This window comes from Emys orbicularis, chromosome 21, assembly GCF_028017835.1.
Source record: "Emys orbicularis isolate rEmyOrb1 chromosome 21, rEmyOrb1.hap1, whole genome shotgun sequence".
Lineage (NCBI taxonomy): Eukaryota > Metazoa > Chordata > Testudines > Emydidae > Emys > Emys orbicularis.
Genome location: NC_088703.1, coordinates 15,872,313 through 15,944,401, shown reverse-complemented (window position 1 = coordinate 15,944,401; position 72,089 = coordinate 15,872,313). Strand labels below are relative to the sequence as shown.

Here is a 72,089-nt window from a genome sequence, read left to right as displayed (position 1 = left end):
CACTAACCTCTTCATATTTGTGTAGTTCCCCTTTCTGAAATTAAATGTTACAGTGTTGGGCCACTGTAGAGTTTTCCCCGCCACAGGGATGTTAAATTTAATTATATTATGGTCACTATTACCAAGCGGTCCAGCTATATTCACCTCTTGGACCTGATCTTGTGCTCCTCTTCAGACTAAATCAAGAATTGCCTCTCCTCTTGTGGGTTTCAGGACTAGCTGTTCCAAGAAGCAGTCATTTAAGGTGTCAAGAAACTTTATCTCAGCATCCCTTCCTGAGGTGATATGTACCCAGTCAATATGGGGATAGTTTAAATCCCCCATTATTATAATTAAGTTTTTTATTTTAATAGCTTCTCTAATCTCCCTGTGCATTTCACAGTCACTAACACCATCCTGGTCAGGTGGATCGTAATATAGGCCTACCGCTATATTCTTATATTGCAAGCATGGAATTACAATCTATAGATATTATATAGTACAATTTAGTTCATTTAAGATTTTTATTTCATTTGATTCTATGCTTTCTTTCACATATAGTGCCACTCCCCCACCAGCACAACCTGTTCTGTCCTGCCAATATATTTTATACCCTGGTATTATTGTCCCATTGATTTTCCTCATTGCACCAGGTTTCTGTGATGGCTATTGTATCAATATCCCCCTTTAATACTAGGAAGTCTAGTTCACTCATCTTATTATTTAGACTTCTAGCTAGGGTGACCAGATGTCCCGATTTTGGGGTCTTTTTCTTATATAGGCTACTTTTACCCCTCACCCCCTGTCCCGATTTTTCACACTTGCTGTCCGGTAACTCTACTTCTAGCATTGGTATATAAGCATTTTTAAAACTTGTCACTTTTTAGCAGAGTGATGTAATTGAATGGGACTTTTTTTCATGTGACTGTTTCCCATAAGATCCTCCCTGTAGTTTATCATTTTCCATCCTCTCCTCCTTATTAGGACATAGGAAATCTCCATTTATAGATCCTCCCCTAAGGGATGTCCGAACCACACGCTCCTCCGTACCTGTCGGCTTTCCCCCAGCCCTTAGTTCCATTTTGGTTTAGGTTCTGGTTTGGTTTTGGTTTCAAACAATAATATGGTAAAGGACACCTGGGAAACTTTAGGGAGCTTCAGCTGGGGTCTACATGGATTAATTAATGTGCAACCGTTTAATGAGCTTTAGAAATCACACCCCACTTATGTGTGTTGGTGCTCTGTGTAGGCAAGCCTTGAATGGCATGGTTGGCCACAAGGCAGGTGCGTTTAGTCCTATGTTGTAAGTAAGAGCAGGAATATTTGCTTTGACGGTACAACATCTCTTACCAGAAATTGCAATAACTTTTTTGCGGTGCCTCTTCAGCCAGGGGTTTATTATAGTGCATGATAGTGTTGGAAGCAGTATCTGCTACCCTGAGTGTACTGTGGATTTGATACAGATCTGTCACATCGTTTTGGATTATTGTTTCAGCCATAGCAGTTATGTTTTGTCCTGTGCTGTCAGTCCAGCGTACTTCAGGCTGTGGGTACCACCCTTGGGACGCACACCTCAGAGTGGTTGAATTATTCTGCTGATGTTATATAGTTAGGAGAGGTGCTGATCCAAAACCAATTTCAAAAAATGTTAAACAGGCTGAAGAACTAGCTAACAAGCCAAACAACGAGTGCTAATGATGAATGATCACCACTATCATTTCAGTCTCCATGTCCTATTGAATCTACACTGAACTATAATCTTGCATTTCCAAGTATCTTAAATTCATAGAGAGAGATTTCCACCTCAAAAGATCACCAAACACTTCACCAGCTGATCCCAAACTGTATGTAGACATGACTTCATCATATGTATGTGACAGCGTCACTTTTGAGATGGCAGCAGGTTAATCAGCAAACAGTATTTTCAGAAAAGGGGAGATCCACCTTTGTGCGGTCCATATTTTGGGCACATTCAGGGGCCCCACTAGGTCCCAATGTAAGTGAGAGCAGCTTTAGGGCTATTCTAACTTACACTTTGTTTCCCATCGTCCTCTATGAGGCCATGGAAGCAGAGTATTTCCAAAGTACAGTGTGCTCCAGCCATACCCCTACCAGCCCTTAGCCTGCTCCCTCTCTCCCACAATCCTGACACACCCCTTACACCACATCCGGAAGCAAGGCCACTACAGAGCCCTTACATCAGTTCTACACTGGCCAAGGAGACCTTTCTCTGTACAAGGGGTAATGTTAGCAGTTCATTTCCATGTAAAAGGGCCTTAGTGTAACTGAGAATCAAGCGCAGTGTGTACAAACCACAGGTGGACAGTGACCTCACAGTTCCACAGGACTCTAATGTACTGCCTGGGTGCATGTGTGTGTGTGACGGGAGGTAATGGCCCAGCTTTCCCCCTGCACTTTAGTGATTTTATTGCTGTTGTACAACAGCAGCACACACAATGCAGGGGGATGAGGATTGCACGTGCCACCAGCAAAAAGCCAGAGAAAAAGGTAGATGAGGTATCCATGTTGTGTGCATACACTGTGTATAATTTGCATATACTATGTGGGATGGACACCAAACTGCTGAAGCTTCTCTGACTCCCAGTCCAGCACTTCTCTCCGCTTCCTTCCCAGTCCATCACTTCCTCTGCCCACCTCCCATAACATTGCACACATGTGGGTGTTTCTCCTTCCCCTGCCAGCTGATGAACCCTCCCTGTTGGGAGGAAAGGATTAAATGGAAATACAGCTGCTACACACAGTGCAAGGCAATGGAGAATCAGTGCCACTGTGATCAGTGTGGCATTGTTCCCTGCCAGCAACACTTTTGTATCAACATATCCATGCTTACCTGGAACAATCACCTGGGCGATAGCTTCTTGAAAGACACCATCTTTAAAAAAAATAATTTTGATGGATAATATCAATGTTTATTCTTAATCATTTTTTCTGTTTTTAATCTACTGAAATTTTCAAGAGTTTGCAGACTTACGGGGTTTAAGAATTTTTTTATTTGTATCAATTTAAATTTTCACAGTTGCAGGAAATTATGGAGGGGCACACAATGGGGGCATGTAGCAGGGTGGTCACCCGCTCCTGGCCTGAAAGGGGTTAAAAGCCATCCCCTGGAGATGGCTGGGGCTGGGAGCCTTAGGCTGGGCTGATTGAGGAGGCAGCTTCAGTTGTGGCCATGCCCCAAACAGACCCAGCTGGCCCTACAAAGGCCAGGGAAGCCAGGAGCAGACACACAGTCTCTCTCTGCCTTCAGAGAGAGAGAGAGGGGTCTGGCTGCTGGGAAGCTCAGGGTGCCTAGAGTGAGGCTGGGCTGGGGAAAGGCCAGAGGGGCCTGGGAGCTCCAGGCTGACCACTCCCCAGGCTGCAGGGCATGTCCAAGGCCCCATAGAGGCACTGGGTTCCAGAGAGAGGCCGCAGGTCCAGAACCAACCTTGCCTATGATGAGTGGCTGACCCTGCAGTCTGCCCCAGGGCGTGGGGGCAAGTTGGTGATTGGCAGTAGCCTACAACTGAGGTGGGGTGGGGGTTCCCTGGGGAGGGGAGACCCTGAGACTGAGGGGCATACTGCCAGGGGCAGCACCCCACATAACGGGGCACCAGAGTCCTGGGAGGGACACAGGGGCCAAGTGGCAGTTGGACACTGGCATGCAGAGGGTGCTCCAAGGCTGGAAATGAGCTAATTTCCAAGACACCAGCAGGAGGCGCTGCAGGGGTGAGTCCCACATCACTACAGGGCAGGTCAGACAATTAAAGTTTATAAGCATTAAAACACAAACTCAACTGCATATATAAAATTTTTAGCATTAAGTCAAACTAATATCTTACTTTGCATCTCTGAATATTTTAATTAGCAGTGATGGAAATATTACAGTGAAATTGGCATTTTATCAACATTTACATATAAAAATCTAATCCTAGTTATGATCTTGCTTTCTGCCCAACCCTTTTGGGTGGCCTATGCCTCTGTAAGAAGTAGGAGGGAGAAGTCCTTGAGCATAGGAAAAGCAATTGTATTCTTCAAGGTGATGCCCAGCCTGTAGAGTTTTGCTGGGAAAACTCCCCCTGCCAGCCCGGCTGAGTTAGCCTTTCGGCTCCCTAGGGAAACTCAGCCCTTTTCTAATGCTCTACGTCAACCTAAGGTATGGTAGTTAAGTTACATAGTTTATGTAACATATGTAACTTACATCAACTTAACATGGTGCGCTCTCATTGATATAGTTTCTACTTCTTATTCAGGTGGATTAATTAAATCTACTAGAGAGCACTCGCCTATCGACTTATCACGTCTTCACCAGACCCATTGAATCAACACCACTGCATAGATTGCAGGGGTGCTGATTCAGCCCGTAGTGTAGACAAGGGCTCAGTCACCACATGGCACCACTGCTCTGGGTGCTGGTTCAGGGCTGCCTCCTGCTGTCAGTGTGTCTGAGCCCTAGGGTGGGACACTACAGTTAGGATTTTAGTAGAGTTGTTGTAATCTGCACCTTGAGCCCTCCCCACCCTCCTTTGTGGTGAGGGGAAATCCTGGAACCAGAAGCAGCCTCACTCCTGCCAGTAGCAATCATCAGCCCCTCTGCAGTGACTGAGGAGGCCAGATCCATCTCTGACCCTGAGGATCATTCACAGAGTGCACCATCTTTAGTTAGATAGTCAGGGAGATTGTTTGCAAGACCCCCCTACTGCCTGAACTGTGTCCTCAAACCAGGGGGTAAGGGTGTATAGATTTCATTACCTGCTGCCCATTAAACCAGTGGAGGGACTTACTGCCTTATCCCACAGATGAGTAGTTTGGGCAGCACTGAGCCCAGTTAGCCAAACTGTTAACTGCTGCTGCCCAAAAGATATTGTGGTCACAGGTCATCCAGGACTCCTACAAAGTAAACATACTAACAGGACACTAAATTTTATGTTTGCTATATTGGGTCATGTGATTGGGGAAATTCATCGGTATTAGCTGTGTGTGCACTGGTGACCCTAAGAGTAGGGTTTTACCCTATTATCTGCCATGCAGGTGAGGGTTATTCTGGGTGAGAATGTCCATTTGGGAAATGATAGATATATTTGAGAATTTTACATTCTACTTGGGGAAATGTGTGGGCAGATAATGAGAGGGCAATCATCAAATATAGTGAGATATGCACTTAGCCCTAGTTATCATTAATAACCTAAGAAAGAAATTCCAATTCATAAAAGTAATGCAAAATTAGCATATGTAATGCAGTATAATAATGGATGGAAAAACATTTCCCTTCCATGGAGAGGTTTGTTTGTTTTTGTTTGTTTGTTTGTTTTTAAACCAAAACCCAATTTTTTAACAAATGTCAGCAGGTTTTTTGGTTTTGGTTTTGGTTTTTCCTGAAAAAATGTGGTTTTGGGGTTTCTAATGAAACATCAGAAAAATTTGAGGGAGGCAGACACATTCTACACACAAAAAATTCAGTCAGAACCCCAATTTTCTACTAAAATAGTTTTAATGGAGAATATTTTGACAAGCTCTCGTACAATGTGAGTGATTTGGAGCTTTTGGCCAAAATATTCAAAATAGGGACCTAAAGAGAGACTCTTAAATAGAAGTCAGATAGTTTTATTCAGGTACGTAAATATGGCTGAAATTCATCCAAAAAGTTATAACAATTGGAGTCTGTGATGAGGTCTTCAGGTTTTGAGGTGTGTGTGTGTGTGTGTGTGTGTGTGTGTGTGAGAGAGAGAGAGAGAGAGAGAGAGAGAGAGAGACAGAGAGAGAGAGAGAGAGAGAGGGGGGGGGGGGGGGGGAAGGGGGGGAGGGGGAAGAAAGAGAAAAATACATTGGTGGTGGCAACAGTGGTTGTAGCCATTCTCTGATCTGACTGTACACATGTATATACCATACCAGTAGCTCCTTTCCTAGATCACTGATAAAACCATTGGCAGGTGGCTACCACTCCTTCATGTCCAGGTGATACAAAAGCCTTGCTAAGCAATCTCTCATCCTGAGTGACCCCCATCATTAATGATCTGGATGATGGGATGGATTGTACCCTCAGCAAGTTCGCAGATGACACTAAGCTGGGAGGGAGAGTTAGATATGCTGGAGGGTAGGAATACGGTCCAGAGTGACCTAGACAAATTAGAGGATTTGGCCAAAAGAAATCTGATGAGGTTCAACAAGGACAAGTGCAGAGTCCTGCACTTAGGATGGAAGAATCCCATGCATTGCTACAGGCTGAGGACTAACTGGCTAAGCAGCAGTTCTGCAAAAAAAAGACCAAAGTATTACAGTGGACAAGAAGCTGGATGTGAGTCAACCGTGTGCCCTTGTTGTCACGAAGGCTAATGACATATTGGGCTGCATTAGTAGGAGCATTTCCAGCAGATCGAGGGGAGTGATTATTCTCCTCTATTCGGCACTCGTGAGACCACATCTGGAGTACTGTGTCCAGTTTTGGGCCCCCCATTACATAAAGGATGTGGACAAACTGGTGAGAGTCCAGCAGAGGGCAACAAAAATGACTAAGGGGCTGGGGCACATGACTTATGAGGAGAGGCTGAGGGAACTGGGGTTATTTAGTCTGCAGAAGAGAAGAGTGAGGGGGGATTTGATAGCAGCCTTCAACAACATGAAGGGTGGAGGTATATTTTGGTGAATGTGATTTAAGATAAAACCCAGTGGAAATAATGGGAAATAATCTTCCTCTTTCCAGAAGCAGATGTGCTTCACTCTGTGTGAACAAAGATGAAGGTTCAAGTGTTGCTCTCATTTACACCTGTACAACCTCAGTGAAGCTAATAAGGGGCTAATGGGGTTAACAGAGGGCAGAATTTGCCCTGAATATTTATATTATTGCCCTTATATAAATCGATGGTACGCCCACATCTCGAATACTGTGTACAGACGTGGTCTCCTCATCTCAAAAAAGATATACTGGCACTAGAAAAGGTTCAGAAAAGGGCAACTAAAATGATTAGGGGTTTGGAACGGGTCCCATATGAGGAGAGATTAAAGAAGCTAGGACTCTTCAGCTTGGAAAAGAGGAGACTAAGGGGGGATATGATAGAGGTATATAAAATCATGAGTGATGTGGATAAGGAAAAGTTATTTACTTATTCCCATAATACAAGAACTAGGGGTCACCAAATGAAATTAATAGGCAGCAGGTTTAAAACAAATACAAGGAAGTTCTTCTTCACGCAGCGCACAGTCAACTTGTGGAACTCCTTACCTGAGGAGGTTGTGAAGGCTAAGACTATTAACAGCGTTTAAAAGAGAACTGGATAAATTCATGGTGGTTAAGTCCCTTAATGGCTATTAGCCAGGATGGGTAAGGAATGGTGTCCCTAGCCTCTGTTTGTCAGAGGGTGGAGATGGATGGCAGGAGAGAGATCACTTATGTAATGTGCTCCACAAAGAGAAAGACTGAGCTCCAGCCAAAGCCCCAATCACTGCACCTTTACAGAGTGTGTCTCAGCCTGAATAACCCCATCACTCTTTACAAACTTTATAGAAAAAAAATCAACCAAAAATGGACAAATATCACTGTTCTTTGTTGTTAATAGACGGCTGTCATACTAACGGTGGCATAGTTCAGCAAAAGGGCACATGAAGGACTCATTTTGTGTAGAAACTAATGGGTGCAACTGCCCCCAACTGCTCAGAGAGAAATACGTTATGTTAATAAGATGGCAAGAAAAGAAAGAAAATATATGGACTTGACACAGGACTCTATTTGCAGGAAAATGACAGTAACCAGCTGCACCTGTCAATATATTGCACTAGGGTTACAGGGTCCTCTACCTGTTCCAGTCCTCTCCTGGAGCCGTCTCCTTCCTGGGCCCAAAAGAGCCAGTGTATCTCATGTATCTCTTTATTATGAATTGTAAGTTCACACATGAAGAGAAAACTACAATTCCATCATAACTCATTTGCTACTCTCAGCCTTTGGTTTTCTATATTTGCTTTTGTATCTCTTAAATAATAACCAGAAGACAGCCCTGGTACCAGAGTCTCATCCGGTGAGGGAGATGAGGGGGTCAAGGACATAAAATGACACTAACTGACAACAACTGCTAATTATAACAGCACATTCAAAGATGGAACAAGCTGAGAACATGGTCCCACCATTGAGCCTGCACAGTAAGAAGGAACTGAAGGATGTGTGGAGTGGCTCCACCCTTTATCCCCCTGGCTCAGAGCATGAGGGACACCAGTGCACAGGTGAGGTCCCCTCTACTGGTACCATTAGCAAAAACTCTCTGGAACTGGCACATGAGAAACACACCTAATGTAATGGGCATAGGCAATTACTCAAAGCACAACAAAGATAGTTTATCACAATGGAATCAAGTCTGACAGTCCAAAAAGATGAGAGAAAGAGCAAGCAAAAATACCTCCTTTTTCAGCTGATGCTTTTTGTTTATTTCTGTTTCAGCCTCAAAAGTTTGGTACTTAAATTTACAACAAAAATTGAAATTTTCTGTGGAAACAATTGACTCCATTAGTGAATGAGTTATTCTAACGAGGTTTAACTCTGTTTAGCTTAGTAGCTCTGAACGTTCACAGGGCACTGTGGTGTGAGTCTCTGCCAACAATTAAAACTACTGTTTAGACTGTAATGTGGGAAAGCACAGGTGGCTAACCTCAAGATTATTATGAAACTCCACTGTGCTGTATTCCCTGTTTATAGCAAAATTGCCTTTCTGCTTTTGCCCTGACATCTGGGCTGCTCCAAGCCAGAGCAGAAAAGCCTCCCCAAGTAAGGCAGCCCCAGAACATTTCATGGTAACAACTGAAACCTCAGCAACTAAGGAGCAAACAATTCTCACTAGAGAATGATCGTGCATGGTGGGATGGACAGCAGAGCTAGGGTTAGACACACACACACACACACATATATAATCAGTGTTTATTTTTAAGCATTTTTTCTATGTTTATTGAAATTTTCAGAGTTTTGCAGAATTATGGGGTTTAGACTTTTTAAAAAAATTATATCAATTTACAATTTCAGAGTTTCAGGAAATTTTGAGGGGAGATACACACAATTATTTAATAACTGTAGATTCTGGGATTCAAAAAGTGAAATCATATAACCATTAAAACAGAAACTATCAACAGCATATGTTGAAATGTTAGCCTTGAATCAAATCTAAGAAATTCTCAAGCCCCATTTTTGTTACTTTATCTCTCTGAGTATTTTGATTAGCAGCAATGGAAATATTTTCTCGTCAGTTTGTGTGCATACAGTGAAATCAACATTTATCAACATTTACCGATACCAATAAATATCTAATCCTTCCAAGCTTAGTTATGGTCCTGCTTTCTGCCTAACCCCTTTGGGTGGCTTGTGCATCTCGAAGAAGTAGGAGAGAGTAGTCCCTGAATGCAGGGAAAGCAATTGTACCTGGCCATTGCCAATCTTTCTGGTACTTTGGAATAGTAACAATCATTCTGTCAGTTTAGGCTTCTCCTAATAATATCCACTGGTAGGGTAAATGTCCCATCTAAGCAGCAGTGTCACTGTGCTTTCATTCTGAAACACGTCTCTCTGCACTTTTCAGCAGCTTGAGGAGGGTGACTAATGACTTGTGTTCAGACAAGGAGCTTGTCTGGTCATTCCCCTCTCCCCCGGTGAATGAAGCAGGGTCACTGAGACTTTACACACATCTGAGATCATGTAAAAACAGCTGAAGAGATAGACAGGCTCCGGAAAATAGTGATGTTATTCCCACCACAATGCCATTAGATCTATCAAATTTTGTTTGGATTTCCCTCTTTATATTGCATCATGGTTTCCTAACACAGTTTTTAGATAGGCAGCAATAGATATGTATATATTTATTATCTAATCAGTAATTAATAAAAAATGGTGTTCTTACCGCAAAACCAATTCATGACAAAAATCAATGGAATGCTGGAGATGGACAATATTTTGATTCCTATGTGCATTGTGAAGTGATTGCAATATAATTCATCCAACTCTCTGCCAATGGAAATTGAAAACATCACAAACTGTAGCATGAGGTGTACACACAACTAGAGCTGGTCAGGAATTCTTCTACAATGTGACTGCATCCAAAAATGCTTATTCATCAAAACCAAACAGCACGCCTGGCCAGGGGAGTCTGGACTTCTGTATAAGAGGACTCCCCAAACTTTGGGGGACTCGCCATACAGCTAAGGGAGTTTCTAGGACTTGGGGCAGCCAGCTGCTCGATTTCATTTGGGAAAGCTGAATCAAAACCATTTGATTTTAAATAAATATTTTTTTCAGAATTTCCTTTATGTGAGAAATTTCAAACTTTCCAGTTTTTGTTCCAAATCAAAATTAAAACTTTCAAAATTTCAGAATTTACAACAGAATGCAAATTTTGAATTTTGACCAGCTCTATACAAAACTGCATTCATTTTACATGGCAAATTTTACTTTCCTGAAACAAAAACACTAAGAAAAAGTTATCCTTTGTGGAAGTAGACTGAGGGAAGACAAGGTAATTCCTGTGATATTTAGTTAACCTGAGACACTTTCCCCTGTCAGCGGCTGCATGTGGGTGACATAAACTCAGCACATTCAGTGATTCTATTCTGGGCTATGTGAAATATGCTGATTTTTCAAGCCAATTTGCTAACAGCAAAATGTTCTCAATAAAAAAGTGAAACAAAACACACACAAAACAAACCAATTAGTACTAATCTCCTCCTTTGCTGAATAGGGCTTGTGTAGAGTAGACATGACATGGCATTCACCTTTGTGGTCTGTTGAACAAGACTGGGGAATTTGTGCTTCTTTTTTTATTATTATTTCTGTGCCAGATGTTATGAAGAAATTTATCCTCTGCTGATCTCACATGAGAACTTTTAACTAACATAAAAATTATTTAAAAGAAAAAAATCAAATTCTAACTCACCATGTATTGTCTTGTAAATTCACTGTATTTCTGTTTCCAGCAATGCTGATTCAACTGCGACTCAGATGACAGTCACACACCCTGTAAAGTAGACACCAACATAGGATAAGTAAGTACTTAATGTCTCAGTGAGTGAGCCTTGAAGAATCAGGCCATGTAGTAACAATTTATGTATGGCTACTGCACAATTTTTCTTTCCAGAGGGCTTCACAAGCATAACAAACTCAAATAGAAATTACTTCCTTGTACAAAGTACAAAGTACAATGCTGCTAGAACAGGAAATTTAACACTTCATTCACCTGAATGCTACCTTTAAACTCTGCCACTGGGTAATTGCTACTAGTGAATCCGGAGCAGTTATTTCCCAAAGTTATTTGTTAAGTGAGGAGTGAAAAATGAAAGCAGCTTTCTCGGTGGGGGGATGGGTGGAAAGGGAGCAGGTGGGCCTGTGGATTTATTGCTCTGCTAAATAGGAATTCTGAGCTATTCTCTGAAAACAGAGGGTGGAAAACAATATAGCTGTGTACAGCAGTTCACCACAGATACTCACTGATTTGTTGTTTAATGCACTCCAAGATCATTCCATGGTGTCAGAAGTGCTGAATGAGAAAGGGACTGCAGTCATTTTGAGGTTAACTTCTGTGTTTGAAACTGAAAGCAGAGTCACTGGGACCAGATGGTACTCACCTAAGAGTAATGCACGTTGGAAAACATAATCCCAACTATATGTATAAAATGATGGGGTCTAAATTAGCTATTACCACTCAAGAAAGAGCCCTTGGAGTCACTGTGGACAGGTCTCTGAAAACATCCTCACATGACCTTCTCATAAACAAACTTGGGAAATGCAACCTAGACGGAGCTACTATAAGATGGGTTCAAAACAGGTTGGAAAACCGTTCCCAGAGAATAGTTATCAGTGGTTCACAGTCATGACAGAAGGGCATATCGAGTGGGGTCCCGCAGGGATCCGTTCTGGGTCTGGTTCTCTTCAAAATATTCATCAATAATTTAGATAATGGCATAGAAACTTATAAAGTTTGCAGATGATAACAAGCTGGGTGGGGTTGCAAGTCCTTTGAAGGACAGGCGTAAAATTCAAAATGATCTGGACAAACTGGAGAGATGGTCTGAAGTAAATAGAACATAAGAACATAAGAATGCCCATAATGGGTCAGACCCAAGGTCCATCTAGCTCAGTATCCTGTCTTCTGACAGTGGCCAAAGCCAGATGCCCTAGAGGGAGTGAACCTAACAGATAATGATCAAGTGATCTCTCTCCTGCCATCCATCTCCACCCACTGACAAACAGAGGCTCGGGACACCATTCCTTACCATTCTTGGCTAATAGCCATTAATGGACTTAACCTCCATGAATTTATCTAGTTCTCTTTAAAACCCTATTATAGTCCTAGCCTTCACAACCTCCTCAGGCAAGGAGTTCCACAGGTTGACTATGTGGTCCGACAGGGACCAATGCCAGGTGCCCCAGTTGGAATGAACAGAACAGGTAATCATCAAGTGATCCATCCCCTGTTGCTCATTCACATCTTCTGGCAAACAGAGGCTAGGGACACCATCCCTGTCCATCCTGATTAATAGCCATTGATGAAACTATCCTCCATGAATTTATCTAGTTCTTTTTTTGAACCCTGTTATAGTCTTGGCCTTCACAACATCCTCTGGCAAGGTGTTCCACAGGTTGACTGTGTGTTGTGTGAAGAAATACTTCCTTTTATTTGTTTTAAACCTGCTGCCTATTAATTTCATTTGGTGACCCCTAGTTCTTGTATTATAAGAAGTAATAAACAACACTTCCTTATCTACTTTCTCTACAACAGTCATGACTTTATAGACTTCAATCATCTTTTCCCTTAGCCGTCTTTTTTCCAAGCTGAAAAACCTCAGTCTTATTAATCTCTCCTCATACGGAAGCTGTTCCATACCCCTAATCATTTTTGTTGCCCTTTTCTGAACCTTTTCCAATTCCAATATATCTTTTTTGAGATGGGGCAACTACATCTGCACACAGTATTCAAGATGTGGGTGTACCATGGATTTATATAGAGGCACGATGATATTTTCTGTTATATTACTTATCCCTTTCTCCATTATTCCCAGCATTATGTTCACTTTTTTGACTGCCGCTGCACATTGAGTGGATGTTTTCAGAGAACGATCCACAATAATTCCAAGATCTCTTTCTTGAGTGATAACAGCTAATTTAGACCCCATCATTTTATAGATATAGTTGGGATTATGCTTTCCAATGTGCATTACTTTGCATTTATCAACATTAAATTTCAAATAGGATGAAATTCAAAAAGGACTTGTGCAAAGTACTCCATTTAGAAAGGAACAATCAGTTGCAAACATACAAAATGGGAAATGGCTGCCTAGGAAGGAGTACTGCGGAAAGGGATCTGCGGGTCATAGTAGACCAAAAGCTAAATATGAGTGCAATGCTCTTGCAAAAAAAGTGAGCATTCTTCTGGGATGTATTAGCAGGAATGTTGTAAGCAAGACACGAGACATAATTCTTCTGCTCTACTTCATGCTGATTAGGCCTCAACTGGAGTGTTGTGTCCAGTTCTGGGAGCCACATTTCAGGAAAGATGTGGACAAATTCGAAAGTCCAGAGAAGAGCAACAAAAATGACTAAAGTTCTAGAAAACTTGACCTATGAGGGAAGGGTTTATTTAGTCTGGAAAAGAGAAGATTGAGAGGAGACAGGATAATTGTTTTCAAGTATGTAAAAGGTTGTTACAAGGAGGAGGAAGAAAAATTGTTTTTCTTAACCCCTGAGTTTAGGACAAGAAGCAATGGGCCTAAATTGCAGCACTGGAGGTTTAGGTTGAACATTAGGAAAAACTTCCTAACTGTCCAGGTGCTTAAGCACTGGAACAGGTTAGACAAACACCTGTCAGAAATAGTCTAGATAATACTTAGTCCTGCCATGAGCGAGGGGACTTGACTAGATGACCTCTCAAGGTCTCTTCCAGTTCTATGATTCTATTATTAGATTTTTTGATGTTTTCCTATATCTTGTTTGAAGTTTATAAATGTGAACTAATTAGCTTGTAGATGCCTAAATTCTGCTCCTGTCTCACAAGGCTTCCTTACTGCATTCTATGGATTCAGGCATCAAAAGGAGATAATATCATTTAGATGGAACTTGTGGTGTAATAATATTATTATCCTCATTTCTCTTTGATGCTTGTAACCCCACATAGTAAACTACTGGTGAGCTGTTTAAATAGTTAATTGCATTATGCCAATGAATACAACTAGTTACCTATGTATGTGTAGGACACAGATTACCTTCAGAGCAACAGTATACATTGTCTATTGTTCATCCCAGAAAGGCTCTGCTGTGATGATGGCTTGCTGCAACTATAAAGAAAGCTTTGGACGCAATCCTTTTTATCTCAGATTTGCTTAAACTTTGTCAGGGAAAGTCTAAACCCACAAGACTGAGATCTCCAGGTTACTCTAGATTTACCCTGGGATTCTCATGGAAGAATGTGAACAAACTCTGCACATGGGCTACCTACTGAACTATCACCTTTTAAATTGATTTCTGAAAGACCTTCACAAATCAGCAGCCTCACTATCCCTGCTATGAAACTGACCTAAGAACTTTACCTCATATCTATATGCATGTCTTTTAACCACAGTAACTCTCTTTCATTTTTTTATTAATAAATCTTAGATTTAGTTAATAAGGATTGGCTGTAAGCGTGCATTTTGGGGAGATCTGAAATATTTATTGATCTGGTGGGTAATGTGTCCAGACTTTTGGGATTGGTAGAACTTTAGATATGGTGAATAAGATTGTTAGTAATCCAGCACTGTACTAGACTTGGCTGTGTGGATGGGAGCCAGTAGCTGCAATGTTTAAAGGAGACTGTATTTTGTCTAGTTGAAAACCAGTGTGATAGTACAGAAGCTGTTTTGTTACTGGAATTTAAGTATAGAGTAAACTAGCAGTTTGGGGAATCATCTGCCCTATTGCTTGCAGTTTGTCATGAGTATGCATTCTCAGTGTGGCCACTCCAGGCACCACAGTCACATACAGGAGTTCATAAACATGAGATTTTTCATGGGAAAATATTGATTTATAGTATTTTTTAATGGAGTACTGTGAATGCTCCCTAAGGGCACAAATGAACAACCCAAGAACACACTAGGAGTGACCTCCCAGAAGACAGCACTTTTAGAAACTGTGGGAATTTTAAGGAAGTCAAAGAATGAGTTCATATGGATATCTAAAATGCCGGAATTCTGCAGAGTATTTAACAAAACTCTGGACTACCAAACCTATGCAGTTGGTTCATAGTCAGGATTTATCGGTGATTCATACGGATACATTTTTGACAGTAGTTTTCTTGTTTTTATGCTTAAAGGTCTTGTAAGTTGTGAAGGCTGTTTTTTTGTTTTTTTGTTTTTTTTTAAATCCCCATGATATAATATTGAGGGATAATAATGTGTTTGTGTTTTCTTTTATTTCAAATTGAAATATTTTTCACCGCTGAATGCAATAGATTAACTGAATGATGTCCATGGTTTGTTTGCAAAAAAAAATTTCTGATATTTTCCCCACACTCTAGAACTTTACAAAACGTCTCCAATCTTGGAAAAAAGAAAAGAAAAAATGAAAGAAATGAAAAGAAGAAAAAGGAGAAAAGGGTCAGGAAATGGGGAGAAACAAAAACTCTAAAAAGCAAAAGCAAAAACTGAATGTTGTGGTCCGTGAAACCCCAAAATGAATCCAGGTTTTCTATTAAAAGTGAAAAAAGTCATTTAATTTTATTCTGAAATTTTTCCATGAAATATCGAAACATTTCACATTAAATTTATTTGTTCAAAATTTCTCACAGGAAAAATTTGGGGAGTTTAACCAGCTCTGATCTTCTGTCACTTTTATAACTTTCTTATATACATTTTATAATCCACCTGTCTCCAAATAAGTGATGGGGTTTTGTTTGTTTGTTTGTTTGTTTTCCTTTTTCATAGAATCATAGAATATCAGGGTTGGAAGGGACCTCAGGAGGTCATCTAGTCCAACCCCCTGCTCAATGCAGGACCAATCCCCAACTAAATCATCCCAGTCAGGGCTTTGTCAAGCCTGACCTTAAAGACCTCTAAGGAAGGAGATTCCACTACCTCCCTAGGTAAGCCATTCCAGTGCTTCACCACCTTCCTAGTGAAAAGTTTTTCCTAATATCGAACCTAAACCTCCCCCACTGCAACTTGAGACCATTATTCCTTGTTCTGTCATCTGGTACCACTGAGAACAGTCTAGAACCATCCCCTTTGGAACCCCCTTTCAGGTAGTTGAAAGCAGCTATCAAATCCCCCCTCATTCTTCTCTTCTGCAGATTAAACAATCCCAGTTCCCTCAGAGTCTCCTCATAAATCATGTGCTCCAGCACCCTAATCATATTTGTTGGACACCACTGGACTCTTTCCAATTTTTCCACATCCTTCTTGTAGTGTGGACCCAAAACTGGACACAGTACTCCAGGTGAGGCCTCACCAATGTTGAATAGACGGGAATGATCACGTTCCTCGATCTGCTGGCAATGCCGCTACTTATAAAGCCCAAAATGCGATAGCCTTCTTGACAACAAGGGTACACTATTGACTCATATCCAGCTTCTCATCCACTGTAACCCCTAGGTCCTTTTCTGCAGAACTGCTGCCTAGCCATTCGGTCTCTAGTCTGTAGCATTGCATGGGATTCTTTCATCCTAAATGCAGGATTCTGCACTTGTCCTTGTTGAACCTCATCAGATTTCTTTTGGCCCAATTCTCTAATTTGTCTAGGTCCCTCTGTATCCTATCCCTACCCTCCAGTGTATCTACCACTTCTCCCAGTTTGGTTTTCTTCCCCCTTAAAGCTCCAAAGACAACTGCCAACTACCAGAAGAGTAATGCTATTAATTCTGTAAATTATGCATCTCCTCACTTGAAGCAACACCAGTTAAACATCAATTATGCACAAGCTCCTTTTTTCGGTCTTTCTCTTCTTTTCACCAACTGACCCCCAGTTGCCTACCCATCCCACGTACACACAGTACCCTAGTATATTTTACATCAAGATATACTTTCTGATATATTGCTCAGTGAAGAGGGAGAAACAATAACGGGAAACTTGGAAATGGCTGAGGTGCTTAATGGCTTCTTTGTTTCGGTCTTCACCAAGAAGTTTGATGGTGATGGGACACCTAACATAGGGAATGCTAGTGGAAAAGGGGTAGGTTTAGAAGTTAAAATTAAAAAAAAAAATTACTTAGAAAAGTTAGATGTCTACAAGTCACCAGGACCTAATGAAATGCAGGAAGCAACTTTTAAAAATTCAAAATCTACAGTAAAAATAAGAAACTTATTTTAGAAATCAATTCCCTGCATTATAAATTACAGTCACACACAGCAAGTTTGTATAGTCACCCCAGAATTCTCTCTTCAGACACAAATAAGCCCGCCAAAATCTGTTGGACTGTAAAAGCAGGTGAGGGCAAAGAGCAAATGTTTAAACAAGCACTCAGGAAACATGGGAGGGGCCTGGAGGAAAATGAAAGAAAAATGCTGTGTGTGTGTGTAGAGTTTGTATCCTACCCCATCCAGGTAGGAGTTTTATTCCCAAAATCCACAGGCCCCAAGATCTCTACATTGGCTTTCCAAAAAAAAAGAACATGTTAAAAATTATTTAGAAAAGTTACATGTCTGCAAGTCACCAGGGCCTGATGAAATGTATCCTAGAATACTCAAAGAGCTGATAGAGGAGGTATCTGAGCCTTTAGCTATCATCTTTGAAAAGTTATGGAAGTCGGGAGAAATACCAGAAGACTGGAAAAGGGCAAATATAGTGCCCATCTATAAAAAGGGAAATAAGAGCAACCCAGGAAACTACAGACCAGTCAGTTTAACTTCTGTTCCAGGGAAGATAATGGAGCAAGTCATTAAGGAATTCATCTGCAAACATCTGGAAGATAATAAGGTGACAGGTAACAGCCAGCATAGATTTGTAAAGAACAAATCCTGTCCAACCAATCTGATAACTTTCTTTGATAGGATATCAAGCCTGGTGGATAAGGGAGAAGCGGTGGACGTGGTATACCTAGATTTTGGTAAAGCATTTGATACAGTTTCACATGACCTTCTTATCAATAAACTAGGGAAATACAACCTAGATGGGGCTACTATAAGGTGGGTGCATAATTGGCTGGATAAACTTCTTCAGATAGTAGTTATTAACGGTTCACAATCATGCTGGAAGGGCATAGCAAGTGGGGTTCCGCAGGGGTCTGTTTTGGGACTGGTTCTGTTCAATATCTTCATCAACAATTTAGATGTTGACATAGAGAGTACAATTATTAAGTTTGCTGATGATACCAAGCTGGGAGGGGTTGCAAGTGCTTTGAAGGATAGGGCTATAATTCAAAATGATCTGGAGAAACTAGAGAAATGGTCTGAGGTAAATAGGATGATGTTTAATAAGGACAAATGCAAAGTACCCCACTTGGGAAGGAACAATCAGTTTCACACATACAGAATGGGAAGTGATTGTCTAGGAAGGAGTACTGCAGAAAGGGACCTAGGGGTCATAGTGGACCACAAGCTAAATATGAGTCAACAGTGTGACACTTGCAAAAAAAGCAAACCTGATTCTGGTATGTGTAGTAAGATGAGGCCATGAGACATAAACCTTGGTATCAGATGCCCAGTATGAGGCCTAAGGCCTGAACTAAAGTAATGGTCAAGCTTTTGCTAACATAAAGCAAAGTTAAGCTGTGAGCCAGAGGCAGGCCCTGCTCACAGAAGCTGGCAAGGAAAGGGCTGATGCTGCAAAAAGAGACATACCTAAAAGGTACTGGACACTAGATATCAGAACATTCGCATACTTGTACATTCCACACAGATAACAAGGAACAAGCTGACCCATCCCTATGACAGGGCCAAAAGGGTAATATGATGGATAGAGTTGTTTTGTTCAAACCAACATGTACAAGGTGAGAGGCGGCACCTTGCTATGTAGTGGGGTTGTACCTTGCTAGGTAGAGGGGTTGCACCTCAATACGTCAGGAGTGATGTGTAACTTGTTTGTACCTCAGTATAAGAATGCATCCCTGAGTGGATGTCTTTGTCCAGCCTAGGGGGCAGTGGAAAGTCCCGCCACTGACTGTCACATTGTCAAGGGAGCACATATGTACTGGCTAGCCGCACCTTAGCAGCACCTTGGACTTTGTTTGCCCGGGAGCTGGAGACTGTGTTTCTCTTCAACAATAAACCTCACCGACATGCCTTCGTACCTTACTAGAGTCTGTGGTCATTGGGGGTTCTCTTGGGGTCTGCTGGGTCAGCTATCTGCGCAGAGCTGGGGCAGCACACAGAGGGAACACACGCACACAGCTGATTGATATCAACATTGAACAGAGCAGAGCACCACACCGGGAGCGTCTGACAACAGTATGCATTAACAGGAGTGTTGTGAGGAAGACACGAGAGGTCATTCTACCGCTCTACTCTGCATTGATTAGGCCTCAATTGGAGGCACCACATTTCAAGAAAGATGTGGAAAAATTGGAGAAGGTCCAGAGAAGAGCAACAAAAATGATAAAAGGCCTAGAAAACATGAGGTATGCGGGAAGACTGAAAGAATTGGGCTTGTTTAGTTTAGAAAAGAGAAGACTGAGGTGGGACATGATAACAGTTTTCAAGTATCTAAAAGGGTGTTACAAGGAGAAGGGAGAAAAATTGCTCTCCTTGGCCTCTGAGGATAGGACAAGAAGCAATGGGCTTAAATTGAAGCAAGGGAGGTTTAGGTAGGACATTAGAAAAAACTTCCTGTCAGGGTTGGTGAAACACTGGAATAAATTGCCTAGGGAGGTTGTGGAATCCCCATCACTGGAGATATTTAAGAGCAGGTTGGATAGACATCTATCAGGGATGATCTAGATGGTGCTTGGTCCTGCCGTGAGGGCAGGGGACTGGACTTGATGATCTCTCAAGGTCCCTTCCAGTTCTAGTTTTTCGATAATCTGATACTCAAACTATTGTTAAAAATAAGTATTTTTTGTATTTAAAGCTCTAAAGACACATGTCTAGTTCTCTCATCTCCACAGCTATGTCAGAGCAAATTTCTGCCTTAAATCTCTAATAAGAAAAGGTGCAATTTTTTGGTTACAACTTGCCTCTTTTGAAAAAACCAATAAAATAAAATACACCCAAAATGAAGTGCTTGCCTCTTCTTAGCATTACAACACTGAACCCTACATTATGTGACAAGGAAATTAGTGTCTATTGCTCTCCTCTACACACTCAGCAAGATCCAGTTAATACAGATCAATGTTAGTCCAATCCCTGTATTTGCACAAAACTCCTTCTGATCATATGCCACTGTTTTATGAAGGAATTGCAATTTTTTCCCCATCTTCAGTTATAAAAACATCCCTGTGATGCATCTAAACTTTTACTTCAGTCATTCCAATTACTCCAGAAACAAGAAGTAACTTTTAAAAATCTAAAATCTACAGTAAATATAATAAACTTATTTTAGAAATCACTTCCCTGGATTATAAATTACATTAATACACAGCAAGTTAGTGTACTCACCTCAGAATTCTCTCTGCAGACACGAATAAGCCCGCCAAAATCTGTTGGACTGTAAAAGCAGGTGAGGGCAAAGAGCAAATGTATAAACAAGCACTCAGGAAACATGGGAGTGGCCTGAAGGAGAATGAAAGAAAAATAGTGTGTGTGTGTGTAGTTTGTATCCTACCCCATCCAGGTAGGAGTTTTATTCCCAGAATCCACAGGCCCCAAGATCTCTACATTGGTGTACGTGACTACAGAAAGTGCAGGGGAATGATGAATTGTCTAAATGCACAATCCTCCCCATAAGGATAAAGACTAGTGAGCCCTCAAGGTGGCTACACCTTGGCTTTCCAACCATGGAAATATCCCAACATCTAGGGGCACTTTCACAGAGCTCAGGGCAGATGTTGAAGTGGCAGTATCCCTCCATATGAACACTTCAGCCCAGCATCCACAATGGTAGTCTGGCTCACTCAGGAGCCTGTGTTGTGTCTCCTTGTAACGGGGCTGGGCTTATCAATTAAGTCCCCAGGTAACAATTTGCCCTGTCCCTAGCATCTGTTTCTGGTGTTTGGTCCATTCAAATAGCAGCCCCTCTTCCAGCAGATACTAACTCAGACCTCCAGGCAAGTCACCTTTGAAGCCGACCCCTTCCCCAGGTGAAGGATTCCAACAAAATATAGAAGTCTAACATCCCCAAAAAAGAACCTCCAGCCCACTCCAGGCCTCCAGAGGCCTTACACCCTTGGCTCAGGGCTTTCAGTACCTTTTTCCCCCTTATCTTTGGGGGGTCTGAGGGTCATGCCACCCTCTTGGCTGACTGGTAGAGGATCCTGCATCCTCCCTCTCCTTCGAGTTCCAAACCAGGGCCCCACAAGTGGCAGTGAGATCAAGGAGTGCCCCAAGGCTGCCTCCTGATCCACTTCCTGCCACTTACTTTCCCAGTCCCAGGTGCAATGGAAGTGTCACAAACAATCCAGCAGAAGATGGAAGGAACGGTTCCCTAATCCTGAAAGACAAGCTAGTCACTCCTTTGGGGCCTGATGTAGCTGCTGTTTTCCGCTTCCTTCCTCTCAGTGGGGACTCCTGTCATACACTTACTCAGGAGTTCTCAGGATAAGTTTGTTGTATCCTCTCTGCTGTCTTCTCCTGATCCCTCACCACTCAGCTGTCTGGCTCTTTTTTCAAACTCCCCCTTCATCTACAACTGGTTCTGTTGGTGCAATGGAGCAGGGCCACCTGAGTCCATTAGTGCTCCTTAACCCATCTGTCCTAGTGTGGGCTTTCTATACCTCCATCACACTCCCCTTCAGTGGCATGGGATGGGATGAATGCAGGGATTTTGATCATTATTCACTCCTATTGGAATGTCTAGTTGAAATGTCATGAGTTTGCCAGAAGCATAATGGTACTCAAAATGTGTGTCTCCCAGCTCCACACCCTGCAGGCTGACGCCCTGTTACATGCACATCTGCAAATTCATATATTTCAAGGCCAGATGGCAGGGTTGATATCATCTAGTCTGACCTGCATAACAGGACAGAGAACCTCTCCCAGTCATTTCTGCATCAAGCTGATAACTTCTGGTTGAACTGTAGCATCTCTTTGAAAAAGACATGCAGTCCTATTTTACTGATGGCAAATTCACCACATCCCTAGGTAATTTGTTCCAAGTGATACCTACCTTCACTGTTGAAAACATCACCTTATTTCTACTCTGAATTTGTCCAGCTTCAGCTTCCAACCAGTGGCGCTCATGATTTTTTGTTCCTAAATTTAAAAACCCTGTACTATCAGAAATCTTTTCCTCTAGATGAGGGAGATGTGATGTGAACCCTGAGAAGTGTTATGAACTTCAGAGGTCTGTATTGAACAATGTGTTGGCCAAGAATGGACTTTTGGGACAAATAGGGTCAAGTGGTTTACCTAAGGAATCTTTAGGGAGAGGTAAATGCAAATTCCCCAGCTCTGGGTATGCAAAAAACCAGCCTTTTGAAGTGACAACCTGAGGCAGGAAGCATTTTCTGCTGATTTTGTGATCCGGAGACTTAGGATCAAAGACCCAAGTTGTATAAAGGAAAGACTAACCTATTCATGGATCTGCTAGTTCCAAGCTCAGGTTGTTGTGGACTTGTAACCATAGGAAAATTGCTGTATGCATTTTGAAGCACTGATCACCTACTGGATCCCGAGGATGACATTGGAGCACCCTCTAGTAAATTTGTTAGTCTGTTGGTAGGTTGTTTTAATATGTTTTCTCTGTAATGCTTTCACCTTTAGAAAAAATTTGCTTGCTTAGAAACAACTGTGTGTTATCTTGTGGCAGTGGGCAATTACAGCTTTTCGTAGCCTCTAGGACATGCCTGCACAACTTATACAGCAGTGAGGGCCATATTACTCCAAAGAAAACAGCTGAGGGATGAACCCCCCCCCCCGGCCCCGCCAACCCCCCCACCAGTGCCGCCGAAACACCTCCCCCAGCGCCGCCCAGCCCTCCCGAAACACAACCCCCCCAGCACCACCCGCCCTGCAAAAACAACCCCCCAGTGCCGACTAGCCCCCCTGAAACAATTCCCCCCCAAGCGCCGCCCGCCCCACGGAAACAAACCCTCCTTCCCCAGCGCCGCCCCGCCAAAACAGCGGTATTGAACCTTGGTAATATCCTATAGCAAGCCCCTAAGGTAGTATAATTAAGGTAAAAGAAAAATGTCTTTTTGCTAGAAGTAGAATAATATCTTCCCTCCACTTTGTAATCAATTGCCCTGTTGAATGAATGAGGTGTGACTGAGGAAGGCGTGGAAGGCAAGCACCTCCAGACAGCTGCAACCCTTGGAGAGGGGATGGGAGCCAGACCAGATCAGTAGAACAGGTCAGCCACCCACTCGTAGCTCGTCTCCTCAGCCCCCCACCCCCCGCTTACCTCCTCAGCCCCCCCCCCGCTGCCAGCTCACCTGCCCCCCGCTCGCCTCTCACCCACCCCCCGCCACTGCCCGCCCGTTCACCTCCTCAGCCCTCCTCCCCCGCCGCCAGCTCACCTGCCCCCCCGCCAATGCCCGCCTGCTCGCCTTCTCAGACCGCTACTCCCCCGGCTCTCCTGCCCCGTCTCACCTTCTCAGCCCCCCCCCCACGGCTCGCATACTCAACCCCTGCCACTGCCCGCCCGCTTGCCTCCTCAGCCTCCCACCCCCTGGCCAGTGATGAGCTGCCAAAATCTTAACAACCGGTTCCTTTCTCACCCCACAAGGGGGTCATGGCCCACCCCCACTCCCAGGACTCCTGCCCCATCCAACCCTCCATGTTCCTTGACACTCCCCCGGGACCCCTGCCCCATCCACCCACCTTCCCTGTCCCCTGACTGCCCCCCGCCACCCCGTCCAACCCCTCCTCTCATTCCTGATGCCCCCCCGGGACACTTGCCCCCATCCAACCATCCTTTCTCCCTGTCCCCTGCCTGCCCCTGGAACCCCTGCCCCTGACTGCCCCCCGCCACCCCATCCACCCTCCCCCTCCTTCCTGACGGCCCCCCATGACCTTTGCCCCCATTCAACCCCCCTGTTCCCTTCCCTCTGACCACCCGACCCCTATCCACCCCCCCACCCCGACCCCCCCGAACTCACCTGCCCCCTATCCAACCCCCCCGCTCTCTGCCCCATCCAACCCCCTCCCACTCCCTGCCCCCTCATCGTGCTGCCTGGAGGTGGCTGGCAGCGCTACAGCCACACCGCTTGCCTGGAGGCGGACCATGCTGCCGCCGCACAGCACCTGGAGCACCAGGTCAGGCCAAGCTCGCAACACCCCCCATTTCCCGCGAATCAGCTGTTCACGCAGGAAGCCTGGGAGGGCTGAGAAGCAAGTGGCCCAGGGAGGCGGAGGCGGAGGCGGAGCGGAGGTGAGCTGGGGCAGGAAGTGGTTCCCCTGCGTGCACCCCAGGGACCTGCTGCAGCACAGGTGGCCCCCCTGCCCCAGCTTACCCTGGCTCTGTTTCTGCCTCACTGGGCCTGAGCGCGAAGCCGCCACTTGCTTCTCAGCCCTCCCAGGTTTCCTGCGCGAACAGCTGATTCGCAGGAGGCGGGGCAGATGGGGCAAGTGGGGCAGGGCATTCAGGGGAGGAGGCGGAGCAGAGATGAGCTGGGGCCAGCCACCGGCTCACCTGCCCCCCCGCCACTGCCTGCCTGCTCACTCGCTTCCTCAGGCCCCCTCCCCCGCTGCCGGCTCACCTGCCCCCCTGCCACTGCCCGCCCACCCGCTCACCTCCTTAGCCCCCCTCCCTCACCCGCAGCTTGCCTACTCACCCCCCCCCCTGCAGGCCTGCTCTAGGACAAAGCAAAGTGCAGATGTTGGCCTATTAAGGCAATCTGGCCTCCTGCTGGGAATAACACAGTGTAGGCAGAAAAATGTGCAGCCTAAAAAAACTCTGGTCAAAAGGAAAACAGTTGAGGAGCTGTGCGCCTAGAATGGGTGTCCTCGAGGAACCATGAAGGGGGACTATAGGTTCAGTTGCCTGGAACAGTGACATACGGCCCTAGAGCTTTTAGATGGGAATTTTGAGAAAATGAATAAAATAAACAATGTTAATGTGAGCTGTACTCACATACTAAGAGAAAAGCAGATATATGTTAAAGAGATGGAGACCATTTCAAACAGTTCCAGAGGAACATGGATTTAGCCTTGAAGTTGATCAGAGGCAGAGATGTGTGCGAAAGAAGATATTGTTTGAGACATTGAGATCAGGGAGGGGATCACCCTCTCAAGGGGTTGGGGAACTTGTAGCCCATAGGGCTAGCTTGCCTTTATTATAGTCGCTGACTTGCCTTTATTATACCTGCTTTTATTATATTCAGTAGTAATGCAAGGAGCCTACAGGCCTGTAGTCTTTGGCTTCGGGAGTCAGCATAAGTCTTGAAGCCTATGAACTTTGTCACAGGTAAATAACCTAATGGTCTCCGTTAAGTTTTGGGGAACTGGGAATAGAGCGTGAGGGGGAATTTTGTCCATAATGACACTGTGACAGGTTTGGCCACAGAGATCCCCTTGAGACTGTCACTTGATGCGCTGGGGTACCACTGAAAACAACCCTCCTGCCAGAATGAGCGCCCCTCCACTTCTGTCTTGCTGAGCCAGACACTCCAGTCAGCTCCAGCACAGACCCAGAGGTTGGGCCACGCCCCTCTGCAGTTCACTGAAACTGAGATTCACTCAGCCCAAGGGCTTCTCAGTTAACAGGGACTTTCCCAGCCCCCAGTGTTCAGCCTTTCTGGGAGCCTGAACTCCAAATAAATCCGTTTTACTCTGTAAAACGCTTATACAGGGTAAATTCATAAAATGTTCGCCCTCTATAACACTGATAGAGAGATATGCACAGCTATTTGCCTCCCCCAGGGACCAGTTACTTACTCTGGGTTTATTAATAAACAAAAATGATTTTATTAAATATAAAAGGTATCAAGTGGTTTCAAGTAATAACAGACAGAACAAAGTAAGTCACAAAGCAAAATACATCAAAACATGCAAGGCTAAGATGATTACACTAAGAAATCTGTTACAAATGTTAATTTCTCACCCAAGTTGTCATTTCAGGTAAAATCGTTCTCAGGTCAGATGCCTCTTCTGACCTGGGTCCAGCCTGTTCTCACCCACCCATGTGGTTACAGTTCTTTTGTTTCCAGGTGCTTGCAGGTATCTCTGTGGGGTGGAGACATTGTCTCTTAAGCCAGCTGAAGACTCCTATTGTTTGCTTCCCACACTTTATATTGAACTTCCCTAAGGCGGGAAACCTTTGTGTGAAATCCCACCCCCCCTCTGGAAAAGTACCAGCTTAAAGATGGATTTCAGTACCAGGTGATATGGTCACATGTCTGTGAAAGATCCCAATCTCCATCCTTCCTGGGTTGGCCCACACCTACACAGGAAGGTTTGCAAGTAAACAAAGCCATTCACAACTCATTGTTTCTGAAGCACCCTTAATGGCCATCACTTAATCTGTCTACATCAGTCATACAAGTTTATATCTTATATTTCTAACTTCAGATATAAGAATGATACATGCATACAAATAGAAAAATCAAATTAATCACATTATAACTTTTCCAATGATATGTTACACGAGACCTTTTGCATGAAGCACATTCCAGCTATGTTATTTCATAAGCATATTTTCATAAATCATATGGAGTGCAACATCACACCCTCCTCCTGAACTTACTGCCAAGTCTTGGACACTGTCCATGGTGGAGGCAGTACATGCAAAATTCCTGTTTGTCTCTGGTTACACGCCCTCCGAGTACCTTTAAACTCTATAATGTCATTCATAGGTGTTCTTACAAAGTTCTGGGTTCCTGGTTCTTGGTTGCCTGAAAACATGTATGGGTGTAGTATTGCTAGCAGAATGCAGATAGCAATATCTGTTAAAGTGTAGGTGACTTGGCATTCAGCCACCAATGCCATGAAGCGATGTGCCTCAGTTTCCCCTTCCACACAGCAGTGTGGGTCTGATATGCTCTTGCCACTGTGCCAAGCTCTAAGCCTGTTTACAGGCATTAACTGAGAAGCACCATGCTTGTGGGACTGTCTTTTTACCATACCTAACATGTACAAAAGTTTTTTCCCCCCAAAATCAGGTATGTTACCTATTTTCACAGGGCTTACCATTAGCATCAGTTCCTTTGTCTTCACACAGTTTAGCTTGCTCAGTGTCTATTGCATTTCCCATTCCCTTTGTGTACCATGGTAGGTGTTTAGGGTGACCAGCTAGCAACTGTGAAAAAATGGGATGGGGTGGGGAATAATAGGTGCCTAGCAAAGAAAAAGTCCCCAAAAACAGGACTGTCCCTTTAAAAATGGGGCATCTGGTCACCCTATAGGTGTTCAGACACAGATTCTCATGTCTCCTTGGTGAAGGCTCTCAATCAGGGCCGGTGCAACCACTAGGCGAACTAGGCAGTGGCCTAGGGCGGCAAGTGGTTGGGGGCACCCAGGGCTGTCCTTAGGCATAGGCAGCTGGGTAGGGCACCTGAAAATTTGGGGCACCACTGGGTCTTAGTGTCCACCCTACTGGTTTTCCTATCCCTGTTCTGACCCTTCCTGCAGGCTCTGAGTCTTCCTGGGAAGGGGATCTAGTAGTTAAAAGAGAAAAAGTCTCCAGCCTGCCAGACCTATTAGCACAACACTGAAACTGTTAAAGAGCCATTCAAGGGGTAATAAAGCCATTTAACAGGCATTTGCCAACCCCCAGGTGTCTACTGTCAGTTTCTGAACAAAAACAGTTGTGCATGACTATAATATTTACTCAGAACATGTCAGTCTACAGGACCTTAGTTTAAAATTTGCTTTAAAAATATTTTATTAGTGAGTTGGTGAAGATTATAAAATCACATCTCTAAAAAATCCTTGCATAGATTTTTAGATGCACAATCATCTTTAGCCTTAAATGCTTGGATCTTCAGACATATGGTTTTTTACATAAATACTTCAAAAGACAACCCTTATCTAAAATACACATTTTAATTACTATAGTAAAAAAAAACTTACTTCCAAAGTCTTCCTGTCCTTTCTGTCCATCCATTTCTCCCTTCACCGCCTCTCCCCTCCCCGCCCCCAATTGAAGGAAGCAACAGCCCTTTGCTTCCAGATAGCTGGACAAAGAGTTTCCCTTTCTTTACTATCTGATGAATTAGTTTTAAGCAAAATCAGTACCTTAGTAAGATATACAATCCTTTGTTATGCCTAAAATCTTTGGAAACATATTTTTTAAAGTTGGTGAAATTTCATAAACATGTATTGTTATGGAGATCACACACAGTAAATTACTGTTCCCTTTTTCTAAAAGCAATGAACATTGTTGTGAACACACTAAACCTCTGTGACTGGTTAATTTAAAATAATGTCTGTTTCAATGAGTTAAATATGTAGTAATTTGGAATGATTACTTTATGAAGGCTTAAGAGTACACTGAAAATATAAAATCAGCTTAGAAATACTGATTAAGAAAATGTAAAACAGAGAAGAGCTGCATCATGTATTCCATAATATTTAATGTTGTATTCAGCAAGACAGCTGATTCGCCCTTACTACAAAGTTTTTGCAAATAAATGTCTGACAAACTTCAGAGCATATCAAAAAACCTGTGACTGACATATTTTATTCTCAAGTTTAGTGCTTTTAATTAGGTACCTTCTGCACGGCCATTCTGTGTGAGGGAGAGGGTACAGGGGTCTCTGTGGGGAACTGTGACTCTCTGCCACCCGGAGGTGGGCTGGGTGTCTTGTTATTCTTTCTACCTTGTCCCTCCACCACCGCCGGTCTGCAAGCTCAGGCTGCCGTCAGGCATAGGGGCACCAGTTTAATAATACTGCATAGGGCCCTATAAATCCTAAGAACGGCCCTGCGGGTGCCAAAAAGTGGTGCCCTGGGCTCAGCAGAGAACAGCCGCCTTCCCGAGGCACTGGAGAGCCAGAGTGTCGGCTTGCAGGGGCAGTGAGCCCCAACCGTGGAGGAGCCGGCGCGGCGCAGGGGGGCAGGAGCCCTGTAAAGGCGGCGGCACTGCTAGCGGGGAGCAGCCGCACCCCCTGCCCCTCCTGCCCAGGCTGCGGCCTGGCTCCTGCAGGCTGCAGCAGATGCATGAGGGCAGAGGCCCCCGTGCGCCCCCCAGCTTCCCCCTCACCACGCTTGGGCTCTGCGGCTCCCAGGCACGTGAGCCGCCGCCAGGCGCAGGGCCCTGAGCCTGCTCCGGGAGGGGCAGTGGTGGCAGCGGCTCACACTCCTGGGAGCTGCAGAGCCTGAGCGCGGTGAGGGGGAGCCAGGGGGGCACTTGGGGGCCTCTGCCCACATGCATCTGCTGCAGGAGCCCCCAGGAGCCCCCAGGAGCCCCCAGAAGGCAGCTCCTCCCTGCCGAGCTACTGCAGCGGCCCAAGCCCGGCAAAGCCAGTGAGTGGATATGGGGCGGGGCCGCCAGGGTGCTGTGCACCCTCCAGGGGAGTTCAGGGGATGGGGAGGGGGGGAACCTGGTCTGGGGAGCAGCCACCGGGCATGGCTGGCCCCTGTGGTCTGTAAAGGCTCGTTGGGATTTGCCCCTCAATAAACCGATGTTACAGGGGGGCACAATGTGGAAGTTTCACCTAGGGCGCAAAATATCCTTGCTCCGGCCCTTCAATGCGCTCTGTGCCAAAGAAGAGGCAGAGGAGAGTAGGGGATAGAAGCAATGGGGACCACACAAATAAATCTGATGTCCCGTGCAGACTCGTGTTATCTCTTAAAATATACCTAAACAGAAACATAATTTAGTCATGGATTCCAAAGCCTCTGCTGGGCACAATCCAAAGTGGATGCAGAGCACTGGGGGGAAAGGTTTCTGAAAAGCCAACTTTGCTGTTTATCCAAGAGTTCAGAGTATGGGCTGTACGGCTTGTGCTGAAGCCCATGATCTTTAGCAAGTTCACAAATAGAAATCAGTGCTGCTCTGTCCATTTCACTGCAGGCAGCCAGGTGGGGATGGAGGGGTTCAAACACCACTTGGATCAATGCTCTCCATCCTAGCTCAGGCTTTGTTTGGTTTCCTTCATCCCCCTCCACCCCCCCAAATCCTGGTACCTTATTCTGGGAAGTTTCTCAGTCAGCCTGAATTCTCAACAGCCTTTCAGGAGAACTAGGAGTGCAAACCTGCTAGGGCCTCCATAATAGCCAGGTCCCTACCAAATTCAGGGCTCACTTTGACTAATGTAAAAACCCTCTGGTCTTGAAATTGACCAATGTCACCCTTATAGATGTTTCCATCTGACATTTCATGGTATTGTAACCATTGTTTTATTCTCTGTTTCCTGGTCTCCTCATGTTACAACTGATTGTCATTCTGGAAGGTGCCTTTTAGTGAATTACAAGCAATTGGGCTTAATATGGTGCTAAGTGTGTGAAATTTCATGGCCCATGAAATAGAGGCCAGATTAGGAGATCGTATTGTTTCACAACCAATGCCTCTATGAAAAACTCAGTGTGGGGTGAGGAACAGACTCTGCCGTTTTACTGGGTAGCCTGCTTGCTCCCCAGAATCTATAATGACCAAGTGGGGAGATCTGGGGGTGCAGCTCAAACATCCAACTGGGCTGGCCAGGGTCAGACATCAAGCCTGCAAGGGAAAGGTGAGTGTGGCAATGACTTCACAAAGGCCTTTGGCAAGAACTCAGCTTATTGGGCAAAGATGATGAGGCGGCAGTGACCTCACAGAGCTCCCCTGACAACAGCCAGGCAGGACAGGGATGCATGGTAGGGGGAACCTTGGAGACCCCTGTAGCCTTGCTGAAGCAAGCCTCCATCTCGTGGTCTCTCTTTGAGGACCAAGATAGGATTGGTGGGGAGGAAATTCTCTGTGAGTTTTTTCATTTCTCTGTGGATTTTGTCAAAAAAAGGCATCATCTGTGTAGAAGGTAAGAAAAAAATATAGGCTCTATGTACAAGATAGGGGACTCTATCCTGGGTAGCAGCGACCCTGAAAAAGACTTGGGGTCATGGGGGATAATCATCTGACCATGAGCTCCCAGTGGGACTCTATGGCCAAAGGGGCAAATGTGACCCTTGGAGCCGTACATAGCAGAATCTCAGGTAGAAATAGAGAGGTTCCATATTTGTGTACTGGGCACTGGTGCAACCACTCCTGGAAAATTGTGTCCACTTCTGGTGTCCACAGTTTGAGACAGATGCTGATAAATTGGACAGGGTTCACAGAGGAGCCACATGAATAATGAAAGGATTAGAAAACATCCATTGTGCTGACAGAGTACAGGAGCTCAATCAAAGAGAAGGTTAAGTGATGAGCCTAAGGGAACAAATATTTGCTAATGGGCTCTTCACTTTAGCAGATAAAGGTTATGAGCTGACAATGGCTGCAAGCTGAAGCCTAGACCAATTCACACTAGAAATAAAGCGAGCATTTTTAATGTCAGGGTTTGGAGCAATTCACTGAGGGTTGTGCTGGATCCTCAACAACTGGACTTTTTTTAAAATCAAGACTGGGTGGTTTTCTAAAAAATCCGCTCTAATTCCTACTGGAATTATTTTGAGGGAAATTCCATGGCCGATGTTAAACAGAAAGTCAGACCACAGTGGTTCCTTCTGGGCTTGGAATTTATGAATCTGTGACTTGCTGGGGGCGTTTGAAATCTGTCCCTTTTTGCTTCCCTCTTCCTCCTTCCCTCTTGTCTCATCTTCTCTTTTCTCTTCTTCCATTTCTTTCTGCTGATCTACTTCCTGGGATCATGTAATTAAAGTCTGCATCATAATGGAGAGGACTGAATTAAGGGTGCCAGGGCAACACTTACTTGGACATTTGTTAACATGAGAATGCAAAATTTTGTAACCTTTGAATCCTTTTTTAAAATCTTGACTTTGTATTTCCTAATTATTTTATGGTTTAATTTATTGATGAAAGCAAACTTAAGTAACGTTAAATGAAGGGTTTTTTGTTTGTTAATTTCCTTAGGTTTTTTTTCTAATATATAATAGGTTTTTTTTCTATGTGCTGTTTAAACAATGAAGCTTTTACTCATCCGTTGTTTTCAGTATATATTTTATTGCCATTTGTATCTTTGTGAAGGTCCCCTTTTCACCACTCAATGCTGTGTTTATCAGAGTACTGAAAGTAATTAAATTAAACTGTATTAAAACAAAACTCATTTTATGCAACTTCAGTTTCAGTGAAAGTTCTAAGCTATAACCCTGAATGTGTAAGAAGCAGATAAACAATATCCAAGAAAAAGAGCTGGAATTTTTCACCTTATTTTCACCTAGTCCTTACTAAGGAAAGTAGCAAACAACTGCCCTTTGAAAATAAAAAATAAAAACTATACCGTATCACAGTACGAACCCAAATGAGCACAGGAGGAGGCTATCCTGGTTATCCAAATCTGGCCCTGTTTTATTACAAACTTCCTTTCTGTGATGATGTTCTGGTAATAAGGGGACAATCAGTTGTCAAAGGTAGCTGTTGCCATGGCAGCCAGGTTGCTAGTCATTCTCCCCAAGTATGCAAATGAACTGGAGGGAGGGAGTGCTGAGTGGTGGATTATCTCTGATGTCACAATGCTACTGCTCAGATAGCACCAGGTGGTAGCAAATGTGCAGTGTGCATGAGGGGAAGAGGGGAACAGGTTTTCCCAGTGCTCCTGTTTCCCCAAATTTCCTAAAGAAGCCAACAACATAACTACACATTCCTTGTGCTGACAGGAGCTCCATCAAAGAAAAGGTTAAGGCAGGGGTCTCAAACTCAAATGATCATGAGGGCCACATGAGGACTAGTACATTGGCCCGAGGGCTGCATTACTATCACCTCCCCCCCCGCCGCCCTTGGCCCCGCCCCCACTCCACCCCTTCCATGAGGCCCCGCCTCTGCCCCGCCTCTTCCCACCCCTTCCCTGCCCCAATTCCAACCCCTTCCCCGAAATCCCCACCCCAACTCTGCCCCCTCCCTGCCCCCAGGGGGTGCAGGAGGGGTGTGGGGTGTGGTGGGGGCTCAGGGTAGGGAGTTGGGGTGTGGGGTGCAGGAGGGGTGAGGGGTACAGCAAGGGGTCAGGGTGCAGGGTGCGGCAGGGGGCTCAGGGCAGGGGGTTGGGGTGCAAGAGGGGTGCAGGGTGCAGCAGGGGTGTTGCCAGACCAGAGGGCACCGAGGGGGCAACAGGGTTCGTTGCCCGGTGTGCGCCGCACCAATAGACACACCAGGGTGGAGAAGCAAACCAAGTTTATTCAAGAGCTCTGAATAGGCACTAGGAGACCAGCATGTCTCAAATCAAGCACAGCACATACAAGCAAGTTTCCCATTTTATATTCCAAGCTGTTTGTGTGTAAGCCTTTGTTCTGTTACTTTTCCCCTCCTACCCCTCCCTTCCCGAGCAGTTACAGCAGACACACATTGTGGCGTATTAGAAAAGTTCCCGTCCGCATGCTTATCTTCGGCCTTGTAGGTTCATGCGCACGCAGACTTCCCCCCTTCTTTCCCCCATTCTTATCACTACTACATTTGCTAGTGTGAGCGAAACTGCAGCTGTCTGCTAGAAAAGCTGACCATTACATATTCTGCTTCAGCATTTAGGCTGTGAGCATGCAGGTAGGTTAAAGTTCACAAGATGGAGTTCTGTGGCTCACTTAGACCCAGAGCAGGGGAGTTTCATTGGCACTTCTGGCCTTCCACCCTCCTGAGTTACCTGGTAGCTATGCCTAGTGACACCAACAATCCCTCCTTTGAGAACACTCAACAAACCTTTGGCAGAGTTTTCTCATACTCTAAAGACAAAATGCGATTAAGCTCCATGCAATTGGGATCATCAATGAGAGAGTATAAAGGAACCTCTGGGGAATGGGAGGTACAAATCTTATGTATGAGCACTTTACAGCAAGCGAGCAAAAGGAAAAGGACAAAACATATCACAACACCTGTGAGCAAGATGCGAACAATGCTTCCCCCTAGTCCCCTTAGACCAGGTAACCAACCCCAAAGGGAATCAAAAATAGTGGGTTCCCCTTCCTGGGCCTTCCACTGGTTCAAGGCCTGTTCGGCTGACAAGATATGCTTGTTAATATCCTGTGAAAACTCGGGGACATAGGTACAACATTCTTCTCCAATAAGGGCACAGACCCCGCCCCGTGAGGCTAACACATAATCTAGGGCCTGGCGGTTCTGTAAAGCCAGCAGTCGAAGCTGGTACAGCTCAGAGCTTATGCTTTTTTCTATGGCTAGGGTATCATTGGCAAACTGGGTGAGAAATTTAGAAAGTCTCCTGTAGAGTTGGGTTAGCCGTCCCACCCCATAAGTAGGGAGGAATATCATCCCAAACCTGTCTCCTTCTCCGATGGGTTCAATGGTAGCTCTCAAGGACCGATAGTACCTAGGGCGACCTGAGGGAGCCTGGGTGAGAACACGGAGGGGAGGAGCGAGATAGCCTTTGTAACAGCTACCATGCCAACCATGAGGAAGCCATTTATAGGCACTATTACCACAAATCCAGAATGCTTCACCATAACTAGCCTTTCCATTATTACCTTGTAGGTCCCGTAGGGTGGCTTGTGCGGAAAGGGCAAAAAATGCAGCGCTGGTTTGCCAACTGGTGGCATTTAGTAAAGGGATAGTGAGACTTATACCAGGACCAATATAAAATCTACATGTACTAATGCCTGCAAACCAGGTATGATTACTTGTTCTGGCTTGCTGAAAACATATGAGACCAGTGGGTGGAGAGCATAAACGAATGGGCTGGGGCTTAAGAGCGCTACTATAGTGGGAATTCCAAGAGCCATTGTGTAGGCCATAAGGAGCTTCCACAGTACAGTTAGATCGCAAACTTAAATTGTCAGAGGTGCTGCTGCTGGTAACCATTCACCTTTGACAAAAGTCTGACCAATTTTGGGGAACTACTCTTCAGGGCAATCCAGCCGAATGGTGGGGAGTCTGGGCACATATCCAACAGAGTGAGAGATTGAACTCATGGGCAAAGGCAATTTTCAGGGCTTCATAGGTATTGGTAGCCATATCTGTAGGGATGGCTCCCCATCCTGCATGCGATGTGGGTGAAACAGTAGGTAACAGAAGGATGGTTTCTGTGAGAAAAAGGAATGTTGTGAGAGACCCTGAACCTGAACCCATATTGTGATTACAACAACCCAAATGCCCAGAAGGTAAAAATTATTGACACCAAACAAATCAAAAAATAAAAGAACCAGGACCATAGGCTAGGTCGGCCTTCTATGAATAGATAGAACCAATGCTCAGGGTTCTCGCGGGGAGTGTGCTGTGGCTGTTCAGAGAGATTACCAGGCATTCCCAGTGACCCTTACTGTCTTTTGAATAACAGCTTAAGTCCCAAATCATCACTGGCAGTCTTCTCTGCAGGCTGGACAGTCCACTGTTCAGGAGTGGGTACTGCTTTCAGTCGAGAGTGATGAATCCAGTTCTTGTGTCCTTCGACCTTTGCTGCCATATGGGAGACCAGCAGGATGATGGGGGGGTCCCTTCCACTTCTCTTGGAGAGGTTCGTCCTTCCAGGTCCGAACGAGAACGGAGTCACCAGGCTGTAAGGAGTGGACCGGGGCATCCAGCAGAAGAGGCTGTGAATCTTTGGTGTATCTGTGAAGAGAAGAAAGAACAGCAGACAGAGAGCACATGTACTGAGACAAGAAACCACACCCCATTTCCCACTCTCCTGCCAGAACCGGTGTACCGTTCAGAGGCCATGCCCTTCCAAACATAACTTCGAAGGGACTAAGCCCTAACCTGCCCTTGGGGAGAGCACGCATGCGAAGTAACACAAGGGGCAAAGCATCAGGCCACCTAAGAGAGGCCTCCTGACAGACTTTTGAGAGGTGTCGCTTGAGTGTCTGATTTGTGCGTTCCACTACTCCACTGGCTTGTGGTCGCCATGGTGTGTGGAGCTTCCAGGGGATTTGCAGGGCACTTGATATCTTTTGAACCACTTGAGATGTGAAGTGTGTTCCGTTATCAGATTCCATCCACTGGGGGAGGCCGAAGCGAGGAATGATCTCCTTGACAAACTTAAGAGCCACTGTTTTGGCAGTGTTGTTATGACATGGGAAGGCCTCAGGCCATCCACTGAATCGATCCACCAAGACGAGGAGGTACCTGTATCCTTGGGTCCTGGGAAACTCAGTAAAGTCTATTTGCCACACCAATCCTGGGCCTGGGGTAGGTTCCAGGGTGGCTGGCAGCACTGCTACTCCTGGTCGAGGGTTGTTCTTTTGGCAGATTAAACATTCAGCCTGTACCTGTGATGCTAGGGGTTTAAATCCAGAGGTTAGAAAATATTTATTCATAAGCTGGGTAAGAGCCTCTCTGCCTGCGTGGGTGGTTTGATGCAGTTTCTGCAACACTGGTCGGATCAGGCCCTTGGGCAAGAGGATTTTTCCCTCTGTGGAATAAAGCCATCCCTCCTTTTCCTGGAGACTGAGCCTGTTAACCAGGTTTCTGTCATCATGGGAGTACTGAGGAGCTGCAAGCTCACCTGCTGATGGGATGAGGGCATGCATTTGGGCATTCTCCTCTGTTGGTGATTTTAGGGTAGCAGCACGCTTGGCTTCCCTGTCTGCTCTGGCATTGCCCTTGGTTACATCTTGATCTTCCCTTTGATGGGCTTTGCAATACACCACTGCTACTGCTGAGGGGAGTTGTACTGCTTCTAACAGCCGGAGAATTTGAGACCCATGCTTAACCGGAGAGCCTTGGGCTGTGAGCATCCCTCTTTCTTCCACAGACCAGCGTGAGCATGCAATACCCCAAAAGCATACTTTGAATCAGTAAAGATATTAACCCGTTTGTCTTTTGCCAGCTCGAGTGCACGAGTCAGGGCCACTAGTTCAGCAAGTTGGGCAGATGTCCCAGCAGGTAAACTCTCAGTTTCCACGGTATCATGGAGTGTCACAATAGCATAACCCGCCCTCCTTTGCCCATCCACAATGGCACTAGTGCCATCGGTATACCATTCCAAGTCAGCATTTGGGAGTGGTTGATCTTTTAAATCTGGGCGGCTGGAGTATTGTGCATCTATGATTTCCAGACAGTCATGTTCCTGCTTTTCTGTTTCTGGTAGCAGGGTAGCTGGATTAAGGGAGGGACAGGTTTGCAGGGTAACTTCAGGGTTCTCTAACAGTTTTGCCTGGTACCGAGCAACCCAAGCCTGTGTGAGCCAAAGACCACCCTTAGTGTCCAGCAGGGCTTGGACCATATGGGGAATATACACTTGCACAATTCCTCCCAGTGTCAGTTTTTCAGCTTCCCCAAGCACTAGGGCAGTGGCTGCAACCGCCCTCAAGCATGCTGGCCACCCCTTTCCAACTGGATCCAGTTGTTTAGAAAAGTAGGCTACGGGACGTTTCCAGGCACCTAATAACTGAGTAAGCACTCCCAGGGCCATCCCTTTCCTTTCATGCACATACAGTTGGAATGGCTTAGAGAGATCCGGCAGACCCAGGACTGGGGCTTCCATCAACTTCCTTTTCAAGATTTAAATGCCCTGTCCGCTTCTGGGGACCAGTGAAAGGGGTCATGATCCGCTCCCTTAACACATTCATACAGAGGTTTAGCCCACAGTCCATACTCTGGGATCCATATTCTGCAAAAGCCTGCCATGCCCAAAAATGCCCTGAGCTGTTTACGGTTGCTTGGGATAGGAACTTGGCAGATAGCCTCCTGTCTGTCATTTGAGAGCTGCCTCTCTCCCTGCCTTATGTGAAATCCCAGATACTGTACTTCTGAAAGAGGAATTTGAGCCTTGCTTCGAGCTACCCTGTATCCTCCGAGTCCAATAAAGTTCAGGAGACTCACAGTGGCTTTGAGACAAGGGATCAGACCCACAGCAGCAATTAGCAAGTCATCTACGTATTGCAGGAGGAGAACTTTGTCCGAATTATTTCACTCCTCCAAGTCTCTGGCCAGAGCCTGGCCGAACAGAGTGGGGGAATTTTTAAATCCCTGGGCCAATACTGTCCAGCAAAGCTGAGTTGCTTGGGCACATTCAGGCCCCCCTTTTCTTGGGGTATGTCTACACTACGAGAGTAGTTCGATTTTACTTAAATCGAATATGTGGAATCGATATTACAAAGTCGAACGTGTTTATCCACACTAAGGGCAGTAATTTGACTTTGTGAGTCCACACTAACGGGGCAAGAGTCGACATTGGAAGCGGTGCACTGTGGGCAGCTATCCCACAGTTCCTGCAGTCCCCGCTGCCCATTGGAATTCTGGGTCGAGCCCCCAATGCCTGCTGGGGAAAAAAATGTGTCGAGGGTGGTTTTGGGTAACTGTCGTCATCCAACCGTCACTACCGCCCTCCCTCCCTGAAAGCGCCAGCGGGCAATCATTTCATTTCGCGCGCTTTTCTGGTGAGTGACAGCGCGGACGCCACAGCACTGTGAGCATGGAGCCCGCTGCGACCATCACTGCAGTTATGGCCGTTGTCAACACCTCGCACCTTATCGTCCACCTTTTCCAGAGGCAGATGCTGAGAAATCGGGCGAGGAGGTAACGGCATCGCGGTGAGGACATGAAGTCTGAGAGTGGCACAGACCTCTCGCAAAGCACGGGACCCCGCGCCGTGAACATCATGGTCGCAATGGGTCATGTTGATGCTGTGGAACGGCGATTCTGGGCCCGGGAAACAAGCACGGACTGGTGGGACCGTATAGTGCTGCAGGTCTAGGATGAATCACAGTGGCTGCGAAACTTTCGGATGCAGAAGGGAACTTTCCTGGAACTTTGTGAGCTGCTGTCCCCTGCCCTGAAGCGCAAGGACACCCGGATGTGAGCAGCCCTGACTGTCCAGAAGCGAGTGGCCATAGCCCTCTGGAAGATTGCAACGCCAGACAGCTACCGGTCAGTCGCGAACTACTTTGGCGTGGGCAAATCTACCGTGGGGGTTGCTGTGATGCAAGTAGCCAACGCAATCATTGAGCTACTGCTCTCAAAGGTAGTGACCCTTGGAAACGTGCAGGTCATCATAGATGGCTTCGCTGCGATGGGATTCCCAAACTGCGGTGGGGCTATAGATGGAACTCACATCCCTATCCTGGGACCGGACCACCAGGCCAGCCAGTACATTAACCGAAAGGGCTACTTTTCAATGGTGCTGCAAGCACTGGTGGACCATAGGGGACGTTTTACAAACATCAACGTCGGATGGCCGGGCAAGGTTCATGACGCTCGTGTTTTCAGGAATTCTGGTCTGTTTAGACGGCTGCAGGAAGGTATTTACTTCCCGGACCACAAAATAACTGTTGGGGATGTGGAGACGCCTATAGTGATCCTCAGGGACCCAGCCTACCCGCTAATGCCCTGGCTCATGAAGCCCTATACAGGCGCCCTGGACACTGAAAAAGAACTCTTCAACTACAGTCTCAGCAAGTGCAGAATGGTGGTGGAGTGTGCTTTTGGACGTCTCAAGGGGAGATGGAGAAGCTTACTGACTCGCTGTGATCTCAGCGAAACCAATATCCCCACTGTTATTGCAGCTTGCTGTGTGCTCCACAATCTCTGTGAGAGCAAGGGGGAGATCTTTATGGCGGGGTGGGAGGTTGAGGCAAATAGCCTGGCTGCTGATTACACCCAGCCAGACAGCCGTGCTATTAGAAGAGCCCAGCGGGACGCGCTGTGCATCCGGGAGGCTTTGAAAGCTAGGTTCCTCAGTGAGCAGGGTATCCTGTGACTATTAACTTTGTTTAAAGAGAAGCTGAACCTGCCCCCGTTTCTTTACCCAGTTTATGTTGACTATCCTCTGCAGCTACATACCCCGTTCACCCCGTCCCCCCCCTTCCAACACACGTTTAAAAATAAAATACATGGAACTTTGTTAATGAACACCTGTCTTTATTACGGGTTTCGCGGTAAAGGGTTGAAACTGGGATGCAGACTGTGGTGGGGAGTGGGCGTAGTGATGGAAAGAACGCTTATAAACTCGAGGAATGACAGGCTCCTGCTCCTAGAGCGGTCCACAGTGCTGGACTGGTTGTTTCAACGGAGCCTGCCACCCCTCCTTTTCGGGACTCTGTGTGTGGGAGCTATGTGACTTTGTGGCAGGGGAGGACGGTTACAGATCCACTGCTGCGTGGCTCTGTGATCCAGGATAAGGACCGCTGCATAAGATCTCTAACCGGCCTCCCCCGCCACAAAGTCACATAGCCCACCCCCACACAGAACATGAAAACCACCTCCCAGACTGACCAGGTGCCGAGTGACTGCAATGTGTGTGTGACCTGCTGCTGAACCTGCCCCTGTGTCTGTACCCTGGTAAAGGTGACTGTCCTCTCCAATTACCAACCCCCTTCCACCCTTCAAACACACTCTCCTGTAAAAGAACATGATGGAAACAGTAATTAACAGAAACATATTTTTTATTAGCAACTACACAGTTAGGGGATGAAACTGGGACGGGGGCTTGGGTGAGGCGGGAAGGAAAGGACTTATCAAATTTTGGGGAATGAGAGCCTTCTGTTAATTGAGCAGTCTGCAGGGGTGGAGTGACAGTTTTCACGGCCCCTGCCGCCCCTCCTTCTTGGGACTTTGGGTGAGGAGGTATGGGACTTTGTGGCGGGGGAGGGCGGTTAGAGAGAGATTGCAGCGGGGCTCTGTCCTCCTGCCTCCGGTCCTGCAGAACATCCACAAGGCGCCGGAGCGTGTCCGTTTGCTCCCTCATTAGTCCAAGCAGCATTTGAGTCGCCTGCTGGTCTTCCTGACGCCACCTCTCCTCCCGTTCAATGTGTGATCAATGGATTTGGGACATGTGCTCCCTCCACTAGGTCTGCTGGGCCGCCTCGGCTTGGGAGCAGCCCATAAGTTCTGAGAACATGTCGTCCCATGTCCTTTTCTTTCTACGCCTAATCTGCGCCAGCCTCTGGGAGGGGGATGCCAGGGTAGGTCGGGAGACAGTCGTAGCTGTGGGATGGGAAAAAGGGAGTGAATTCCTCACAAAGATATTTTTTTGTGAACAATGAACATAGTCTTTCTCTGTGAAGAAGACCATGCACAGCACCTATCACATGCGCACTCAGGACAAGGTCGAATTTTCGGCCTTCGCATTCAGTGCCTGGGGTCTTGCACTGGAGATCAGAGAAGCGGGGCAGGACAGCGGAATTCGGGTAGCAGGCTGACATGGTAAGCCGTAGACTTTTGGCTGCTTAAAACTTAAATTATAGCAGTGCCCTCCTTTCACGTTCAAAGCAATACTCCTAGCGTTGGCCAGTTCCTGCTGCCGGCAATCCGGCAAGCATGAACTCTGCCCCTGTCCCACCCCCTCGCAGCTGTCCCCGGGAAAGATCCCTGTATGCTGCCCCTCTCCCGCCTCCACTGCGTGGCTGCAAACCGCCGGTTACAGTTCTGTAAAGGAACAGGCAAGCAGTCCCAACAGTAACATTCCCCTAATACAAAGCAGGTCACCATGTGCGACATCACTCTGCTGAGGATTTCTGGGACAGAGAAAGACCGCATGCTGCATGAAAGCCAGCAAAAACCAGGGCCGTATGCCGCCATGCTCTGCAAGGCAATGATCCCAGAGTACTTGATGATAGCCTGGCGTGGAAAAGTTTCCTACCACGGAGGACCCAATAAGGCCGCTCTCCCCAGGAACCTCATGCAAAGGCTTTCCAATTACCTCCAGGAGAGCTTCGTGGAGATGTCCCATGAGGATTTTAGCTCTATCCCCAGACATATAGACCTTCTTTTCCAGTAGCTGCACTGGCAAGGACTAAAAAGTAGAGCTCCTAGGGCAAACTAATCATCATAAAGCGGACATTGTTTGACTCTTTTGCAGTAGTTGCACTGCCAAGGACTAAAACGTTAAGCGCCTAGGGCAAACCAATCATGAAAAACCCATTGTTAATATTGTTAATATTCCTGTTCTGTTCAAAATAAATGTTTACATGTTTTAAACACTTACCGACTGATCCTTCCCCTGATTCTGGCTCCGGGTTAACGCCTGGGGACGGTTGGTAGGGGATTTCTGTGAGGGTGATGAACAGATCCTGGCTGTCGGGGAAATCAGCGTTGTAAGCGCTGTCAACTGCCTCGTCCTCCTCATCTCCTTCCTCATCTTCCCCATCCGCTAACATCTCCGAGGAAGTGGCCCTCGACAAAATCCCATCCTCAGAGTCCATGGTCACTGGTGGGGTAGTGGCGGCGGCCGCACCTAAAATGGAATGCAGTGCCTCGTAGAAATGGCATGTCTGGGGCTGGGATCCAGAGCGTCCGTTTGCCTCTTTGGTCTTCTGGTAGCCTTGTCTCAGCTCCTTGATTTTCACGCGGCACTGCGTTGCATCCCGGCTGTATCCTCTCTCTGTCATGGCTTTTGAGATCTTCTCGTAAATCTTTGCGTTCCGTCTTTTCGAGCGCAGCTCCGAAAGCACGGACTCATCGCCCCACACAGCGATCAGATCCAAGACTTCCCGATCAGTCCATGCTGGGGCCCTCTTTCTATTCTGGGATTGCATGGTCACCTCTGCTGGAGAGCTCTGCATCGTTGCCAGTGCTGCTGAGCTCGCCACGATGTCCAAACAGGAAATGAGATTCAAACTGCCCAGACAGGAAAAGGAATTCAAATTTTCCCGGGGCTTTTCCTGTGTGGCTGGTCAGAGCATGCGAGCTCGGACTGCTGTCCAGAGCGTCAACAGAGTGGTGCACTGTGGGATAGCTCCCGGAGCTATTAGCATCGATTTCCATCCACACCTACCCTAATTCGACATGGCCATGTCAAATTTAGTGCTACTCCCCTCGTTGGGGAGGAGTACAGAAATCAAATTTAAGAGATCTCTATGTTGAACTAAATAGCTTTGTTGTGTGGACGGGTGCAGGGTTAATTCGATTTAATGCTGCTAAATTCGACATAACCTCCTAGTGTAGACCAGGCCTTGGTTGTCAGCCAAGTCTTAGCTGTGAACAATGTCCTTGGATGGGGCCAGCATCTTATCTTTGGACTGAGCTTGCTAGCTATATTTTTTTCCCCAGTTAACTCATTCTGTTCTTTTTCCTTCTCTCCTTCTTGGCTTCTTTTAACTTAAAAAGGAAACTTCCACTCTTCACTCATACACCTTTTCCCAACAATGAACACATACACATTGCCATTATACACCCTTCCAGTAAAATAACTTCTATACAGAGCTCTGGAGCAACAAACCAGGACGAGCACACCCACTTTTGAGGAATCCACTCGGTACAACCTCTGGTGTCCAATAGCTTTCCTTTTTAAAACCTTAAATGCCTTCTCTGTGCCTCCTCCTTAGCTTTAGCTATAACCTGATTCCACTCCACCTCAGACAACAAGGTTCTTATCAGTATATTGCAATCATCCCAGTCAGGCTTATGGCTTGCTAGACACCCTTCAAAGATCGAAATAAACTTGCTTGGATTCGTGGAAAATTCCCCTGCTTCTGCCTTAAAGGCAGCTAGGTGCACTGGGTTAAAAGGAACATGAGAATACACTGGCACAATCTGGGCTGCATGATCCTGTGTTCCTGGATGGGCTACCACATTCTCAGTAATCAACGGATACAATCCCACCGAGGGGGTACTCTCTGGAGCCTGTGGGGGTGCTGGAGCCAAAGGGGATACCGATTCTGCCATTACAACTGTGGGAGGGTACTGAGGATTAGCAGCAGGTACTACCAAGTCTAAATGGCACTTGTGGAAAATATCAGGCCTATTTCTTAACACCATAAACGTATACGCATAGAGATGTTCATTCCATTTACCAGTTCGCTGACAAAACAAAAGTAACTGAAGGATTGTGTTGTAATTAAGTGATCCTTCCGGTGGCCACCTTTCCTGGCACTCTAGCTGATATTGAGGCCAGTCTACTGTACAGAATCTTTTTAATTTACTTCTAAGCATCTAATCTGACCCAAACACGTCCCAATTTGCTAGAACACATTCTAAGGGCGTACACTGTGCCCCGCCGGCTGTACTCTGTCCCTGGCCCATACTCTAGGGAGACACTGGGCGTCCCCAGGTCAAAACAGGTAAAGTCCCCACTGGACTGTTCCTACCTTATCCAAGGGTCCGGTTCCTCACCGTCGCCCCCAACTGCTTCTCCACTACTCGAGCGCGTTGCACCGTTGTGCCCTCCGGGGTCGATCACACCACGTCTCAGCCGAGGCCCCCGATGAAATCACCGGTGCGCGCTGGGCGTTGGTCGTCGCCGTAATCCATCGGCTACCAGGAGGGATCCGGGTAAGGCTAAATTTCAGCCCTGAGCCCCACGTTGGGTGCCAAAACTGTTGCTGGCCCAGAGGGCCCCGAGGGGGCAACAGGGTTCATTGCCCGGTGTGTGCTGCACCAATAGACACACCAGGGTGGAGAAGCAAACCAAGTTTATTCAAGAGCTCTGAATAGGCACTAGGAGACCAGCATGTCTCAAATCAAGCGCAGCACATACAAGCAAGTTTCCCATTTTATATTCCAAGCTGTTTGTGTGTAAGCCTTTGTTCTGTTACTTTTCCCCTCCTACCCCTCCCTTCCCGAGCAGTTACAGCAGACACACATTGTGGCGTATTAGAAAAGTTCCCGTCCGCATGCTTATCTTCGGCCTTGTAGGTTCATGCGCACGCAGACTTCCCCCCTTCTTTCCCCCATTCTTATCACTACTACATTTGCTAGTGTGAGCGAAACTGCAGCTGTCTGCTAGAAAAGCTGACCATTACATATTCTGCTTCAGCATTTAGGCTGTGAGCATGTAGGTAGGTTAAAGTTCACAAGATGGAGTTCTGTGGCTCACTTAGACCCAGAGCAGGGGAGTTTCATTGGCACTTCTGGCCTTCCACCCTCCTGAGTTACCTGGTAGCTATGCCTAGTGACACCAACAGGGGGATCAGGGCAGTGGGTTGGGGTGCAAGTGGAGTGTGGGGTACGACAGTGGGCTCAGGGCAGTGGGTTGGGGTGCAAGAGGAGTGTGGGGTGCGGCAGGGGGCTCAGGGCAGTGGGTTGGGGTGCAAGAGGAGTGCGGGGTGCAGCAGGGGGTTCAGGGCAGGGGATCGGGGTGCAGGGTGCAGCAGGGGGCTCAGGGCAGGGGTGAGGGTGCAGGAGGGGTGCAGGTTACGGCAGGGGGTCGGGGTACAGGAGGGGTGCGGCATGGGGCTCAGGGCAGTGGGTTGGGATGCAGGAGGGGTGCGGGGTGAGGCAGGGGGTTGGGGTGCAGGGTGCGGCAGGGGGCTCAGGGCAGGGTGTTCGGCGGCAGGAGGGGTTCGGGGGCAGGATATGGCCTGGCGCATACCGGGGTCAGGGCAGGCTCCCTACCTGCCTGCCTGCCTGCCTGCCCTGCCCCCACAAGAGGCTGGAACATGGGGAAGGGGGGGCGGAGGGGCTGTGCATTTCTGTTGCTTGAGGCACCACCTCCAGCCGCTCCCATTGGCCGCGGTTCCCCGTTCCCGGCCAATGGGAGCTGCTGGGGGCGCTGCCTAAAGTAACAGCCACACACAACCCCTCCGCCCCCCCCTTCCCCACGTACCAAACTCTTCCCGGAGCTGCGCAGGGCAGGGCAGGCAGGCAGGGAGCCTGCCCTGCTCCCGGTGCTCGTCCGGCCACTCTGGTAAACACTGTGGGTGAGCGGGGGGGCTGCGAAGGGCTCGCGGGCCGCAGAAAATCACCCTGCGGGCAGGTTTCAGTGGGAGCGATGCCCAAGGCAGGCCGCAGGCTTTGGGTTTATGCTCAGGGTTAGTGGAGTCAGTGAGTGACAGATGGCTGAGTTACCTCTGGTGTCACAGTGTTACTGCGCAGGTTCTTCTGCCTGTAGCACCACCTGGGCAGGGACTGTCAAGGGGAAGGTTTTGTAGATTTGAAACTTATAAACCAGGAAGTGCAGAAGAGGAATGGCTTAGACAATTTGGCAATAAAATGTAGGTTTCTGGCAATATCCTGTGCAATTAATACTGGTTCAGGGACAGTGACAGCATTCCTGCCCCTTCTACCACCTCTTAGCTTGGCCTACATTAAAGAGACTAGCTAGAATTTCAGATACTTGTTTGTTTAAGACTGAGCAAATAAGGCACAACAAATTACTGATATGATTAATTTTTCTGCCTCCTCTCCTTTAATAGAATACAAGCAGTTTATGACACTCCCGAATGAAGTAGTTCTTCAAAAATCAAGGTGAATACCAATCAATGGCTTTTTCAAAACCAAAAACCCCCAAAAGGGATTTAAAAAAAAAATTAAACTGGATTTTTGTTTTTTTTAACAAAGCTGTCAGGTATAAAATGTGAAACTATGACAAGCTATATTAAGGCCTAGAGTTGCTCTAGCCTATTAAACTAATTTAAATTAAATAAATATATGAAGAAGTCCATGTTTGCTGCCAAGTTTCAGAGGACATCAAACCACTGAACGATTGGAAGTCATTGCCTAAGCACCTGGGGGTCCAGAAGTTGTTGAAATAGCCAGATTTTGGCAGCAGTAGTCTCTTCTGCAGGTACAGAAAGAATATATTCTTCATTTCAGTTGATGAAGCTACTTCATTCAAATTTAAGAAACTGATTGGGAGCTGAAAAAGGATGGGGGCTTCTTTTCCTCTTGTAATATATGAATAAACGCTAGAGAGGAGGAAATGTGAGCTGCTACTTCTAAAATCTGGAAGGACGCAGGAACAATCAGTTCAATGCACGAATTAGAGATACTTCTTTACCTCAGTTTGTTTGAAATTAAATAAAAAAGTTTCAGTCAACCTTTTTGTTCTTATGTATCCGGCAAAACCATCATGTTTTAATGGTTACCTATTCATAGAATCATAGAAGACTAGGGTTGGAAGAGACCTCAGGAGGTCACCTAGTCCACCCCCCCTGCTCAAAGCAGTACCAACCCCAACTAAATCATCCCAGCCAGGGCTTTGTCAAGCTGACCTTTGAAAATTTGTAAGGATGGAGATTCCATCACCTCCCTAGGTAACCCATTCCAGTGCTTCACCACCCTCTTAGTGAAAAAGTTTTTCCTAATATCCAACCTAAGCCTTCCACAGTGCAATTTGAGACCATTGCAAAAATAGAGCTTCCAAATGTATCCCTTCTGGACACTACAGCCATGCAGACTAAATCCAGTAGCTTCTTGTTCTTTGGCTGCTGAAAAGTCACCACACGTACACTTCTAATGATCAGACTTAAAGCGTGTAGCCAGGGGTGAATATTTCTGAGAAAATTAACAACAATGAACATATTTTTAGAAACATATATTTATAATGACAAGAAAAATATTCTATGTATAGATTTATCTTTTAACCTGTCTTTATAGAGTGTGACAAAGTTCCTCCTCTACCTTGGTGGGCCCTGCGCATATTGGCGGATTTGCTCACCTCAGTGAACTTCCCCTCTGGCGGAACCCACAGTCTGGGTCAACTCCTCCTGTGTCTGATCAGGAGTTCGGAGGTTTGGGGGGAACCCGGGCCTGCCCTCTACTCCGGATTCCAGCCCAGGGCCCTGTGGATTACAGCTGTCTATAGTGCCTCCTGTAACAGCTGTATGACAGCTACAACTCCCTGGGCTACTTCCCCATGGCCTCCTCCAAATACCTTCTTTATCCTCACCACAGGACCTTCCTCCTGGTGTCTGATAATGCTTGTGCTCCTCAGTCCTCCAGCAGCACACCCTCTTACTCTCAGCTCCTTGCGCCTATTGCTCCCAGCTCCTCACACGCACACCTCACTGACTAACTGGGAGGCTTTTAACTAGTTCCAGCCAGCCCTTGGTTGGCTTCAGGTGTCCCAATCAATGTAGCTATCTCCACTGCCTTCTAGAAGGATCTTAATTGTCCCCAGGTGAATTGATTAACCTGGAGCAACTGCCATTTGGTTACCATGGTACCAGGGATTTGTTTAGCCTGGGGCTAACATACCTGTTCATTACTACTTTACTGTAGCCATCTGGCCTTGCCCCATCACAAGAGATAAGAAACTGCCTTTAAACCAGTGTCATCGTATGTCAATATCCTCAATTCACCTCTTTCCTCACCCCGTATCACAATAGTGATTGTCAAATCATATCATTATTAATTGTACTTAGCTCATGCCACACATTCCAGTTTGTGAAATTATGGGGATGGCTTGGTTCTCATTCATAACACCCTGGCATGAAAAAGGTAAAACGTAGTGAACATCTACTGTGATCATCAGGTATGTATGTGTGGTATGTTTTTTGTGGCCAAAGATCAAGAAAAAGTATGTGTGTGTGTGTACATATTCATACACATGACATACATACACACATATCATTTATTTCTTTACCCGTTCTTTGATTTTGGCCAACTATCATGTCAGTCAGTCGGCATTCAGACAAATATTACAAATAAAATGATTATTCAACTTCAAAGGCAGCTTGATTAATGTGCAGTTCTACAGAAGGTAGCAAGGAAGAAGGACTGGATTTCTTTCATCAAATGCATCCAAGCAGAGAACAATAGGTCATTCAGGGCTTGATCCTGCATGGATCGGCGCATTCTTGCCTCAGTCCAGCAGAACATTTAAGCAGGTGCATAACTTTTCATAGAATCATAGAAACATAGGACCTGAAGAGGTCATCTAGTCCATCCCCCAGCGCTTCTAAACCTTTCATTATTTTTATTGCTCTCCTCTGGGATGTCTCCAATCTAGCTCCATCTTTCCTGAAGTGGAACACCCAGAATTTTAAGCATGCTGATTTCAATGGGGCTTCTTAAATTCTTAAAGTTGCTTAAAGTTAAGCATGTGCTTATATGTTTCTTTGGATTGGGGCTAGCATGCTCAGTACCTTGCTGGTCTGAGCTCTTCTTCTGGATGAGCTGAGAAGTTGGGAAATGTCTGAAGATCCTAGGAGTGCTGTTGAGCAGAACTACAAAGAAACTGGAAGGATTTGACAGCTTTATATGGCATAGTGTATGGATGTGGATGCTTAAGGGATACAAAACATCATGCCTCAGGACTTAAACAAATCTCTAACTATTAGAGATCAGGGCGAGATGGGGGAACGGCTGATTATTCCACACCTGCCTATTCAAGGTTATTAAACCTGCTTTTGAAACATCTGATAGTAGCCAGTATCAGAGACAAGACACTAGATGGAGCTGAGGTCTTAGCCAATCTGGCAATTTCTGTGTGTTTATTCAGTGTTTCATAAAAAGACCGGTGAATGCAAATGCTTCTGCAGACCAAATTCCTTCTAAAGAGGGAATCTGAACCAGAGGTAAGCTAGTTACATTATAGCAAATTTCTACTAAGCTATTTCCTACCCCCACTTTTAAAGGAAGTGCAGGATTGATGACCATAAATAAATTTTTAATGCTCAAGAGCTCTCCTGCCTGTTCACAGATCTCAGATCCTAAAAAACATTATCTATCTATCTATCTATCTATCTATCTATCTATCTATCTATCTATCTATCTATCTATCTATCTATGTGCAAGCAAAAAGTGCTCTCAAAAGAGGCTGTAGAATCCCCCACTATATAATTCAAGGAAAGAAGGAGAGAAAAGACTACTGTAAACACATTCTACATAATGTTCAGTAGAGCATCTGAGCTGAACATATCAATGAAAGCCCATTCGATTCACAGAAATGATTTATTTTCTTTGGACTCAGCCATTGTAGGCATTGTCTCTGCTCGGCAAAGGAGCGATGTTCTAGAAAGTGTTAATGAACATGCATTCCAACATGCCGTGCTCGCACAACCAAACCTCCACATGGCACTCAGAGAAAGAGCTGAGTCTTACAGCGTGCCTTGAAAACTCAGAGTTTCAATGTGTGTACCCATGGAAATGACCTCCAAGTTTAGAACACTCCCCAGTGAGAATGCTCAACCATCACTCCCCACATATTTAATCTTGGTCTCATTGAAGTTTATGGCAAAATTCCCATTAGTTTCAATGGCCCAGGATTTGATCCTAGATGTAATATCTGCTGCAATTGAGTGGACAGCTGCATTTTGCAGTAGCTGTTCTTGGGCTGAGTTACTCATGGTAGAGATCCACTCCAAAAGGTATGGACTATAAGAGACAATTCATGTGAAAGCCTGAGAACAATCTTCTTTCTGTTCCCACGTGGCTGCATTATAGATTCAAATAATAAGCAAGTTGACTTCTGCAAATCTCTGCCTTGGGCAAGGTGTTCCGAAAAGAACTATTTCCTGATGTAACTAACAAAAGGAGATTTCAGTTCTATTGTAATGGAAATAATGTTCACTCCTACCTTCTGAGAGATGTCCTCTTTCTTGATTTCAAAGTATAGGATGGAAGTGTGTTCATGTTTGGGAGAGGATCCCTGTAACACCTTTGAGCTCTGATAATCAAGACAAGCAGGGGCAGACTCATTAAAATACACTGCATTTCTCTAGGGGACAGGGGATAATCACATGCAGATGCATTATCTTGAAAAGTTTTGCAAAGGTTTTTGCCACTGGGGGGCTATGAGCTCTGTGGCTGATGTAGAACCCATCCCTTACCTCCCCGACCCAGCACCTGCTATAGAAGGCAGGTTGGAGCAATCCAGAGGAAGGACAGGGTGTGGCCAGACTGCATTATTTTGTGGTTATACTGTGCTGGTGTAATGGCCCGGACTAGGTTTAACATCATTCTCATCATTGATTCCCAAGGGGTTGTAACAGTGTGTTGGAGAGGATGACTTGGTCCCTGGCATACTGCATCTGCTCCAGCAATGGTACCTGTCATGTTCCATCCTGTTTGCCGGAACAGGGTGCTACTTGCAATGTATTATGCTGGTTTTCCAATTTATTTGAATTCTGAGAGCATGACCTTGAGTTCATGAAAGTTCACAGCTGAATTAAATTAGGGATGGTTCTGAACTGCCACCTTCCGACCAGATTGGAGTCTAGAACTTGAAATACCAGGAAAGCTGTTAGGTGCACACATTCAGGGTTCCTGTTTGGCCCTGGTTTTAGAGCTGTCTCCTCAAACCCCACTCCTTCCCTGCTCATGACTTCCTCCCAAGCACCCCCTCGTGGTCTGAGTGGTCCTGCAGCACCCTGCCATCCATCTCTCCCTCCTCTGGGCTCCACAGCTGCACTCACAACAGATTAGTCTTGCCGACCCTTCCAGCCGGGTTTTATTTATTTTCCAAGAGACAAACCAAAAGGAGAAGAGCAGCATAAGGCAATTTTGTTGCTGGCCTTAGTCTCTGCTCTCTGGGTCTTTCCTCCAAGGTTATTGCCAAACTCTGTCTCTAGAAATCCTCGCTTCTCCTTCCTTTCTCTGCAGCTCCTGCAACTCTCTCAGCCACTTCCTCTTCTGCACCCTGCTAATCAGTAAACGAATCAGCTGATCCCTGTTCAGGTGGGCCTCCTTAGCTGAGCTCAGGCCTCCAGTCCTTATAATGCCAAGCCACCCCATGACGGGGCTATTTAAAGGGACAGGCCATAAGCAAAAATCTAGTCCTTTTCTACATCACCTCCCTCCCTCTCTGTTTTACCAGTACAGCTAGCACCAATACCATGCGTGTTTCTTTCTCCCATTCCATTCTTCATGTGTTTACATATTGCTCCTTCTGCATAGAACATCCTCACCACACAAGTTCCCCAATCCACCACCCTTTCTTTAATAATAATAATAATTCATAATAAATAAATGACTATTCATTAAAAGAAAGAAAGAAATTCCTAGTTCTTACATATCCTGCTTTCTTTGTATGTGTCAGTCTTCCTTAGATCATAGGGTCTTTGTATTAGGGAGTGTCCTTACTTTTTCTGTCTTGTAAAGCACACACTATTGACACTGAACAGATAAATAATGGATACAACACACACAAAAAGAATACCCTTTGTCATAAAGATTGTTCTCATCAGTAAAGTAAGCTATAAAAATTAGGAAATGCACAAAGGACTAAAAGGCTGCAAAGTGAAGCACTCTCAAGTTAGGAAATACCAGAATGAGCATTGCCTAGGCAACATTAACTCTGCAATAAATGAGGCAGGGATCCGACAGGCAACAGACTCCTTCAATACACAGCCCCAGAGAAGAAAACCCTGTGCACTGAATAAGGAAGGGGTCCCGTTGAAAAAAAATAATATGGGATCATGTAATTAAAGTCTGCATCATCATGCAAATTCACAGGAGGGCTGAATTAAGGGTGCCAGGGCAACACTTATTTGGGCATTTGCTAACCTGAGAATGCTTAACTTTGTAACCTTTTAAGCCTTTTTAAAAACCTTGACTTTGTATTTCCTAATTATTTTATTGATGAAAGCAAACATAAGTAACGTTAAATGAAGGGTTTTTTGTTTGTTAATTTCCTGTTTTTTTTAATACAAAGAAAATATTTTATATATGTGCTGTTTAAACAATGAAGCTCTCACTCATGTGTTTTTTCAGTATATATTTTATTGCCATTGTTATCTTCGTGAAAATCCCAGTTTTACCACTCAATGCTGTGTTGATCAGAGTTCTGAAAGTAATTAAATTAAACTGTATTAAAATAAAACTCATTTTATGCAACTTCAGTTTCAGTGAAAGTTCTAAGCTATAACTCTGAATGTGCAAGAAACAGATAAACAATATCCAAGAAAAAGAGCTGGAATTTTTCATCTTATTTTCACCTAGCCCTTACTAAGGAAAGTAGCAAACAACTGCCCTTTGATAAGAAACACTGCACCGTACCAGAGTACAAACCCAAATGAGCACAGCAGGAGGCTTATCCTAGTTATCCAAATCTGGCCCTGTTTCATTACAAACTTCCTTTCTGTGATGATGTTCTGGTAATAAGGGGGCAATCAGTTGTCAAAGGTAGCTGTTGCCATGGCAGCCAGGTTGCTAGTCATTCTCCCCAAGTATGCAAATGAACTGGAGGGAGGGAGTGCTGAGTGGTGGATTATCTCTGATGTCACAATGCTACTGCTCAGCCAGCACCAGGTGGCAGCAAATGTGCAGTGTGTATGTGTGTTTGGGGGGGGGGGGAATAGGCTTTCCCAGTGTTCCCGTTTTCACAAATTTCCTAAAGAAGCCAACAACATAACTACACAGAATACGCATTAATGATGATTCCACACACATGATAATTAGTCGCTGAATTTGATTCAAATCCTGCATGGCATGTTTAGAAACAAGGGTTCCAAAAAAGGAGGGACCTTGTAAAACAGAAAATGTTGATGTTCTGGTGTATTTGTAGTTGTGTTAAAACTGAATACTGTGACTTTAAATTTTGGGCAGGTTTTCTTGACGTGCTTGCATGCTAGGGAGCTCGGTAGGGCAGCACACAATAGGGGCTTAGCAGCAGTCAGTCAGCAGGTACCCAGTGAGTTGTGCCTCTCTGTTATAGGCAGTAGCCTACGTTCTCTCCCTCTGATGTTTGGGTTCTTATGTGTTATTGTTCTGGCTCCGAAGAAACAAATTAGCGAGACATTGCAAACTTCCAGCAAGAGTATTTCATGTTTTCTCTAACTTGTCTGCTTGTGTGCCACGAAACATAAAAGACACAATCTCATAAAAAAGAAAATGAATTTATGAAGCCAAATGTCCTTTTGAAACAAAAAAATGGAACCATATCATTCTGATAACATTGATCTTATTGAAGCACTTCACTTTTCCTTTCCCTGTCACAGGGAGGAGCGTAAATTAGGTTTCCCTAAATCCATGATTGGAATAGTGAAGCAAAGCCTCACTAGAAGCCAAGCAGCTCAGAAAGAATGGTATGATCACAATACAGTAGAACCCTGTTTATCTGGCCCTCTATTATTCGGTTCTCTGTATTAACCCAACAACCAGCGCACACAGATACAGAAGTGGGCAATCTCTCCTATAGTCACTAGATGGCGATGCAGCCTCTCATTTTCCCATTCACTGGTTTATCTGACATTTTGGTTATCCAATCTGGCCCTGGTCCCAATTCGATGGGATAAACGGGGTTCTACTCTCCTCGTGAGCGATCATTTGATGCAAGTGATCTGCTGCTGGTGTTACTCCTTGTGGAAAAGCACAAATTGCAAAACTGATGGGAGGGGCCTTCTGAGGTGGTAGGGAGGGGTCACGCTGTTACCTGCAATGTACACAGGCCCCACAGCCGGAATGCACCTCGGACTGTGCATATAAACAGGTTAAAAGTGCATCACAATAGTGAAGCCATTGTCAAGATGATATTCTGTGCATAGGATTGTAAAACAGCCCCTTTTACTGATCTGAGGCCCGAATGCCATAGGGATATCTCACTCGAGAGCATTGAGGTGTTTGAAGAGGTCACCCTAACTGAAAAGACAGAGGTCATGGCTGTGCTGCAACTTCACTGGCAAGAATTATCAAGCAGGCCAGGCCTGACTCACAAAAGTTGCCTAAGATTAACACTGTGAGATCACAACCTGCATACCACAGAACTGGTACATTGCAGCAGCAAGTTTATAAGGAGATGGTAAGGCTGCTGGACAGGGAATAATTAAAGAGTCAAACAGTTCCTGGGATGAGGAGGTGGTTTTGCTGATGTTTACAGGGAGCTCCTCCCGAGTCTCGGGTCAGAATGGGAGAGAGCATGAAGGGGCTTGTTTGAAGATTTAACAAGGGAGTGATGGAGGCTAGCATCATGGGCCACGTAACTGCGAACATTCTGTGGCCTTAGAACAGGGGTGGGGAAACTGCCCCATCTGCAGGCACCGCCCCTGAAGCTCCCATTGGCTGTGGTTCCCAGTCAATGGGAGCTGCAGGGGTGGTGCTTGGGGCACGGGCAGCGTGTGGAGCCTCCTGGCTTTCCCTATGCATAGAAGCCGGATTGGGGATGTGCCGCTGCTTCTGAGAGCCACACGGAGACATGGCACTCGTGGTTTTTTCCTTTCTTATCTGGACTCTCTGCAATTTGTCCACATCTTTCCTGAAAAGTGGTGCCCAGAACTGGACACAATACTCCAGTTGAGGCCTAATTAGCGTGGAGTAGAGCAGAAGAATTACTTCTTGTGTCTTGCTTAAAACACTCCTTCTCTTACCTCCATATTACAAGTGACAAACAGAGGGAAAGGGAGACTAAACCCAGGTTTTTTAAAGGTATTTAGGCCACATAAATCCCATTGATTTCAAAGGGAATTAGGAACTGAAATCCCTTTAAAAAATCTGGCCCTAAGTGATTTGCTCTAGGTCACAAAGGAAGTCTGCAGTGGAGGCAGAATTTAAACTCAGACCCCTCAAGTCTTAGGCGAGTGCAATAACCTCTGGACCATCCTTCCTTTCTACCGTGTCTGTCTAATGACGTGTTTCTGTCTATCTAACCCCAGACATAACCATGTCACTGTCTATCTATCCCCATAGAAAAACATCTGTCTGTCTAGTGTCGACCTGTCTGTCCCCAAACAGAACCATCTGTCTGACTATCAATCTATAAAAACACCTCTCCATGTACACCTCCCTTTATTTAATTGTACAGTGATTTTAGGTGGGGGCTGTGGGAACTGAGATAATAGCAGTGGCAAATGGAAATAATTACAGTCTATCTCCTCTTTATATCATCTGCTAAGTTAACCAGTTCAAAAGGTAGTGGAACAAGCAGGGGGAGATGCCTATATTGCAGAAATCACATATCAGTGCATAAAGGAGAAGCTGTAACACAGTTACTTTACACTGTTTTTCAAGGGAAATGGTGCATTCCTTCATTATCTGGCTCAAGTTCCATTTCCATATTGTTTTCTCCTGTAAATCACATGATAGAAATTTCTGCATATTGACTTAATGAGTGAGAACTAGCTCATATTTGTACTCTAGTACTGATCAGAAAAACCAGTCCCCATATTTACATACAGCGAGGAATAATTTTCTGGTGTATTGTCCTCCTCAGAGCATCCTTCACCTCCTTGTTCCTCTGGCTGTAGATCAGGGGGTTCAGCATGGGGATCACAAGGGTACCAAACACAGCCACCATTTTCTCCCAGTCCACTGAGCTGCCAGACAAGGGTCATAAATATGTAAAGATCAGGGTCCCATATAAGATGGAAACGACAGTCAGGTCAGAGGCGCAGGTGGAGAAGGCTTTGTGCCTTCCTGCCATGGAGCGGATCCTCAGGATAGCAAAGATGATGTAAATGTAGGAGATGAGGATGGTGAAAATGGTGCCTATTGTTTCTATGGCTGCAAAGATGAAATACACTAGCTTACTGATAAAAGAACAGGAGTACTTGTGGCACCTTAGAGACTAACAAATTTATTAGAGCATAAGCTTTCGTGGGCTACAGCCCACTTCTTCGGATGCTGTAGCCCACGAAAGCTTATGCTCTAATAAATTTGTTAGTCTCTAAGGTGCCACAAGTACTCCTGTTCTTTTTGCGGATACAGACTAACACGGCTGCTACTCTGAAACCTAGCTTACTGATGCGAAAGTAAGAGCAGGAGATTTCTTGGAGTGGGTGAATATCACAGAATAAGTGATCGAGGACATTGGAGTGGCCAAAGGACAGACTGAATACAGTACACGTATGCACAATGGCATTGACACAGGCGCATAGGTAAGAGCCAGCCATCGGCTGGACGCAGACTCTCTTGGACATGATGACATAATAAAGCAATGGGTTGCAGATGGCCACATAGCGATTGTATGCCATCACAGCCAGGAGGCAAAGCTCATTGTTGGCACAGAAGGAGAAGAGGAAAAACTGAACCACACACCCAGGGAAAGAAATGTCTTTACTCTTCGCTAGGGAACTGACCATCACCTTGGGGGCAATCACAGAGGAGCAGACAACATCTAAGAGTGACAAGTTTTGGAAGAAAAAGTACATGGAGCTGTGGAGTTGGGAGTCAACCGTTATCAGCACGATCATCCCGACATTCCCTACCAGGGCGCAGAAATGAATGGCAAAGAAGAACACAAAGAGGATGTTTTGCAGCTTTCAACTGTCTGTTATTCCCCGGAAAGTGAAGCCAGTCACGGTGGTGCAGTTCCCCGGAGCCAATTCTCCTGTCACTGCGCTCTGTGCCAAAGAAGAGGCAGAGGAGGGTAGGGGATAGAAGCAATGGGGACCACACAAATAAATCTGATGTCCTGTGCAGACTCGTGTTATCTCTTAAGATATCCCTAAATGGAAATATAATTTAGTCATGGATTCCAAAGCCTCTGGTGGGCACAATCCAAAGTGGATGCAGAGCACTGGGGGAAAAGGTTTTTGAAAAGCCAACTTTGCTGTTTATCCAAGAGTTCAGAGTATGGGCTGTACGGCTTGTGCTGTAGCCCATGGTCTTTAGCAAGTTCACAAATAGAAATCAGTGCCCCTCTGTCCATTTCATCGCAGGCAGGCAGGTGGGGATGGAGGGGTTCAAACACCACTTGGATCAATGCTCTCCATCCTGGCTCAGGCTTTGTTTGGTTTCCTTCATTGCCCCCGCCCCCAATCCTGGTAACTTATTCTGGGAAGTTTCTCAGTCAGCCTGAATTCTCAACGGCCTTTCAGGAGAACTGGGAGTGGAAACCTGCTAGGGCCTCCATAATAGCCAGGTCCCTAACAAATTCAGGGCTCACTTTGACTAATTTGAAAACCCTCTGGCCTTGAAATTGGCCAATGTCACCATTTCAGATGTTTCCATCTGACATTTCAGGGTATTGTAACCATTGTTTTATTCTCTGTTTCCTGGTTTCCTCATGTTACAACTGGCTGTCATTCTGGAAGGGGCCTTTTAGTGAATTACTAGAAGCAATTAGGCTTAATATGGTGCTAAGTGTGTGGTATTTCAGGGCCCGTGAAATAGAGGCCAGATTAGGAGATCGTATTGTTTCACAACCGACGCGTCTATGAAAAACTCAGTGTGGGGCGAGGAACAGATTCTGCTGTTTTACTGGGTAACCTGCTTACTCCCCAGAATCAATAATGAGCAAGTGGGGTGATCCGGGGTGCAGCTCAAACATCCAACCGGGCTGGCCAGGGGCAGACATCAGGCCTGCAAGGGAAAGGTGAGTGTGGCAGTGACTTTACAAAGGCCTTTGGCAGGAACTCAGCCTATTGGGCAAAGATGATGAGGCGGCTGTGACCTCACAGAGCTCCCTTGACAACAACCAGGCAGGACAGGGATGTGGGGTAGGGGAAACCTCTGAGACACCTGTAGCCTTGCTGCAGCAAGCCTCCATCTCGTGGTCTCTCTGTGAAGACCAAGAGAGGATTGGTGGGGAGGAGATTCTTTGTGAGTTTTTTCATTTCTCTGTGGATTTTGTCAAAAGAAGTCATCATCTGTGTAGAAGGTAAGAAAAAATATAAGCTCTATGTACAAGATGGGGGATTCTATTCTGGGAAGCAGCGACCCTGAAAAAGACTTGGGGTCATGGGGGATAATGAGCTGACCATGAGCTCCCAGTGGGACGCTATGGTCAAAGGGGCAAATGTGACCCTTGGAGCCGTACATAGCAGAATCTCAGGTAGAAATAGAGAGGTTCCATATCTCTGTATTGGGCAGTGGTGCAACCACTCCTGGAAAATAGTGTCCACTTCTGGTGTCCACAGTTTGAGACAGATGCTGATAAATTAGACAGTGTTCACAGAAGAGCCACATGAATAATGAAAAGATTAGAAAACATCCATCGTGCTGACAGAGTACAGGAGCTCAATCAAAGAGAAGGTTAAGCGGTGAGCCTAAGGGAACAAATATTTACTAATGGGCTCTCCGCTTTAGCAGATAAAGGTTATGAGCCGACAATGGCTGCAAGCTGAAGCCTAGACCAATTCACACTAGAAATAAAGCAAGCATTTTTAACATCAGGGTTTGGAGCAATTCAACGAGGGTTGTGCTGGATCCTCCACAACTGGCCTTTTTTTTAAAATCAAGATTGGGTGGTTTTCTAAAAAATCCGCTCTAATTCCTATGGGAATTATTTTGAGGGAAATTCCATGGCTGATGTGAAACAGAAAGTCAGACCAGAGTGGTTCCTTCTGGGCTTGGAATTTATGAATCTGTGACTCGCTGGGGGCGTTCGAAGTCTGTCCCTTTTTGCTTCCCTCTTCCTCCTTCCCTCTTGTCTCATATTCTCCTTTCTCTTCTTCCATTTCTTTCTGCTGATCTTCTTCCTGGGATCATGTAATTAAAATCTGCATCATCATGGAAATGAACAAGAGGACTGAGGTGCCATGGCAACACTTATTTGGACATTTGCTAACATGAGAATGCAAAATTTTGTAACCTTTTAATCCTTTTTTAAAAATCTTGACTTTGTATTTCCTAATTATTTTATGGTTTACTTTATTGATGAAAGCAAACTTAAGTAACGTTAAATGAAGGGTTTTTTTGTTCGTTAATTTCCTTAGCTTTTTTTTTTAATATATAATAGTTTTTCTTTCTATGTGCTGTTTAAACAATGAAGTTCTTACTCATCTGTTGTTTTCAGTATATATTTTATTGCCATTCTTATCTTTGTGAAGGTCCCTTTTTCTGCACCGTACCACAGTACAAACCCAAATGAGCACAGCAGGAGGCTTATCCTAGTTATCCAAATCTGGCCCTGTTTTATTACAAACTTCCTTTCTGTGATGATGTTCTGGTAATAAGGGGGCAATCAGTTGTCAAAGGTAGCTGTTGCCATGGCAGCCAGGTTGCTAGTCATTCTCCCCAAGTATGCAAATGAACTGGAGGGAGGGAGTGCTGAGTGGTGGATTATCTCTGATGTCACAATGCTACTGCTCAGCCAGCACCAGGTGGCAGCAAATGTGCAGTGTGTATGAGGAGAGGAGGGGAACAGGCTTTCCCAGTCCTCCTGTTTCCTCAAATTTCCTAAAGAAGCCAACAACATAACTACACAGAATTCACATTCATGATGATTCCACACACATGATAATTAGTCGCTGAAATTTGATTGAAGTTCCGCATGGCATGTTTAGAAACAAGGGTTCCAAAAAAGGAGGGACCTTGTAAAACAGAAAATGTTGATGTTCTGGTGTATTTGTAGTTGTGTTAAAACTGAATACTGTGACTTTAAATTTTGGGCAGGTTTTCTTGACGTGCTTGCATGCTAGGGAGCTCAGTAGGGCAGCACACAATAGGGGCTTAGCAGCAGTCAGTCAGCAGGTACCCAGTGAGTTGTGCCTCTCTGTTATAGGCAGTAGCCTACTTTCTCTCCCTCTGATTTGGGGGTTCTTATGTATTATTGTTCTGGTCTTAATAAACAAATTAACAAGATATTGCAAACTTCCAGCAAGAGTATTTTATGTTTTCTCTAACTTGTCTGCTTGTGTGCCACAAAACATAAAAGACACAATCTCATAAAAATTAAATAAAATTCTGAAGCCAAAAGTGCTGTTGAAAGAAAAAAAAATGCAAGTTTTCTAGCAGAACATTTTTTTCAGCTGGGAAATGTTGATTCCTTGCAATTGAGACATTCCCTGGGAACACGTCCATCTCAATGACATGTTGTGTGGTGGGTTTCCCGACCAAAATGGGAGAGTGGGAGAGTTCAAAGGTTGTTGTAGGGGGGTCACAGCATTGCCTCCCTCACTTCTTTGCTGCCTTCAGACCTGTGCTCGGAGGGGAGCAGCCACAGTGGCATAGCCAGCTTCTAAGAGGAGGGGGAGCAAACATAAAAAAGGCGCCGATCCTTGGCTCCTCGTCTGGCCACGCCCCCCTTGGCTCCTCCTCCGGCCGCACTGCCCCTCCTCCCCATGGCTCCTCCGGCCCTGCCGTGCCACCCCCGTGACCCCCCACTTGCTCCTCCGGCCGCGGCTGCCGGCCGCCATGCTGCGCCCTCCCGCTCCTCCGGCAGTGCCCGCCGCCCCCCCATGGCTGCCGACCACGCTGCGGGCTGCCAGCCTGCGCCCGTCCCCCCTCGCTTCTCCGGCCGCGGCTGTCAGCCACGCTGCGGGCCACATGCTGTGCCCCCGCTCCTCCGGCCGTGCCCCCCCCGCTCCTCCGGCCGTGCCCGCCGCCCCCCCATGGCTGCCGGCCTCGCTGCCGGCTGCCAGCCTGCGCCCCCCCTCACTCCTCCGGCCGCTTTTGGAAAGGCGGAGGAAGTGGCTGCTTCCCCTGCACTCCGCTAGCTACGCTATTGAGCAGCCACCAACCTTTCTGAAGCTAGAAGAGGTTACCAGATGTGGAGGTGGCTCCAGCTGCAGCCACAGGGGTCAGAAACCCTGAGCCCGGGCACCCAGAGATGTGGCTGAAGCAGAAGCTGCCAAGGCTAAAGCCCTGAACCCAATGACAGGCTGATGCAGTGCACTTGCTTCTGCACTGCCTCTGGAGGTGCATCTGATATCCCCACAGAGAGCAGCCATACAGAAGAAGTCCTGTCCCCATCCCAGAAGAGAAACAGCTAGGAGGCCTCATAGACTCATAGACTTTAAGGTCAGAAGGGACCATTATGGTCATCTACTGGGGTGCTCCTGGTTGGGGGGTTCCCAGCAGGACTGGGAGATTGGATTTCATGGGTCAGCGCTAATTCGATCTAGCCAAGAAAGGCACAACAAGAACCAATGGCTGTCAGCTGAAGCCAGAGAAATTCAAATGAGATGTAAGGCACACATTTTTTACAGTGAGAGAGACTAGCCACTGGAACAAATTACCCAGGGAAGAGGTGGATTCTCAGTTTCCAGGTGTCCTCACATCACAACTGGTTGTCATTCTGGAAGGTGCCTTTTAGTGAATTACAACAAGCGACTGAACTTAATATGGTGTTAAGTGTGTGAAATTTCATAGTCCGTGAAATAGAGGCCGGATTAGGAGATCGTATTATTTCACAACCGACCCCTCTATGAAAAACTCAGTGTGGGGCGAGGAACAGACTCTGTTGTTTTATTGGGTAACCTGCTTGCTCCCCAGAATAAATAATGAGCAAGTGGGGTGATCTGGGGTGCAGTTGAAACATCCAACCGGGCTGGCCAGGGGGAGACATCAGGCCTGCAAGGGAAAGGTGAGTGTGGCAGTAACTTCACAAAGGCCTTTGGCAGGAACTCAGCCTATTGGGCAAAGACGATGAGGTGGCTGTGACCTCACAGATCTCCCTTGACAACAACCAGGCAGGACAGGGATGTGGGGTGGGGGAACCTCTGAGACACCTGTAGCCTTGCTGCAGCAAGCCTCCATCTCGTGGTCTCTCTGTGAAGACCAAGAGAGGATTGGTGGGGAGGAGATTCTTTGTGAGTTTTTTCATTTCTCTGTGGATTTTGTCAAAAGAAGTCATCATCTGTGTAGAAGGTAAGAAAAAATATAAGCTCTATGTACAAGATGGGGGATTCTATTCTGGGAATCAGCGACCCTGAAAAAGGCTTCGGGTCATGGGATATAATCAGCTGACCATGAGCTCCCAGTGGGACGCTATGGCCAAAGGGGCAAATGTGACCCTTGGAGCCGTACATAGCAGAATCTCAGGTAGAAATAGAGAGGTTCCATATCTCTGTATTCGGCACTGGTGCAACAACTCCTCCAATATTGAGTCCACTTCTGGTGTCCACAATTTGCGACAGATGCTGATAAATTGGACAGGGTTCACATGAATGATGAAAGGATTAGAAAACATCCATTGTGCTGACAGACTACAGGAGCTCAATCAAAGAGAAGGTTAAGGGATGAGCCTAAGGGAACAAATATTTACTAATGGGCTCTTCGCTTTAGCAGATAAAGATTATGAGCAGACAATGGCTGCAAGCTGAAGCCTAGACCAATTCACACTGGAAATAAAAAGAGAAGCATTTTTAACAGTCAGGGTTTGAAGTAATTCACCCAGGGTTTTGTTGGATCCTCCACAATTGGCCTTTGTTAAAATCAAGATTGGGTGGTTTTCTAAAAAATCTCCTCCAATTCCCTTGGGAATTATTTTGAGGGACGTTCTATGGCTGATGTGAAACAAAAAGTCAGACCAGAGTGGTTCCTTCTGGGCTTGGAATTTATGAATCTGTGACTGGCAGGGAGCATTTGAAATTTGTCCCTTTTTGCTTCCCTCTTCCTCCTTCCCTCTTGTCTCATCTTCTCTTTTCTCCCATTTCTTTCTGGCATGCCATGAGAAGGCAGCAAATCACCAGAGAGAAGTCCATAAGTGGAAAGAACTTGAGATGAGACTAAGGTTAAAGGCCACCATAGATGATCAGCATCAAAAGAAGATTGCATCAGTCTCTTTACTGGCAAAATGTTCTGAAAAGGCTCATTGCCATTGTGAGAGTGCTTGCTACCCAAAACCTAGCACCGCGTGGCACTTCAGATCAGCTGCATGTGCCAAACAATGGAAACTTCCTTAAAATTGTGGCACTGATGGCTGAGTTTGATGCTGTATTCCAGGAGCATCTAAGAAGAGTCACCACGCAAGAAATGAACACACCCCACAACCTTGGAAAAACAATTCAAAATGAAATCATACAGTTACTGGCAACAAAAGTCAAACAGAAGATTGTGGCAGATCTGAAGTCAGCAAGATATTACTCTGTTATTCTGGACTGCACACCTGACATCAGCCATATGGAACAAATGACTTTAATGGTGCGTTTTGTAACAACAACAGAACCTAGTGAAAATGTCCCTGCAATTTATTGGCATTGATGATACTACAGGAGCTGGTATGACAAATATGCTACTTAAAAAGCTGGAAGATACGGGAATTGCGATAGCTGACATGAGAGGTCAGGGCTACGATAATGGGGGCAACCTGAGAGGAAAGAACAGAGGATTGCAGATACGGATCCGAGAGTTAAACCCTTGAGCTTTTTTTGTCCCATGCAGTTCTCATTCATTGAACTTGGTGGTCAGTGATGCAGCATCAGCTTCTAGTGAGGCTGCTGTATTTTTTAATAAAAGAACAGACGTACTTGTGGCACCTTAGAGACTAACAAATTTATTTGAGCATAAGCTTTCGTGGGCTACAGCTTCCTTCATTGGATGAATAGAATGGAACATATAGTAAGGAGATATATATACATACAGAGAGCATGAAAAGGTGGCAGTTGTCCTACCCACTGTAAGAGGCTAATTAATTAAGATGAGCTATAATCAGCAGGAGAAAAAAAACTTTTGAAGTGATAATCAAGATAGCCCATTTCAGACACTTTGACAACAAGTTGTGAGGATACTTAATATGGGGAAATAGATTCAATGTGTGTAATGGCTCAGCCATTCCCAGTCTCTATTCAAAACTGAGTTGATGGTGTCTAATTTGGATATTTGAGACCCCTGACCTAGACCAATAGATAATGAAGAACGGCATAGGGGGGTTATCAGAGTTGTACCCACAGACTTAACACGTACACCACAAGGAAACTTATGTGTGTACATTCATGTAATCAATACCCACATATGTACTAGCCTATGGGGTAAGTGTACCCTAACATTTCTGTGGATGAGGAATGAAATTTGAGCATAAGAGGAAGGATTTCTGGCACTTGTGCCCTGTGAAAGAGGTGACCCACCTCGCTATCTTCATCTTCAACTAACTATCAATGCTATTCATCCACGATGGCTATTAACTATGAGTAGGCCGGACTTATTTTCTTTTCAAACTTTAAGTTCCAAGGGGACTAGGCTAAGCTTTGTTTCCCCAAACTTTTGTTCTTAGTTTTATTTATTAGGTTTTAATTTTAAATTTAAGTTGGATAAGTAAAGTCCAAGTTAGCTTTGACAGCTCTTTGCATTAGTTTCCTCTGCACACCTCTGCAAGAGGTGAGAAACAGGAACCGCCAGAGGAGAGGTCCTGTGTCTTTCAACACCAGGTTATCAAGACAGGGTGTGAGTATATTAACCAAAGTTTTGCAGCACATAATATTGTATTATCATCTGTATCTCTTGAATAACAGCAATGCAATTGTAACTTTGTAACTCTGACTATTTTATCGTTTACTTATTATTTCATTGATTTTAATAAAAAGTCAATATGACTATATCTGTCTCTGTGTGAGCTTCCTGTAATACCCCCATAGGTCCTTTGTAAATTCTGCGGAGCCTGATTCGGGACAAGAATTTTTATCTTCTCATCAAAGAGATTGGCGAGTTTAAAACCCATACTAATTAAAATTAATAATTAATATTATTAATATTAGTAATTAAAATTATTTAAAAATAAATTACATCAATATTATTAACACACCCTAGATCAGGTTACAGGGAGAAGCAAACAAACACAAAGAACCTCATTTTTAAGGAGGTTTTTGATATGTAAACAAGATGTGAAAGAATACACTTGTCTACCTTACAGCAAGATCTCTCTTGAGGGCTCCCAGATGAACCATGAAATGGTCAACCACACTTGTTCCAGAGCAATTCTAGCTTTCCCAGCCATACCACAGAGAAAGAAGATACGAGGAGAAAAAAATGTGCAAAAATATTTTTGCAAAAAAGAAAGAATTAGATTAGGTAGGTAGCGTATGTTGATTGCTTTGTGTGTCACTGCCTGCTTCTGTGAAGTGCTGAGCATCCATCATTCATATTTGGCCAAATTCATAAATCTTATTCGGGTGTAACTCAGGTAAAATTCTCAAAAGCGTAGATAGTTCTTGGAAAACATCCACTTAATCTGCATCAGCAATCAAAAACGCTAACAGAATGTTAGAAACCATTAGGAAAGAGATAGATAATAAGACAGAAAATAACAGAATGCCACTACATAAATCCATGGATTCATAAATCCATGGTACGTCCACACCTTGAATACTGTGTGCAGTTCTGGACACCCCATCTACAGAGAAAGGCAACAAAAATGATTAAGGGTATGGAACAGCTCCCATTCGAGAAGAGATTTAAAAACTAGGACTGTTCAGCTTGGAAAAGAGATGACAAAGGGGGAATATGACAGATTTCTGAAATCATGAATGCTGTGGAGGAAGAGAAAAGGGAAATATTATTTACCCATTCACACAACACAAGAAGAACTAGGGATTATTTGATTAAATTAACAGGTCTAAAACAAACAAGCAAGCAAACAAACAAACAAAAGGAAGTACTTTTCACCCAACACACAGTCAACCTGTGGAACTCATTGCTAGGGGATATTAAAATTCACTAATTGTATTTTAAACATCTTGAACATCACAAATTAGCCACCTTCAGTGAGGTTCATGTGTTTTTTCATTGATTCCAAGGTCAAAAGAGACCACTGTGATCATCTAGTCTGATCACCTCTAGAACACAGGCCAGAGAACTGCCCCAAAATAATCCCTAGAGCAGAATTAAAAAAAAAAAAACAAAACTAAATCCAATCTTGATTTAGAAATTGCAAGGTTTGGAGGCACCACCACAACCCTTGATAAATTGTTCCAATGGTTAATCATCCTCACTATTAAACATTTACACCTTATGCAAATTAAGCAAAAGAAAATTAAGTTAATTTACTTTTGCATTTTCCAAGAAAAAGGATGACGGTCACAGAAATAGATGGAGGAAGAGGATAGGGGCTGTGGAACTGTTTAAGGGTTTGTCAGCATTCCCCGCCCCCCCCCCCACACACACACACTCTGAACTCTGGGGTGCAGATGAAAGGACCTGCATGAAACATCCTCTAAGATTATATTCTACCAGTTTAGGTTAAAACTTCTCCAAGGCACAAATTCGTTTCCTTGTCCTTGGACAGTATTGCTGCCACCCACAAAGTGATTTACACAAAAATTCAGGGAAGGGTCACTTGGAGTCCCTATCCCTCCAAAATATCCCCCCAAACCCCTTTACCCCCTTTCCTGGGGAGGCTTGAGAATAATATACCAACCAGTTGCTTTAGCAATGTGAGCACAGACCAGACGCTTTGTCTTCAGGACACTGAAATCAATCAGGTTCTTAAAAGAAAAACTTTATTTATAAAGAAAAAAATAAAAGAATCGCACCTGCAAAATCAGGATGGAAGGTAACTTTACAGGGTAACAAAAAGATTTAAAACACAGAGGATTCCCCTCTGCTATCAGCTTCACAGTTACAAAAACAGGAATAAAACTCTCTCTATAGCATAGGGAAATTCACAAGCCAAAACAAAAGATAACCTAACACATTTCCTTGCCCTACTTACAATTTTTATGGTTTAGATGGGTTATTCCAGGTATATCTTCAGGAGATATTGTACCTGCTTCTACCGTCCAGACAGAGAACAACAAAAGAGAAGAACAAACAAATCCTCTCCCCCCCCCCCCCATTTGAAAGTAACTTCTTTCCTCGTTGGTCCTTCTGGTCAGGTGCCAACTAGGTTATTTGAACTGTTTAACCCCTTACAGGTAAGGCAATCCAGTACAGCTGCCAAGGAGGGATTTTATGCTACTGCATACATAAAGGTTGCTATCCTTCCCCCTATATATATATATGACAGGCTTCTTGGAGAGGAGGTCAGGGCTATGAGTGAGGGAGACTCTTCTGCATGAGGCCAGGGGCTGCAAGGGGCATGAGAAGTGTGGGGATATTGAACACTGTTAAAATTATAAGCTATCACTTTAAGTATGAGGAGTTTTCTGGTCCTGCTTGCAGGCTAGGGGGCCCTGAAATTAGTGTGTGATCTGGGTCTAGAAAAGTTAGTCTGCAGATAGCCTGTGTAGAGAAAGGTGGGGTGCAGCCTGTTTTGTCTCTCTCTCTGTTTTATATTCTTGTATTTTGGTTCTGGATTCCAAAAATAAAGCAATGCCATTTTACAACCTTCCAGCAAGAGTATATTTTGCTTTTATCTAGCTTCTCTTTGTGTATGACATGAACATAAACAGGAGAATCTTAACTACAAAGACCGCTGCAGGTGGCTCTGTGAGCAATAGCTAGATATGGTCTGATTTATTCCTCAGTAGAAAGAATTTCTGGCACAGATTTTGGGGCCGTTGTTGTTTGTTTTGTTTTGTTTGGGTTTTTGTGCCCTAGATATGTGAGGTTACATTTCAAATGGGAATGTGACTCCAGAACCCAGCCAGCATGCTCCAAACTGAACTGAATTGAATTCCATTGGCTTCAGTAGAGTCATCCCAGAGATGGACTTGGCCCCCTCAGTCTCACACTGATGGGCAGTAGGGATGTAAAATTTCTGGAAATTTTAATGGCATGGGGGAAAAAACGTTTTGTTTGGGGGGGAAATGGAAATTTTCTGAAAACTTGAAATATCCACAGTTACTTGCTTATGAAAACTAATCTTAATTTACTTCTTTGAAAATGAAAAATGTATTATGTATAATTTAATTAGCACATCAAAGTACTTGACATATGTATGCAATAAAGAAGTAAACATTATTTAGTTTTGATACAAATCATAATATAAAATATGCCTAGTATTAGGGATAGAGCTGCAGTTGTATACTAAGATTCTAATGTGTCTTTTTTGCCTAATGGCAAATAGAAAAAATATATATAATGTTGCAAATAGAAAGCATCAATATTGTTATAAACAAACAGGAAGGTTTGTTCCTTTGGTCTAAAATATGATATGTACATAGACCTGACCTGACATTACCATGTAGAAACTCAAGTTTCTAGAGAAAAAGCTCAGAAAATGAATATTGCTATAATGTAATTAAAGCACAATTATTAAGACCCAACAGTAAATTCGGCTATGTATCCAAACTTCATAGTAATACCAGATTATTTAATAGTGCATTATCATCATGCATACAGAAACTGTCATAACTGTAGACAAAACTAGCTGTCCTATGAGCCAGTAAAATATAACTTAAGACAGTTACTAATATGTACTTGGAAATGGTAGTGTAGCTCAAGTTTTTCCTTTTTTCCTTCCTCTTTCACTGTTCATCCTGAGAGAAAATATTTCCTATAACAGTTTCTTTTCAATTTTCCCCCAAATTTCCAGTTTTTCCATACTGGGTCCCAAAAGTTTAAGGTTTTTTTCCGAGACAATGACACATCTAGGAGGCACATCCAAATCAATTACTGTCTCATCATTCCAGCTCCCAGAATCCAGGCTGCAGATGTATTCTGCTTTGTCAGAGGCCTGGACATACTTGAGCTTCAGCGAGAAGTTCCCATGATTCATTTCTGTGACGGACAGCTCCGTTCGACCCTGATGTCAGTCCCCTTGTGTTTCTGCCCATATTCCTCCACTGTAGGAGACCTCATGGATTAATACTGATGGTGCAAACAGCTTCCACTGCACTTTGAAGCTTCCACTTAACTTAGTGACTGAGAGCTGGCATGGAAGGCTAACATCTGCTCCAATGACTCCAATAACAGAGTTGCTAGGAGGAAGGATTCTATAGGGAGCTGTCAGGAGAGAGCAATACACATGTTCTGTGTGTCAGATAGTTGCCTATCAAATTCCCCTCGGGGCACACTTCCCACTCTGCACTGCAGAAAATTCTATATGGAGCTACATATAGAGCTAGAAATACATAATACATGGGGGGAAAAACAACCTATGTTAAAAGAATGCTCAGGGTACAAAGTCAAGCATGCAAAAGTTAGGAAATACAAGAATGAAGGTTGCCCATGCACCCCCAAACTCTGCCCTCTGATGCATACGCATGATTAATTACAAAATTATATACAATGTTTAGCACAGGACTCATTCAATGCATGCCGTGCTCTTTTCTCTCCATGCTCTTAGCAGTCATCCTCACTGCCTGGGGACCCATTCATGGAGTCAGAGGGCAGCAGGGGAGTGAGAGGAAGTTTCTTGATTCCCAAGGGCTCAAGGAGCAGCAAGAGGGGGCAGGGCTGCACAGAGATTTTTTGGGGCCTGTAACTAAATATGAAATTGGGCCACTCCCCATTCCAAAGAAATTACCAAGGGTGCAAAAACACTGAGGGGAGGCCCCAGTGGTGGTGGAGTTTGGAGAGTGAGCCCACCCCACATTACTGCTGGTTCCTGTCCCGTGGGGCTGAGCCTGGATCCTGACTCCAGGCTGTGTGAAGTGGTGTGCGGCTAGCAGTGCCAGTCTGGTTTGGTGCAGCCATCGCTCATGATGGAGGGGCAGCTGGACCAAACCTGAGTGAGCAGTGCAGCAACCCCACGTGCGAGGTCACAACATGACTGGACCTAGTCGCCCGCCCTATCATGAGGGAGGGGAGGCTGGGCCAAATGGGAGAGGCGTTGCCACCCTGTGCACCAGGTTGCAATGCCACTTGCTTTGGGGGCCCACTCAGACAGGGGGCTAGGACAAACTACCCCCCGTGGGCGGCTCTGTGGGGGGTTTCTTTCAGAGACAGAGTCATTTAAGAGAGAGGTGGAATCGCCTGCCAGATTTCACTTGATTCAGGCCCCAGCTGTAGAACAGGCCCTCAGGACTGAGTGACACATTTATTCATGTTTTCTGGCCCATACCTGCCAGTTGCATTTCCCATGGGGATTTGACACAGTAAATAATCCTGATGCTTTAATCACTGGGACACCCAACTCCCAGATCACCCCTGTTACAATACTACCGACTTCACTGGAATTGGCCCCGGGATGGATTTGGCCTCTCCCAGTCTCCCATTTCCAGACAGTAGAAGATTAACGATTACCTTGGTGTAAATCAAGAAGCTACTTCACTGACCTGCCACATCCAGTTCAATGTAGGCTTCTCCATGCCGGTCTGAGACATCAACCTGGCAGGCATATTTCCCTTTGTCAATTACGTGGATTTTCATGCATGGGAACAGAGAGGGTCCTTGCAGGATGAGTATGGTTCAATTGAGTCATAGCCTGATGGGGGAAATGGAAGATTATGGCAAGAAGTACAGTATAAAAGCCTAGACTGACAGATATACATATGTGCATAGCACTTTTCCATCCACAGATCTGAAAGTGCTCTATAAAGGAGGTCAGTATCATTATTCACATTTTGAGGAGGGGTAAACTGAAGAATAAGGAAGGAACAAACTCTTCAACAGTCACCGAGCTCAGGAACAGAACTTTGCTCTTCTGAGTCATATTTCAGAACCCAATCTAGTGGCTATACTCTGCTGATTGCTAGATTTGGGGGAAGATTTATGGACTGTGTCATACTGTGGGTCAGTCTAGATGACCACACTGGTCCCTTCTGACCTTGGAATCTCTGAATAAGGTCTGTTTGGCTATGTAGTGTCAGACTAGCCTCTGCACATCGGGAAGAACAGGGCAAAATAGCTCTCACTGTGCTGAGAATAGAAAAGGTTAGCTCTCATTTTCTGAAATGAAAACTCCTATTCAGAACAATAAAACAAAATACATAGGCCCAGAGCTGTTAATGCCAGACCATTTAGTCTGACCTCCTGTGTAACCCAGGCCTAAATCAAGCCCAATAGCTTGTGCATCTCTTTTTATACAGATGCCAAATCCTGAAATAAAAATGTCAAGTGATGGAGAATCCACCACAGCCCCTAGTTCCAGTGATTATATACCCTCACAGTTACAGATTCTCATCTTATTTCTAGTTTGAATTTTCTACGTTCAGCTTCCAGCTGCTGGATACTGTTCTGCCCTTGAATATTAAAAAGGCTTTTGCTATCACAAATCTCCCTGCGTTACTTAGATATTTATGGATCACGGTCAAGTAACTTCTTAACCCTATTTTCATAATGCAAAATAGATTGAGCTCCTGAAGTCACTCATTGTACGGTGTGTTTTGCAGAACTCAAACCCATCATTTTGGTGCTAGTAATTTTTTCCATTCCTATGTACTGATTAATTGCCTCTTAAAATTTGTCTGACACAGAATTCTCATTACCTGTAGCCAGGTGGGGTATTTGTAGAAAAATCAATATCTGAATAGTTGTCACTGAAGGAAATAAGGAATCCATCACTGAGGAGGAGCTGGGAAAGTGACTTTCAAATCACCAGCAGGACATCAAGGGTTCAACTTCCAGGGTCAGATCATGTCAGTATCCTTTAGTCAGGAAATGCAAACCATGAAATGACAGCAATGAGTTTAGATGATAGCTCCAAACATTAGCAAGAACATAAAGAGAATGTTGCAGAAAGAGCCCAGTGAGTTTAAAGGGAATTTTACCTCCACAGGAACAGGATTGGGCCCAGTGTCTTGACACACACACTGAGCAAACGTACAATTACGGCAGGCACTTAAGGGTCTCCCAGGGGAGTGTGCTCACCACAAGGCTATAGAGTCAGTCTCTCGCTGGCTAACTGAACATTTAATTGTTTCATCCACAGTGGAAGAGCTTCAACAAGAGAGCCCCACTCTAGAATACCCAGTAGCCCACTGGTGAGGGCAGTTACCTGGGTTCACATCTCTACTACAAATCAGATAAGGTGGGTACTTGAACTTCAGTGTCCCACAACCCCACTGAGTGCTCTTATCACTGGCCTATTGGCCTTCTCGTTCATGTTTTTTTGTGGAAAAGGGCTTCCTGGCTTGGGGACCTAGTTCCAGGTGAGAGTTGACAACTCAGC

At 45.2% G+C, this 72,089-nt stretch overlaps 1 pseudogene; it reads right to left on the bottom strand.

Moving 5' to 3' along the window:
* Positions 1-55,664: 55,664 nt before the first annotated feature.
* Positions 55,665-68,753, bottom strand: LOC135893052 (olfactory receptor 5J3-like; annotated as a pseudogene).
* Positions 68,754-72,089: the final 3,336 nt, after the last annotated feature.